The following is a 65,584-nucleotide window of genomic DNA, read 5'->3' on the forward strand; positions in this document are numbered from 1 at the left end:
CTACAGTCTGTTATTTGAAATTAGCATCTTCAACTATGGAAATTATAGGTTTTCCAAATCGTCCAGGACATCAGTTGATTTGTTCTACTAGATCAACCAAGACTGCAATAATGTCTGTAGTATCAAAAAAAAAGTGTCTATGTGGATCATGCATGATCTATTTCCGAGTAATCACAGTGTCTATGTGGATCATGCATGAACTATTGTCATGTATACCAGATGTTTTATGTTTCCAAATCGTTCTGGAGTTCAGATGATTTATTCTACTAGATCAACCATGACTGGGATAAAGTCTGTAGTATCGAAATATGTCCAAACAGATTCATAGCGTCTATATGGATAATGTTTAATTATGTCCACGTATACCAGATGCTCTAGGTTCGCCAAATCGTCCTGCAGTTTAGATGATTTGTTTTACTAGATCAACAAAGACTAGGATAATATCTGTAGTATCGAAATATCGATTTGGAAATCCTAGAACATCTGGCATACACAGAAATAGGTTGGCATGATCCACATAGACACTGCAATTCTGCTTGGGCATATTTCGATACTACAGATATTTAATTAGTCTTGGGTGATCTAGTAGAAAAATAATATGATCTCCAGAACGATTTCAGAACTCATAACATCTCGTATACGTAGCAATAGGTCGGGTACAATCCACATAGACACTTTGAATCTGTTTGGAGTCTTGGTTGATATAGTAGAGCAAATCAACTGAACTCCAGGACGATTTGGAGAATCTAGAATATCCGGTATACATGACAATTACTCGCATATATACGATTCGTTTATGATGTGACAACGAAAAATGCTAAGTTCATATTGGGAAAAAAAAGGAAAATGTCTCACATTGGACAGACCTCATGGAATTTCCATGTAAATCCTGTGAGACTTATGGAATTGAGATTATTTCTCGATTATTTGCAGGGTGTTTGGATTAAACCGGTAAAAAATTGAGAGCAAAATGAACAACAAAATTGATGGCAGCAAAATAATCCGGGACGGAAAGGTTACATTGAATTCCACAATTTTTGTGACAGCACATCAGTCCCTTCGCGATTTTCGCGACATCATAGAGTTCTCTACAACCGTTAGTATTAGTGAGAAGTTTCACTAATACATGCATTTTACTGGTTGAAAATAAAAAACAAACCGCTGTCAAGTCGAACACTTTGACAGCTGATTTCGTGGTTGAAAATAATAAACAAAGCGATTTTACAGGGCTGCGCTAGCTAGGTTGTATAAGCAACAATCAATACGAAACTAACGATTTTAAATTGGCTCACCACTTGACTAGCCTATTGGTCCCAAGCAAATCGATTACGTACCCCATTCTAGTCAAAATTCTAGTACTACACTATGTTTGTTTTGATTCGCTATGAAAGTTTGACATATAAAATGAGGGATTAGTGGATTTTCCTATGTTTCGAGGGGTGAATCGATTAGCTTGGGACCGAAGATAGTACCAGAGCTGAGCCAAAAAGTTGAGCACGTTTCTTCGAGACCTTTTGGTCTTAGAGTTACCTCTATGGTATAAGTGAGATGTTGCGTCGAGAAGTCAATTTAATGTTTCTGCGATTTTCGCGACTGAAAGTTCAAATCCGCGACACATCCGCGAAAATCGCGAAATCCGCGAAATTCACGAAATTCGCGCCTGTTGTAACAGCCCTGTAAAGGTGAAATTTTCTTTTGATTATTTGAACACCATTTTTTAGTGAGATTAGTGGTACAACCACTAATGGCAGGGTTAACCTGGATTAACCTGAAAAGTGGTCGATTTGCTACCGAAGGGCCATAAATATCACTTCAGATATCATCAGTCTGTCAAAGAGATTCTAGTATTGTTTCGGATAATAGTTAATAAATTCTTTTGAACAACAAACGAAAGATAATAATCAGTAAAAATTATTATCTCTTATTTTATGGTTTTGCTTCTATACATAAAAAAAACACATTGAAAATTTCTCAGTGCCATCTATATTCAATATAGCAAGATCGATGTGCAGAGCAAATGGTGTTTCCGAATGTGTTACATTTTACTCGACATTGTGATGAGTTTTCCGTACAGAAATAGCATAAGTAATCTGACTTGACGGTTCTTCGTCTTAAGTTTTCTCCTTCACAATTGATGCAAACATAATACGGTTTTTGCAAGCTGTGAAGCTGAAACACCTGAAAATTGAGTTAATTACACTTTCTTAAATGGTTTGACCTAAAGAGCCTAAATTTATAAAGAATATAAATTTAGGCTCTTTAGTTTGACCAAGTGCAACTCTTACAACTTGTTGTTTGCGGAAGATTTTGATTTGCTTTGATTGATTGCCCTTTTGCAGGGATAATTCAAAGTATCTTTGTATTTCAGTATTTTATTGTATTTCTTCAATTTTCAATATTCAGTGTATTTCTTCAATTTTTGCTGTCGCGATATATCCAGATATCCTGAGGATCGTTTTCTAGCCACCCTGAAGCAGCATCGATAGGGTGATGGCATATTTCCTCTATACTCAAGATTGTAAGCAATTTAGAAAAAAATCACGGATCTCTGGGACTAGTTTGGGAAATAAACAATTTCCCAGTGAATCCGGATATCCAGATGGGCGTTTTATAGCCACCGGGGGATTGAATCAATATAGAGCTGAGACATCGCTTCTCAACTGAACTTCTTCATATTTTCTAAAAAATCATAAATCTCTAGGTCTACCTCAAGAAATTGACCTTGTACAGTGATTTCGGATATCCAGAGGACCGTTTTATGGTCACTCGGAAGCAGCATATATATGGTGATGGCATATTTCCTCTGAGCTCATGATTGTATGCAATTTAAGAAAAAAAAATCGTGAAACTCTAGGACCATTTTTAAGAATTGGTGAATCCGGATATCCAAAAGGGCACTTTATGGCCATCCGGCAGCAGAATCGATGTAGTGATGGAATATTAAATTATTTCCTCTATGCTCATGCTTGTATGCAATTTAGTAAACAAAAATCGCGGGTCTCTAGGTCAACTTTTAAGAATTGACTTTTTTCCTGGTGATTTCGGATATCCAGAGGACCATATTCCGGCCACCCAGTAGCAGAATCGATACGATGATGACAAATTTCTTCTATGATCATAATTGTAAGCAAATCTAGAAAAAACACGGATCTCTATGTATACTTTGAAGAATTAACTATTTTCCCGGTGACTCCGGATATCCACAGGACCATTTTCTTGCCACTTGGTTGCAGAATCAATATGGTGAAGGTTTATTTCTTCTATGCTCATGATTGTATGAAATTTATAAAAAATCACGGATCTCTAGGTCTGTTTTCTGGAATTGACCATTTTCCCGGTGAATCCGGATATCCAGAAGGGCATTCAATAACCCCTACGGGACCAAATCAATATGGCATAGAGATGTATTTTCTTAACTAAGGATTCTTCACATTTTCGAAAAAAAATCACGGATCTTCAGGTCTACTTTTAAGAATTGACCATTTTCCCGGTGATTCCGGATATCCAGAGGATCGTATTCTGGCCACTCGGTAGCAGAATCGATATGTTGATGTCGTATTTTTTCTATGCTAATGATTATATGCAAGTTAGAAAAAATTGCGGATCTTTAGGACTACTTTCAGGAATTGACCATTTTCCCGGTGAATCCGAATTTCCACAGAGCCACCTTTCACGGGTTTTATCGTTCCGATTGTCCAACCACAACGCCAATCGGTTCCTTGTCTGTGCCGTTTGAAAGTAGATAGTCATACCTTTCAAGTAGTGGCTCAACATGAATCGACACGCATTTTGCTCGGGACTTATCCGGGTTTTTCCGTCCCGGCTGGCCAATCACAGGTCCAATTGGGTTTCTATCTATTCAAAATAAAATTAAATAACCATATCTTTCGATTGGTGGCTGAATCATAACGATTAGTCATTGCATTGCTGAGAACCAGCCATGTCAACATGCATCGACACGCATTTTGCAGCTTTGGGGTTATGTCAGTTAAAAATGGAAGAAATACAAAAGATCTTTTCCGTAAGTAAAATTAAAACTTAAATTTTTTTGTCATTGTACTTTGTAGATAGGTCTTCAGATGCATGAAGATTCCATCATTTGTTTTTCTGCAGTCAGCCGATTCCGGGATATGTAGAGAAGCTCAGGCACCACATTGAAAGGGGTAATTTTCAAGAAAATTTCGTGTTTTGTTTATTGCACACACCCAAGGAGCCAAATGCGCTATCCCATATGCGTTCCCTGAAGAGGCACACGGAGATGAAAAACTACCCAAAATTAAGTACTTTTCCCTCAATTTCGGGGTTCAGCCCAATAACCCAAATTTGAGTAAATCGCATATAGTAGTTTCCATTTAACACCAGCAAACAAATTACCTACTCTTAAGTATATTCTACCCAAAATTAAGTTCAATTCACGTAAATTTGAGAATATACATTTTACTCAAAAGTAACTTATTGGGCTGAACTATATCGTTGGGTCGAATCTCTCGTTCCTTTTTTGACAACAATAACGAGTGCAAGTGAAAGGCTGAAGTCAATATTAAGTAAAAAGAACTCAAATTTTGGGTAGTATTTTTTCTCCGTGCACATTAATGAAAAGCATTTTCCGAGTTCAGAGCTTGAAGAAGCTTCGTGTTTCACATCACAAAGATGTGAGCAGTGCACTGACACAATCGCATCATCCAGTCGGTCTACAACATTGGAATACATTATGAAAGTGGCAGCTATGAGCATTTGTCATTATGAACAAATAAATTTGAAAACAAAACAATTCAAATGAACGATTCATCGTATTATTAACAACTAATTTGAAAAAAAAAGAAAATCGATTAAAAAACCAGCTACCATTCAATCGGTAATTTTTGTTCAACATATTGTAATTTTTTTAATCAGACCAGTAAAATTTTCAATGCGTTTCAGCAAATTTTGACTGCTCGTAAGAGCGAAGTCAAATTTACTGAGTGCGAGTAAAACAAAAAACAAAAATACCCAATAAATTACCGAATGTTCAGCTGTTCCATATTCGGTAAAAAATTACAGTTTTCTGTAAAAAAAATCTTAGTGTGTAATATGTGTGCTTCAACTTACCCCAACTTACCCCACTGCAAGATGAATCAACACACACCATTTTTGTATCCTCATAAAAAAGTATTAGTGGCGTCAATAGCCAGGCAGTTTGTAGTCCCGGCACTTAAAATTTTAAAGTTAATTTTTGAGTGATGTTGATTATAATTAAAAAAAAACTCAAATGCAATGCATCAACGTTTGATTTTTCTTTGTTTATAAAATAAATATGAATTTATGATTACATGTATATAATTAATTTGCAAGAAAAAAAAACTACAAATAGCTACAATGAATTTCATAGTTGATTCGATTGCTTTTCGTATTCCTCTCGTTTCTAATTCATACGAATGAAACGTAAATTTCATACTCATAACATATCATTTTCATACGACACATAAATGATAACAGAGGTGCGCGTTCATATTTCTATCGTATGAAATTCAAAATGAATTCTTTTGGTTAAATTCCATAAACATTTCGTATGAAATTCCAACGAATTATTTCTTCAGTGTAGTAGTCCAATCACCTTGCCTTGGAGTATTAAACTGTCTTCCCAGTATTGCCGTACAGTTTTAAAATACATTGATCCATTGGAGACTTCGACGTTTTCGGTTGATCCATTGCATTCTTCTCAGCTTGTTAATGTAATTGCGTAGACGGATCTTTAAAACTCTGCTTCTCGTATTATCTCCATCCCTAGGAAGTGTCGCACTTCACCCAAGAATGTCAATTCGAACTCTTCCTCACAGACAAACAGACGTAACACTTCATTGTGTATCTTCGTTCATGCATTTAACGGTTGATTTGAATATTATCAGTTCCGCGAACTACTCGCCGCAGCGCTGGCATCGGATCACTTTGACGTTTCTATACATTCTATAGAACTTTTATGCAATATTATTTGCGAGCTAGCGAGCAAGCTTGTTTTCCGCGAGAAGCCCGAGAGATGTCGTTACTGAGGTCATATGTTTTGAGATACTATATTTTCAAGAAAAACTTTTTCCAAGAGTTACGTCTGTTTGTCTGTGTCTTCCTGCAAGCCTTTGCTGATCTGTTTCATCTCTGCATCCGTTGCGGCGATGAGGACCACTCGTGCTTTGTATTTGACCACCTCATCCTTTTCGTTCCGCTTGACCTTCAGAACCCATTTCGATGCGACAACTTTCCGTTCACGAGGTAACTCCACGAGCTCCCATGTCCCGTTGCGCCGATGAAACTCAAGCTCATCCTCCATGGCTCTGCGCCGCTTCGGTTCCTTCATAGGTTCTTCGTAGTTGTTCGGCTCCTCGTAAGCACTGGCAGCAAATCCGACGACTTCATCCAACACGTAATTTTCGAGATACCGCGGTGGATTGCCACGATTCTGTCTTCGGAATCTCCGTAGCGCAGCGTCAGTTTCATGACCTTGTTCATCTGCTTCATATAATTCATCTTGCACTGAGACGTCCGATGCTCCTCATCGTCGTGATTATTGTTCTTTTAACCAAAATAAAAACAATTTCAAAAACCTGGAAATTTTTCAATGATGTCCTGGGAAAACCTAGAAATCCCAGGGAATTTTATTTAGCAACATGAAACAGATGTTATTTGGGGACCCGTACGGAAGGCCGAATCACAAAAGGCCGAAAGCCAGAAAGGCCGAAAATTTATCAAAAACTGAATTGGTTGAAAACCGCATCCAAACAATCTGTTAGCCTTCCTGCTCGCACCATCGACTCGGCTCGTTAAATGGTTTGCATTCACAAAAAATGAATAGATGTGTTCCCACTTGCTGACTTTTTGGGAAAAACCAGTAAGTGGTAAACTGTGGGTAAGAGAAGGGTAAGGCCTTTTGTGTTTTCGACCTTTTGTGATTCGGCCTTTCGTAGTACTCTCGTTATTTGGATGTGATATGATACTATTATAAGTAAACAGTTTTAAGAGGAATGAGATAGGTACACTTCTATATATTCAATGCGTTTGATTAATTGAAGAGATGCTGTACTAATAACACAATTCTATTCTTATTTTCCGGACAGCTATTAAAATACTACTTATAAATGTAAAAACTTTTGATGAAGATACAAGACTGTTGATTATACCTAAGCTGGAATATATGAATGATTAATGTCTTATGTATTCATTTCCGCGTTTTATGTATGTACATAATTCTAAATAATAACAAAGCAAACAACTATGTAAATGTTAAATTGTATCAGTTTTGATATTAATTTATGTTAAAACATGCACATTTAATTGAATCAATGTAGCGTACAGGTCTGTAAAGATTATCTAATTGTAACGTTTTAAGCTTGTATTGACTTTACTCCTTGTTTAATGAGCCCAGGTCACTGAGGAATGTTTCTGGCGTTAAGATGTGTGATGAGCCAATGTAGACTTCCCAATTTTTTACTGCCGCCGTCACCTCGTATGCGCAACGGATTTCCGAGTAACTTACACCACCAATGACGAACACAATTAGGCGTGGAACATTTTTGACCGCCGTCTGGGATTTGTCCTTATGCCAATGGCCGTATCGCGCACTGCTGTGAAGCGAAAGTAAATAAACATATTAATAAGGGCATACAAAATTGTTTGAATAATGGATTTACGAGAAATAACTTAAATAACAATTCGTCTCATTGACGAAATTGTATTGAATCAAATCTATCGGAAGTAGTTGCTATTGCAAATATTCAATAAATGTGTCTAATCAGCATTCAACGTACAAGGTTCCCTCCCATTGGTCACTTTTGTCACCTTGTCGAAGGTGGGAGGGCTCAATATCATGCTGGACGGGCTGGGAGACCAAGAATTTATAATTTAAGGGAAACGACAAAAAGTGCACTGCGTGACATCCCTAATAAAAGTTGTAGGGTTATTTTACTTAACGACGTATTCAGAGTATCATCCAAATCATTTGTGGAATAATTCTATCATTTGGGTTATTGTTCGGGTTAGAGTCGGTGTATAATGAGTCACGCCAAGAGAAAAACAGTTGAACTCGCATCACGGTTTTCGAAAGATTTCCTTTCTTTTCACTTGGCAACAGAGGACTGCTACATCAAATTCAAATGACTTCTAGCGAGCAAAAAAAATAGCGGCTGTTGTAAATCATTCTATCAGTGATTTTGTCCAATCATCTTAACAAAAATAGTAGAAATTCTCATTACTGATCGTTACTAAACGTATCCCATGACAATTTAATGCTCACTGCGTGTTTATGATCATTTCTTCGATTATATTTTATATTTTATTGCGATACCTTTCGTGGACCTTTCATAGCATCGTAATGTTTGTTTACTTTGCACGATAGGTAGCCAGTTTGACAGTCCAATAGGTAGACTTGGCTTCACTCTTGGCGTGACTCATTATATACCGACTCTAGTTCGGGTACGTTATTGTTTTATTAGGGATACTATCATTGTTATTTATTAATTAGTTTTCGAATTTCGATACATCAGCACAAAATGATCGTCTCATCCATATGTATTCATGAGAATTAAAATGAGTAATTATTGACAAACAATTGAAATACTATTAATTTTAAACAAAACCTCTTTTTAATGGATTCGAAAATTTTAGACAGCATGGAACATCTTTCATGGTGTCTCTGGAAGAAAAACTAATTTTAAATAAAATCAGTATCGCTGAAACACCCACGAAACGAAATTTTAGAGGCACTGCTTTCATATGAGACTAGTATGGAAATGTTTTATCGGGGGGTCTACATCAATTTATTTTTTCGTATTTTTCAGTGTACATCACATCGTCTGCATAGAATGATCGATAGTAATGGAAGCATCAAACTGATTTTGTTAATGAAAACCGAGATAACAGTGGTCCTAAATTGCAGCCTTGAGGAACGCCTGTGTTGTTTGAAAATATTCCGATTGAGCAGAGCCGATTTTCACACAAAACGCCCGATTGGTAAGATACTATTCAAATCATCGAGTGAGTCCTTGAGAGATACCGAGCATTTCGAGTTTGACAAGTAGAATGGCATGATCAACCTGGTCGAAAGCAACCTTGAGATTCGTGTATACGACGTCCACCAAATTCCGTACACATAGGGAAACGAAAGGAGCGAGGTTTGTTGAGATCGAACGTTTGTGGTGGAAACCATGTTGGTCAGGAGAAATTTAGCTTCTACAGCTGGCAAATAAAGCGTCGTTGATGATTATCAATTTTCGCTCGTCTTCTTTCTTGAAAAACGGGAACATGAACGAACATTTCTTGTAAGTTCGGTCATTCACTGAGGAATCCAAGGGGGGAGGTGGCTGTCAAATACGAACAATCGTCGCCTACCTCGCATAACTGATTCCAAACGTAAACAAGCCTTAAGAAACCTACAGGATTTGTTTACGTTTGGAACCAATTTCATACTAGAATGATCAGTAGGCTGATTTGATAGCACGTCCCCCCCAGGAGGAATCCGGTTGCAGGTTTTGCCAGCCACTTACCCAAGAAACTGTCAATCTACCAGGGCCAGTGAGTGATTGAATGCAACGAAGTCAGTTCTACGAAAGTCCATATATCAACGGTGTTTTCATAGTTTCCAACATTAGATGATCGGTGCATCTAAATGGATCAGATGGTTCGGAGACACTGCTCGTTCACCAGCACAAGATCAAGCAGCTGAGAGTTTCTGTTTGGTACATGATTAATTTACGTTAACTTGGGCTTAAGTCGTGACTTCATAGAATAAACCTCGTGGACAGCAACATCTGTCGGTGTGGAAACGGTTACGATATAATGACGCCGCCAGAGAGCGACTTTTGAGTACCCTCGAGGCCTAAGGAAGACAACCCTGTATCCCTATCAGAGACGTGTTGGCGTTGGGTACCCGCGATCTCTGCTATATGCAGTCGATTTATGTGTTTCTGCAAATGTCTAGTAAAAGAATTTAATTCGTTTGTCTTTTGTATCTCTTTATTACTTTTTGTTTGTCTTGTCCTCTGTCTCGATGAGTCTCATCGTCGCCCACTGGTCACCATAGCCGGTCGAACTCCAGACGAATCTAGAACCACACTACCATACATACTGGCGACATCCCGCTGATGAGACAACGAAACCCTACCCCCAAGCTCCTCCTCTTTTCCTATCCTTCGACAATGTACCCCTCTAATCTCGGGTAAGCCGCGAGTATTCGGCCCAACTCCTACTAGACATAGAATTAAGTGAATTTTGTTACAAACAAACAACAATGAATTATCGGCTCCATAAAGCTAACGCGATTGAGCTTTACAAATAAACGAACTAGATAAAAAAAAAATGCGTTTAACCATGCAGGTTAAACGCATACAAATGAGCACAGCAGGAAGCAGGCATGTACGACCGAAGAATGTCGGTGGTTGGACGATCGTTCGCGGAAATATTTCAAACAAGCCCAGACTGGTTGTAGTCGCTAAATAGAAGAGCTAGATCCTTGTATTGTAATCGAGAGAAGTGCTGGCCGAAGGCCACCAATTTTACACATTTATGAGTAACTACAACCAAGCTTCCAAATAGTACAGCCTCCTCGCGACAGTTGGTTTATACCTGAATTGACTGTTGCTTTGTGTGCTTTACTACCGCTTGCTACCGTACGTTCATATCTGAATTCGAAGTGTATTGCGCTGTGCACGCACGAACGAATGAAAGCTGTATTAAAACAGTCGCATCTATACCCGCTTTGCTAAAATCATCGTGCTTGGAACGTAGTGAACCGAATGGGCTGTATTTATACATTTCTTTATGACCAGGTTCTCAATGTTTCTGTCGTCATAACAGCCTTCACAAACCGACGACATCCCTCAGCTTACCCAAATGGCTGTCACGAGACATTATATACAATTGATATACGGCAGTGGAGTATGGAAGAAACCCAGAAGAATGATCCCGAACAGGTGCTAGAACAGACATGAAAGATCTAGGGTAGACAACGAATGACTGTATTAATAGCAATTATTACACATAAAAATGATGTCAACGTTAGGGAGGCCATGTTGTGCCGTCTACCCCTAGTAAGTATTCATTTGTGAGTAACAAATGCTCATTTAATGGGTAATCCCAGTTTCCCTAGAAAACTTGAACTTTGTAGTCAATATTGAGTCTTTAATAGTCATTATTGGGTATTTTGCGGTTCCCGTGTAGGAAACGTCCTTTTAAATTGCTCAAATGAGGTTAAAAAACTGGACAAAATTGTGACTTTAACATGTCATCTTGATGATATTTTTCTTGTCAATAATTAATTTTTTTTATTACCTGGTTGGTGCATGGAATCCGGCTGTTTTGCGTCCACCAAGGAACGGAAAGTGCCGTTCGTCTAGTTTGTTATCAATGGAATCTTCCATGATGTCTTTGATGACCGGAGTCCATCTGGACATTTGATAGGTATGTTCGTTGATACGCTCTTTCCTTGGTACACTGTATGACTTCTTACGATTACCCTAAAATCAGCGATAAAATACTTTTGCTATGGCTGTTCTTGGGGGAAACTATTGGGTATTCGAGTTAAATTACTTAGTGAAATTATACTTACGTCAGCAATAACGTTGATTCCCAAGTAGTGCAAGTTGGTGATCATTTCCCTTTCCTTTGGTTCTATTTGGGCATGCGTAACCAGTTTTGTCAGATTTTCTTCGGAGATACCATTTTTAATCATCACATAAAGGGCAATAATGCGAACTTTGTCATAATTAGACACTGCCTGATCCAACAAAATCGGCACGATGTTCCGCATATGATCTTTAATTTTTTCTCCTTCGGCATCAGTGCCCATGGCCAAATCTTGCTCTACCTTGCAAAGTTTGTCTACATATGCCTGGTACGATTTCATACAATCCTCAGCCAGATGTAGATGAGTGGAATATTTGGACAATTGTTTCTGATACTGTGGCATTTTTTTGATCATTTGTGAAAGATCTTTCATTGACTGTTTTTCAGTCTGGGTGATTCTCTTCGACTCAGTAAATGTTTTCAAATACTGAGTAACACTATGTGACACAACTGCAATATGCTGATGGCGTAGATCAACCCACAAGTCGTCATTTTCGTCCAAAAGAACTTCCTTTTCGGCGGCATTTGGTGATGGAATGAATTTATATACATCATTGACAATTGGAAGCAAATCGTACGCCATTGCTTGCAAGGTCAGTTCATGCAATAACGGAGAAACACAGTCGAACCCGCGGTCTATAATTAACAGTTGAGATCTGGCCTTTTCTGGACCTTCACCCATCGTTGGTTCATCTGCTTTGTATGCATCTAGCTTTTGTTGTACCATTTGGGCCAGTTCCATGTTGCCTTCCCACTCGCTGGAAATAAACAGAAAAATATCTGTGTTATGTCGAAAATGAGAATAAAAATAAATAAAAAAAAAACATGTTCAAATAGCCCACCCTTTTTCTCGATGTTGGGTTTCAAGCCATTTTATTGAATGTGGACAGTTTTTAAGAAATTTAAAATATCACCACATTTCCTTGCGTGGATAATCTTCACATTTTTATGTGAGGACTGTCGTAGACACTCTTCAACCCACCAATAAGTTGAACAACCTGTTATACTTACGTCCGGTATCGTACCGATGGGTACTCTCCAAGAGTGGCGCAAAGTGTAGCAATCTGCTCAGCGATACGTTCCATGTTACCGCATCGTGCTGAAGCAAGGGCCGGTGAGTAAGCACATTGGAACGTAACCGGAGAATCGAGTGAATATACCTGAAAGAAGAAGGAGATTTACTTAATAAAGTTAAAAAAAAACTTATTTTTGTAACATTTTTTATTATAAATGATAATAGCACTAGGTCTGTATAATGTCACAGCCCGCACTTACTCGAACTTGCCCGAACAGCAAGCCGGTGGTGTAGTGGTAAGCGTGATTACCTCTCATCCCAGCAGCAGGCCTGGGTTCAATCCCAGTCGGCGCCGCCGGGATGTTCTGAGGCATAACATCTCTGATCATGCCTTTCTTCGGAATGGAAGTAAAGCCGCCAGGTAAAGTTGGTCCTCCGGTTCATGAGTTGATGGGTCGATAGGGTCCAGGTGTGGAAGCTTGATGCTCAGCACGGAAAACAAAATCGACGGAAAACAAATCAAGGGAAAAAAACTTGCCTGTACTTACTCGGATATTTCTGTCTTGTCTCAATGAATACCCATTTTAAAATTTTCTCTATTTTGAGGTGAAATGACTATAAGAAATACCACAGAGGATGTTTCTTCTTGTTCTTCTCTAACATCCACGTGGTATTATGTCAAAATCTCTACCGAGTTTAATTTGGTAGAACTAAATCAGACTAAATGGTGCGAGCTGTTTCAACCACATCGCATTCTTTTGTGTTTTGGTTGAATGAACACCAACACTGCCGTTCTACGCATATCTGTCCCATGTTACTTTTGGTCGTTCTTCACTTTTGTTCATAAAACAGTACTTTTTTAGGTTGACTTTGGAATGAAATTTGTTCTAGGTTTGTATAAAAACAATATCAAGCCTAATTGTCCCATGTTGAAATTCTACGCATAATTGTCCCACAAAGATTTTCTTGACTGAATCTATCATTAACGAATCGATTTGTGTACACAAATGATTGAAACAGGATTTATATAATCAAAAGAAACGGTATGAACCATTTTAGGAAGTGGAAGTTTTATTTTATGTTGATAAATATTAAGAAAAACGGGATTTCATATTAAAACACCAGTTTCTAATTTCAAACACTGCATTATTAGACACTTAGGTAGACACTCGTCACCCCCACACTCCCCCTATAGTGTCGACGTGTTGCATGAAAGCCCCTTTTATAATATGATAATACGCAGCATAAAGGTCAACTCCGTACGGAAGAAATTTGCATGTGCATGTCAACTCATCCAAAGTATTTCTTGAAATCATCGAAGCCCACAATCCACGATCGTGTAACGTATTGATCTTTTGTCCACAGCATGTCAGCCGCCATAAATCTATGGTTGGACTCAAAATGATTAAGCACAATCTCCTTTAGGCCTACGTTCATCTTGCTAAGGAGTAGAACAAGATGTTAAGAAGTTTATGTTCTAAATAGTACATTCATCATTAGTTTCTTGTAATTCCCATACTTTTAATAGTTTTATAGAAGTAGCAATGTCAACAAATTTATTGTTGGTATAATTTATTGATGGAAAGCTATACAAACTATCCAGGATCTTCCAAAACTTCGCGGAGAACGCAAGCACGCTCATGCAAGCACAAGAGTAAAGACGTCAAACGCAACGTGGCCATCAAAGCAACACTGAAAGTAACAGTCTCTAGTGGGACTAACATGCGTAGAATATCCTACTTCATTGCAAATTTCTAGGCATAACAGTCCCATTAAATATTGTTCGTATAAAAATAGGCTTAACAGATTTCATTAAAGGTAATTTCTGTATTTTTCACTAAAACATATTGATTCTGTTGAAATGTGAACAATGCGGTAACTTATTTTAACGTATATTTCTTCCAATGAGCAAAAATGATTCGAAACATTATTCGCGATTTTCTCCGAAGCAACTTTTGAAACATGGGACTGATATGCGTAGAACGGCAGAACACGAGCAACATAAAAGTTCAAGTCGAGGTTCAAGTCCTTAATAATAAAACGGACATCAGCAATTGTCTGTAACTTTTTAATTTTTAATTGTATTCGTATTGTTTATTAGGATATGTATAGATTATGATCCAAACAAAAATATACATTGCTTAAATTAATGATTATCAAACGCTCCATAACTCCAGAAGAAGCCTTTAGGTAAAAAAAGCAGGTGGTGGTGGTTGCTCACTGAGTGAGTAAAATTTTCCTCTATTCTTTAAAAAAATCTTAGATGAAAAAAATCGAAAAAAAATCTCTACAATCGGTAAGAGATGAACTAGCCTATGGCTAAAAATCTCTATAATAAAGTATCAAAAAAAAAAAAAAAAAAAACTCTACAATCGGTCAGCGCTTGTGTTTTGGGGATGTTATTTAAGATTACTATCCCTTTCAAATTATCTCATTATTTATGAACGGACCTTTTATTTGAAATGACGTTTCACATTCATCCAGTGATGTCCGATTTTTATTATTCGAATAATGTCATGTAATGTGTAGTAGGCAATGGCATTTCGATAATTGGTAGATCGGTAAAATAGACAGTTATCTTAAGCGAACCCCACATGTATCGATATATTGAAGTGATGTGAATTATTGACAATAATGTGAATACAGAAATATTGTCAATGTATTGACGTTAATCGTATGAAGGTGGGATTGGCTGGTATTCGCCTTAGAATAGCACGCTTTCTAATGAGTACGGTATTTGGCATAAATATTATAGTAGTTTATCATTAGCCAACTGAAAATTGATTAAACTTTTTGGCCGTAATCAACAAATAACGTGCTTTATTTTTTCCCCTTGATTTGTTTTCTGTCGATCTTGTTTTCCGTGCTGAGCAACAATGCTACCGACGCCAGGGAGGCAGCTTCCACACCTGGACCCTACCACCTATCGACCCATCAACTCATGAACCGGGGACCAACGGCTTTACTTCCCTTCCGTGATCAGAGATGTTATGCCTCAGAACATCCTGGCGGTGCCGACTGGAATTGAACCCAGGCCTGCTGGGGTGAGAGATAATCACGCTTACCACTACACCACCGACGCCGCTTTGGGTGTTTCTTGATTACCTTCAGATCCTAATGACCATAGATAAGGTAAGGTGGGGCAAAAGACTGGCCCACAAAAATAAAAGTTCTAATTTCCCACGGACCAACCCCTAGATTTGTTGCTTTAGGTGAGAAAACCATTATCCGAAAGTTTCAGCTCGTTTGGTTCTAAGATGAGCTGGCGCTTATAGTTTGAATTTTTTATGGGGAATTTGGATCAAATATATGAAAAAATGACACCCCTACACTCTATCATAAAAAAGCTTCATTATTCTCGATTTCATTCAGATTTTCAAAACTTGTAGTTCAAATAATGAGTAACTAACTTAGCTGGAGATTGCATCATGAATCCAGTTAGTTTTATTGGGATATTCGCTTTTGAATGTATTTGAGCATTATATATATATATATATATATATAGATATATATATGGGGTCGACCCCGGCGTAGTGGTTAACATCCATACCTCTCACGCCAAAGTCACGAGTTCAAATCTCACCCCGGACAAGTCACGAATGACCCAGTAACTATAAAAAAAAAAAAAAATATATATATATATATATATATATATTTTTTTTTTTTATATATATACGAAAATTTCAATCAAATCTCCTATATGAACATATGAACATTAAACCAAAAGCGCCAAAACGTGTAACGTCAAAAACAGGTGAAACATTCAGAGAGTGGTTATTTTTTTTTCTTTTTCTGCGTGACAGCTTAGTTTTCAAGACTTGACCCATTTGAATAAATTTTGCTTCTATCTTTGACAATACAGCAGAAGGACTAGCCTATGTTGGCCGCTTGAACACTGGACTCCGCATGTATTGTTTCAAGATAGTTATGGAAAAATCAATCATAACCCATGCTTTATTAAGTACCTGCACTTGTGCTTGTAATCTAAAATTAAACGTGTTTCAAGTACTTTTGATTTTGACCTATACCTATTTATTATATCTTAGTTCGACCCAGGTAATACCTTCATGTGACTAAAATGCTTCATTTTGAAGTTAGTTTCCTAGCTGATTTTTAAATTATATAGGGTATATGCTCCAACTATGCTCACACGCTTCCACTATGTCGCACAACAAAAATACGTATGGGTATGTCACAATAGAAGCACCCCAACAAACAATTGCCTATTGAAGAAACGACTTCTTGACGATTTTATTCCACTTCATGCTTAATAATACTTGTAGGTTTTGAGATGTGCATTGCTTTTGTGCACGGAGTGACATGAAAAAGAAAAGTGCAGAAAAGTGATATTTGGTTGTTGTGTGGTTGGAGTGGAGAGAAAAATATGCGTGGAAGCATCGGGAATGCGCTCCCGGGTGAAGTGATTTGGTGAGAACGTTCCAGTTGAAGATTGTTGACAAGTGTATTTGTGGTGATGCAAATTATGGTTTAGATGACGCATGGCTTCAAACATTTTGTGTATCCAAATAAAACATATTACATACTAAATACGCACAGAGCATCGTCTGCTGACCATTGCCGCGGGTATATCGTGGGAGTCCCAGGTACCCGGTTCAAGCTTTAGTTGGCGGCGGTGGCTCTTCTTGACCTTCTACCCCCTGAGTAGTTAGTGTGAATAAGGGCGTCTATGTGATGTTTTGCTGTACCTGTTGTGGACATTTAGTGCATCCTGTTCCCTTCGGAGGCGAACCAGCCTAAGGCTGAAAGCCTCCTAAATAAAGCTAAATTAATTAATTAATCCTGTTCCCTTGACTTGCTGAGGACACCCTGTCTTGCCTCAAAAGTTACCCTTTTTGAAGTACTAGTCTTCACAACATAAAGGGCACCATTACGGAGCATGAGATTTGATCAAATTATTCGCAGTTCTACTTGTCCAACGCCCCGGCTGGGTGAGGGATAGAGGATGACACACACACACACACTTCATGCTTAATAATACTTGTACTATTTTTAATAATAACTTCTGTTCAGGCTTTGTTCACACAAATCTGGAGAATTTATTCAACCACAACATCGAAATATTTGGTGTTGAATAAGGTATGTCGAGAAGCTTTTATTCGACTTACAAGAGTTGTAAACAGAGCTTATTCGATCAAATTTTTGATTATTCAGCGTTTATTAGACCATCTTTACTTCCTTAAACAGCGATGGTATAAAGGTGTATAGACGCTTGAATCTCATGTGAAATAATGTTTAATTAGACGCTATTATACATTTATTAAACGATTATTCAAACTACGGGATAATTAATCCGAAAATAAGAACGACACAGAGCAGGGTAGTTCTCGTTAGTGATTGTTGTGTCATTATTTCTGTCGAATTTATTACATATACAAACATACACACACATGTCATTATATGGGATTCGAACCATAACCTTCCGATCACCAGCCGCTTGCCTTGCCATCTGGGCTATCCTAGATACGTCATATGAGCAGCTAAATAAGCAATAAAAGCTTGAATCTGAAAACCTATCAGCGCTTCCAGCCGTAACTCTAGCTAATTCAAGAAGATGTGAGAATGATTAATTCATTCGTATTTGTTTAACATTAGACCAACGTTACCTCTCCATCGCTCTAATTTCAATGGAAAGGATGCTATTCTTTTCGATAGATCTATGAATTGGTTGTCGTGAGTGATACGATGTATGATTACGATTTAAATTAATTAGGAGTAGAACATAAATAAAAAAAAGGGTTGAGGCTGGGATTGAACTCGCGACCTTCTACTTGGAAAGCGGAAACGGTAACCACTATGTTACCAATTTCGTTTTGTTGTTAGCCTGAAGCACTGTTGTGAAATAATGAATGAATACGCCGTTTGTAAAGCATTTATAAAGCATGCAATTAATACATGGACGCATAGTGGTATAAGAGCTATTATGCTGACTGTATTCACCTTTATTCAGCAATATTGTTAAGCAATGCAATGGAATCTAGTAATGGAGCTAGAAAACAATTATTAGACGTATAATAAAGCATGTTATTAAATCAATTGAAACAGTCGGCTTAAAGCGTCAATGTATGTGCAAATTACACTTATTCAGTATGTTATTAGATCAAACTTCTGGTGTTGAATCAGGAAGACAGTCATCGTTTGTATAGATTTTAATAAGTATATTAATCATATCAGAGCAAACGGCGTAATAAAGGCGCATCTATCGATCTCAATGAGGTTTTCTGAACACATAATTTGACAACCCGTTTTATTCAGCATTGTACACTGTTATAAAGCATTTATTCAATCTATATGCTTATTTGTGACTCTGAATTGGCAGTGTTGTGGAATAATGAATCTAATATGTCGTTTATATAGCATTTACAAAGCATGCAATTAAAACATGGACGCATAGTGGTATAAGAGCTATTTTGCTGACTGTATTCAAATTTATACAGCAATATTGTAAAGCAATGCAATGAAATCTAATAATGGAGCTAGAAAACATTTATAAGACGTCTAATAAAGCATTTTATTAGAGCAATTGAAAACAGTCGAATTAGAGCAATAATGTATGTGCAAATTAGACTTATTCAGTTTGTTATTAGATCAAACTTCTGGTTCTGAATCAGGAAGACAGTCAACGTTTATAAAGCTTTTAATAAGTAAATTAATCATATCAGAGCAAACGGCGTAATAAAGGCGCATCCACAGACAAACAGACATAACACTCGCAAGATGTTCATCGAACAAGCATTTAACGGTCAATTTAAACGTATCGTAGTTGGTAGTACCGCCACCTGTGGCGCGCATAGTCATTTCCCATGAGTTTGACGTTTACACACTACCGCCACCTGTTCAGCGTACTACCCACCACAGTGTACTCAACAGATGGCGGTAATGTTTTAGCGACGATGTTTTACAGTGAGAAATATTCAATGTGTTATTTCTGTTTGTCTGTGGCGCATCTATCGATCTCAATGAGCTTTTTTCAGCACATAATTCGACATCTTGTTTTATTCAGCATTGTACACTGTTATACAGCATTTATTCAATGTGTATGCTTATTTGTGACTTCGAATTGTTTGTTGGGACGCCACAGTGGAAATCTCGAGCCAAAATGAAGCATATATAAGATTAGTAACAATACCATGTATAAAAATGATGTCTAACACTGTTTCCTGAGCAATACCTCAATGAAAACAACAATGAAAGCTTGTCACGCAAATAGAAGGAGCACCGTTGGGCACTTTCTGAAATATTTCAATAGTATAATTCCCTTGTAATGCCTTGTTCAGACTACAGAGTTATAACATGTTATAGCGCTATCTTGATGGTGGTTTCTGTGTTGCAATTATTTGACAACCGTTATAACTTGTTATAACTCTCCAGTCTGGACAGCGTTTAAACCCAAATAAATCTATCTGCGTAAAAATAAATAAAATAAGAGCGATTTGCGGCAAAATCCGCCAGTATCACACTCAACGTCAGTGCCTATACGTAAGCGTACTACGACGCGGCTCTCAATCAAAGGAATAACAAGTGTGATACTATCACTGCTAGACTAGATCTTTGGTTATCTCATGCAGTGGTTTATCAGAGAGGGGAAGCTTAGTAATCCCCATTGCCTGCCCATGGCGCCATTCTATCGCGGCATGAGAAAGCAACGCCGGCCATAAACCTACCGTCTCCAACACTACACTATAAAGCATGAAATTAAGCCCGCCAACCAACAGCAAGGTGCAAAAACTAGCCAAGGGGAGGGAAACATTCAGAGAGTGGTTATCGCACTAAAAGACATGAGCCTGGATGTTGGCCTGTGGAAAATATGAACTTTTATTTTTAGTGGTAATCTAGTTGATACGTTGCATAAGCTGCCTGCATTTTGGTGAAATATACGAGCAGAATGCACATAATTAATCAATATCTCCATAAACTAACTTGAATCATGATGCTGTCTTCAGCAAAGTTGTTCCTTGTAATTTGAGCTACGTGTGCTGAAATTCTGAGCTTAATCGAGTTTGCTGAACCAGTTATATCCACGAAAGAGTGAAGGAATATAATTGCTCCATACATTTCAACCAATATCCCCATAAAAATTTTAAAACAAAAGCGCCAGCTCGTGTCACAAGAAAAAAAAATATGATAAAAAATTTACCCCATATAAATGTAGGTAAGTCTAGTGGGGCAAGTTGGGTCAGCTAGCCATTTATTAATTTATGTGTTTGTCATTATCAACGGGTTCAAAGCAACCCCAATGATGGTTTGCTTTTTAAACTAGCATTGAGGCACTTTGAGCCTGTTGATGTTGACATCAATCATCCCAGCTTGCCTCACCTTAGCGAGATTTTCTTCAACTTACCTGAGATTCATAAGGAAGGAAAGCAATATTTATTTCTTTCAGTGTTTTGATCTTTCTGGAAACTACAGATTTGCAAATGTCGTTGAAAAGTTCCTCAGGACATACTGAAAGCAATTGCAATCAAATAGATTAAAAACTATGTAAAACCCAAGTTCATAAAAAAAAAATACAAATCTCGCACAATTTTTCAAATTCACTCAATTCTGTTTTCACGCGAATTTTTTACGCTTCTATTTTTGATCGTGTGATCTCAAATTGCTACCAAAGAAAATTCATGTGGTATTAAAAATGTTGTACCCATCCTGTATGAGTGCAAAATCGAAAAAAAAATGTAAATCGCGTAAAAACAAAATTGAGTGTAGACCAATAGTGTCCTTAAATTTAGGTAGAATTTACCCAGATCGTAGAATTTACCCAAATGGGTACACTATGTTGGGAGTGACAAGTTGACAAATGATGTATGAAATTAGATCTATTAAAATAAGTTTGACAGCGATTTGTTATGTATTTTCCTCGAATTTTCACTAACATGCTCTCACACCAATACAACCGTGCATGAAAATCTTTATTGTCGTTTTCGTTTTTGCGGTGTAGCTACACCGGTGCTACACTGCCGTACACCGAAATATTTTAGGGTGTAGATATAGAATGCACCTTTGTTTACAAACAAATGATGTTGAGCTGTCAAAGACTCGCGCTTATTCCTGCTTACACTACACCAGTGCTACACCGCAAAAACGAAAACGACATATGCGTCGGTCAGGACAGTTGCGATTAAGCGTAACTTTTAATCTATTTAGATTTGAAAATCTTTTGAGTGTACGTTTTTGCGAAGCAACGAAGCAATCTATTTTTGTATTGCACCGAGCAATTTCCATATTTTCCCAGGTTATCTAAAATAGACTCTGATGCTACTTTGAATTTCTTAATTAATTACCTATTTACGGCTATTTATTGGCCTTCATCTTTTATATTCACTTTTTTTGCTACACGCAAACATCTCATATACATAAAGGTTGCATCTCTTCATTCGTTTTGAAGATATGTCGAGGATATGTCTTAATTATGAAAACATTTGAAATTCTGTGAAGAAGTGGTTCTGATATTCATAATAATACTGAATAAACCTTTTCATTTTTCAATACTTTGAAAAACATCTAGAGAACTTTATTGAAATCATATTGAAAATCTATGGATATCAACTAAGTTCTATAAAACATATACGAACGTTCCTGTACTTCTACAAAGTTGGTATAATTTAATTCAATTTTCTTCGCAAACGATTTAACCTCTATGAAGACCCCTAGATTTGGGGAATGTTCTTCGAGTTGCATCCAATTCTACGAAGTTTTCTGAACTTATAAGGTTTGTTTATAATTTACACAAACTACTAATATTCTACCAAGCTTGCTGAACTTGTAATTATTTCTATGACTCATTCACTGTTCCCGGAAATTCCCGGAACATCATGTTGAATTTCTACATTATTACCATCTACAAAACTCCCTGAATTCCACGAATTTCTCGAAAATCTCCCACATAATTCCTAGCTCTTCAAATAAGTATTACAAAGATTCTCGATTTTATATTTAATTCACTCAACTTGTGCAAAAATCCGCTGAACTACTATAAATTCGCTGAGCTTTCCGTACTTTTAAGAATTTTGTTTATTTTATGTTCCCAGAAGTTCTATACAAAATGGACATTTTATGCAAATCACTAAACTGTTTTATTTTTTTCAGCCCAGTGGCAGGCGCGTAGGCAACATGTTGTACCGTGACAGTGTGCCCAGCACAGCAAAATAAACGATTTGAGCCCGGGACATGCTGCCTACTGTCAAACGCTGCTGTTGGTATAGGCCTTGTCACTGGCCTGATTTTTTTTAAAGAAGTGCTGAAGACAAAAGAAGGTCACGTATTAATAGAATTTCCTGCAATAAAACAGAGTTCGTCGGATTCATGTCGATATTGTCCATTTGTCAACTTGTCACTCAAAACATAGTTTACCCATTTTTGGGTAGGTTCAGTTTTGACCGATTTGGGTGGATTGTACCCAAATTTGAGTAGTTTTGAAATAAGGTAGTGCCCCTACATGTTACTGGAAGTAATTTTTAATCAAAATAAACGTTTTATCGCGTTGGTGGATCTCACAGAGAACATTTTCCCTGACAACGGTAGTAAAAACTATCTGGTTGAAAAAACCAAATTTACTAATTCTAATACTGGGTAAAATCTATCGCAATATTAATAAATTATAATCTTATAATACCCTGGACAGACTATGGCTTATATCATGTAATATAGGCTGTCTTGCAATGAGCACTCATACATTGGATTTCCAGTGAAAACTAGATGTATGAGTGTTCATTGCAAGACAGTCTATATTACATGATATAAGTCATAGTCTGTCCGGGGTAGCAAATCATGCATCAAATTAAAAATATTATAACATGAAACTCATGAAATTCAGCATTTTCGATCCGAAAATTGCACCATCAAAAAATAGCAGACTTATATTTTACTAACTTATTCAACGGAGATCCATAAAAAGATTGACTTGATGCTTGAAAAAGGTTAAGCAAACTATAATCTCACCATTCATTACTAAAACACCCGAAACTATTTATGAGAATTTTAAGTTTTATAGAAAGAAAAGTAGTGATTCCGTTCAACTTATTTGTTTGTTTACCTTTTCTGCTTTTTCTCGAAACTAATGTAGTTGTTTCCAGCGTACACTTCCATGGCTCTATTGAAGACGCTGACGATAGCGATTTACAACCCTGGTGTAGACCAATCTTCGATCGATTATCTTCAACGACTTTCTCTTTGGATTGCTATGGCCGGATGGATTGATTGCATTTGTGGATATTTTCGACACGTTCGATAAAAGAAGTTACGCAAAATACGTCAGGAATCGTTTTTGTGGAGTAGTTATTAACGGAAGAGAAAGCCGATAAAGAGAATCGATCAATTGGTCTATTTGAAAAAATTGAGCGAGAAATGATCCTGGAAAAATGTGTTTACATACCTTCAGTAAAGAATACATGAGCGGATTTATATGTTGGCTTGGCGGGGTTCTCGAAATCCCTCATCAGCAACCTAATAGAATCTTCGGATGGAGTGATTAAATATACTGCTTGTATCGCTGGTAATGGTTCTCGTTTTTTGTTAATATCTTCAACCACTGCGGAAAAGGAGTAAAATGATTGTATATATGCATGAATACTTCCCATAATTATACTTACAAGTTATGCCTTCGGCGCTTATCTCATGCATTTTGGTACATGCTGAAACCATACGCATGGCGAGTTGATCTACAATCAAAATCCTCCACTCTGTGCCAGGTTTTCCATTGGGATTGATCTTACTCGGTGATCCATTGTAGCGGACCACCTCGTTCATTATTTCTAAAAATATTTTTTTTTTCGTGAAAATCAGGTAGGGATAGATGGGGCCGCTTGGTCACCATAAGAACATCACGTATGGTACCAAATTCAGCAGAAAATTCTAGTGATTTCCAATCAATATGATAGTTTCATTTCACATTATGAATACACATCTAGCGTTCAGAATCATAAGGGCCTAACTACGATGATCGATTCTCTTCATTGACGTTCTCTTTTACTAATAGCTCGGCTGGATTAACATATATCGGTGCGTTTGATGTTGATTTTGCTACTTAATACAACCTGCACTGCATTGGAAAAAAAAAATCGGAAAATTGGTTCAATAACCTGTAGTAATGCAAACCCGCATAAACGCGAACCATAACTTGACCTTACCGAAAATGGATGAAAATTGTTTATAATCACTGCTAAACTTTAACTAAAATGGTTATGGAACTTTACATTAACAATTGTGTAGTAAAGTTTTAACCGTATTTATTATGGTTTTTTTAAGTGAACCTTACAAATAATGGGTTGTTATGAACCATTACCATTCAAAATATTTGTTTTCTCCATTCATTTTCGGAAAGAGAACTATATTAGAATTTTTTACTTATGGTTTGAGAACTTTAATAGTAATGGTTATGGTAGTCAGTAAGGTCCATCGATGGTTTTGTATTATCGGTCAACTTTACGTGGAATATATCGCGAATTGGTAATCATTAATTTACAGGTAACCAATTCGCGATATATTCCACATAATATAGATAGATGTTACAAAACCATCCATGGATCTTACTGACTACCAAAAAAAATTACCATTAATGTTATAAAATCATAAGTAAAAAGGTTCTAATATAATTCCTTTTCCGAAAATGTATGGAGAAAACAAATATTTTGAATGGTAATGGTTCATAACAGCGGCGCCGGTAGTGTAGTGTTAAGCGTGATTACCTCTCACCCCAGCAGGCCTGGGTTCAATCCCAGTCGGTACCGCCGGGATTTTCTGAGGCATAACATCCCCTCTCCAAAGGGGGAGTTTGGTAAAGAGATGATAAAACCGATTTGTACCTTCCTTAAAAGTTGTCCTAGCTCGCTGTCTACTCTCTATATGCAATTTTCACACTGCCGTACTCTAAACGGAACTATCAATTCTATACTTTCATCTCCTCCTCATCTATCGTATACAAATTACCACTTTAGTCTGTTATTTGAAATTAGCATCTTCAACTATGTAAATATCTTTGTTATAAGCAGGAACTGAGGTATGGTGTATATTTTTTTTAGCATGGTTTGAGGTCCTTTGTCAAGAAACCACGCGAACAGTTTTTGAGAGATCTTAGACCCATTTTTCAAAGTTTGTTTATCTTGCCTCACGCGGTTTTAAAACACTAGCCTGAATGTAATAATTTTAGGAGATTTTCCATTATTTTTTTTCTAGATTTGTTTTCCGTCGATCTTGTTTTCCGTGCTGAGCATCAATGCTACAGACGCCAGGGATGTAGCTCCCACACTTGGACCCTACCTATCGACCCATCAACTCATGAACCGGGGACCAACGGCTTTACTTCCCTTCCGAAGGAAGGCGTGATCAGAGATGTTATGCCTCAGAACATCCCGGCGGTGCCGACTGGGGTGGAACCCAGGCCTGCTGGGGTGAGAGGTAATCAAGATTTTCCTTCTATAGAACACAAGCAGTTCTTTCGGGTTACTGTACTGCGTTTTGATTTGCGAATTTGAGATTTCAAGTTGGACATTGAGAAAACTAGTGTGTTTTAGGATTTGAAAGATTGATGGGAAGCCAGAATCTAATATTCAAGAAGTTCAAGAACTTTGGAATATTTTTGAGTTCTAGTATTTAAATGTATGATGATAAATCTAAATCTAATATTTTAGAAGTAAACATTCCTGTGATACAAATACTGGGTGCTCGAACGGTCTTCACACTAATCCAAACAGTAAGGTTTTACTGGGTTTTTGAATTGCTGAACTGTTCGGTAAAAGTTTAAAAATCTGTGGAAAATTCAAAAACGAGAAAATTTATTCCGAACTTGTACATCATAAGTTCTGTTAACCCTATTTAATGGTAGAAAAATCGATTTAATTTATTTATTCCTTACGGATAACGGTCATTTCAATTTTTACCGACTTTTTCAGCAATTCAAAAACCCAGTAAAACATTACTGACTCCTGTAAAATAATCTAAGTGTGTAGGCACTGGTCATGTCATCCGCGGAAATAAAATTAACCGTCTAATTTTCCAGTCAACACTCGACTCAACCTTCACTCGTTTATTTATCATAATCTTACTAATATATTTACACCTCTCACATGTTTCAAATGGCCCTATTCTCTTTACTCCGGGTCTCGATTCCGTTCTCTAAGTACTTTATCTTTTTCTTAATCTCAAAGTGCACCGAGAGAGACACCGGTAAACAGCATATGTTTTTCTTTTCGATGCCACTCACGGTGGATTTTGACGAAATACTAACTTGAAACAAACAACGAAATAAGTGCCGTTAAAGAAACAGTGCGCTCTACAGGTTAGGGTTGGGGTGACATACTGAAAATGATATAATGGGGGTTATTCCGAGAGTCGAAGTGTCACTAGTAAAGTGAGAAAAGTCACGTCGTGGTGACGTGACTCTCCATTTGATTTGCACAGAGAGTCACGTGACCACGACGTGACTTTTCTCACTTCACTAGTGACAAAAGTCACTTTGACTCTCGGAATAACCCCCAATGTGATGGCACAATGAAAATGAGTTTGAACGTGAACTAGAAAAGATCACGTTTTAAAGAAATTGTTCTTTTTGACGTAGGACTACGTCTGTGATTTCTACATGGGGGTACACAGAACAGAAAATGGAACATGTAACAAAATTATGAACGATTTTGAACGTTAATAACTCAGCTGCCCCTGAACCAATTTCAATAATTTTATCACCATTCGATCAGAAATAATTCTACGCATCTGCTAAATTTAAGACTCTATTATTTTTCAAAATGTCACTATTAAAAATTGCACGAATGTGCAGCTGTTGCTATGATAATTAAAATTATCACCGATTGCCTGCGAAAAGCGATTTCCCTAACACATATTTCAAAGTTGAATTCCATCCGTTCTCACCAAACGGTGTCTATTCAATCACCGCGTGGTGAGTGGTGGTGTTCTCCGGTATACAACGAAAGGCTCCCCGCAAGCAGCTGACTATTAAGGCCGAGATCAAGGCTGCCCTCAACCGCTGATTGGATTCAGTTCCAATCACCGTGTGTGGTGGTGTCCGGTCGTCGGCATCAGCAGCAGTAGTGCTTTCGGCGCGTGGTGTTGAACATTGTTCTCCAGTACACAACGAAAGGCTGCCTACAAGCAGCGAGCTACAGCCCACATGAGCATCCAACGGAAGGAGGAAGAAGCCGCACCGCTATTGATCGAAATCAGTAGCTCTCCGCGAGTCGCTTTGTGCCATTTATGTCAAGCGCGTCATACTAAAGAGTATAAACAGAGAGAACCCCACTCAAATTTCTATTCCTACACAAAACACAAGCTCCTGCTGCAGTTAAAAAATAAGATTTATTATATAAGACAACGTAGTCCTACGTCACCATTGCGTACAACACCATAGGGCTGTTCTTTGTAGGTTTTTTCCTTTATTTAACGTCGGTCTCTGTTCCGCAATCTAGTGCCAACCACCGACGGACATCGATTGCCATCCATTGACGGCAATCGAATGTGCAGGAAGGCAGCTTCCACACCTGCGTAAGATATCACACCCATTCAACACACATGGGCCGGGACCAACGGCTTTACTTCCCCAACCTCAGAAAAATCCCACCGACTTCGGCTGGGATTGAACTCAGACCCATTGGGGTGAAAAAGAAGTCACGCTTACCACTACACCACCGGCGCCGGCCATAAAGAAATGGTTATCTATATTTTAAAAACAAACATACTTAGCCTAATGCTGCACATTGCTCGCCAGAGGTATTCAAAATCCTTATATGTACTGTTGTATATTCTTTTGGAATCTAGATCTCCACTCGTCTCTGTGATTATTGGCTATTTTTCTGATTGGTTTTCATTAGTCTTATAAGCGGTCACCGTAGTCGACACATTTTCTATGATAATCGACTGCCTTTGCTTCTGACACTTGCAAAACAAGCTATCAAATTACAGAACCAAACTAAAATGTCATATGACAGGCTCTGTCATACGACACTGTCGCCGAAGACCGTCACGAATGTATGTATATTAGTTTTTATCATATTAAGAGCTGCTGATGGTGTGCTTGTGTGAATTCTAAAAATAGCAAGCAACGATGTCCTAATAATAACATTGCTGATCAGCAATGGTTTAATTTACACCAAATTGAGGAATTATAACGAAATCACATATGTCATATGAGTTATTTGAAAATTTTCATTTTGCTCGAATGTTGTTCTACCGTTTGTGTTGTGTAAGAGAGGCGACGGAAGGGCATGAGAGTACGAATACAAACAGACTGTCGCGCACGACAACGAAGCGAGTGTAGTAAAAAACGTCAACGGTTTACATCCCTGAATTTTAATACTGCTAGTACTAACGCGGTAGTATCATATAGGTAACTCTAAGACCAGAAGGTCCCAAAGAAACGAGCTCAACTTTTTGGCTCAGCTCTGGTACTATCCGAGGGGGGCGACTCTATCTACGATGCAGAAAAGATTGTGTTTAGCTGTGGCTAGCTGCACGCACGCTGAGTAGATAAAAGGAAGATTTATGTCGATTTTGAAGATTTCCTGCAAAAAGATGATGAACGATGCAAGTAGATGCAGAAATGAAAGATGATTTTTCGAAGATTGATTCGCTAGTGTGAGATTTTTTGAGCATCTAGAATTGAGATTTAGATGTGTCGCTCCCCTCGGTACTATCTTCGATCCCAAGCTAATCGATTCACCCCTCGAAACAGGAAAATCCACCAACCTCTCATTTTATCTGTCAAACTTTCATAGCGAATCAAAACAAACATAGTGTAGTACTGGAATTTATACTAGAATGGGCTACGCTAATCGTTTGCTTGGGACCAATAAGCTAGTCAAGTAGTGAGCCAACTTAAAATCGTTAGTTTCGTATTGATTGTTGGTAGTATCATAGAGGTAACTCTAAGACTGAACATAGTGTAGTACTAGAATTTGACTAGAATGGGGTACGTTAATCGATTTGCTTGGGACCAATAGGCTAGTCAAGTAGTGAGCCAATTTTAAATCGTTAGTTTCCAACCGGTGGTAATACCAACTATTTCCTATGTTTTGAGGGGTGCATGAAAAAATTCCAAGCTCAAGACGACCAGAAGGTGGACTGAAGGTAAAAAAAGGCGGCTAATTGTGATTGTCTCTAAGTGAGCGCCGATGTACTCGTAGTTCGATTCTGCTAGTTGGTAACTACAGTGCTGTTCGGATTGGATGGAAAAACTGTCTTGGAATCGGGAAATAAACAGACAATCATGTATCCTGTTTCTGATGATGAATAAGCTATAATAACATGGATGCGATAATTCTTTTTTCCTTTATTTAACGTCGGTCTCTGTTCCGCAATCTAGTGCCAATCACCGACGGACATCGATTGCCATCCATTGACGGCAATCGAATGTGCAGGAAGGCAGCTTCCACACCTGCGTAGGATATCGCACCCATTCAACGCACATGGGCCAGGACCAACGGCTTTACTTCCCTTCCGAAGGAAGACGTGACCAGAGATTTTTATGCCTCAGAAAAATCCCACCGACCTCGGCTGGGATTGAACCCAGACCCATCGGGGTGTTAGAAAGCAGTCACGCTTACCACTACACCACCGGCGCCGGCTTGATGTGGTAATTATCAACTCTGATTTGAAGTTGAGCTGGTTTCCGAGAGCATAGAAAAACATCGCGTGAATAATGCGCTTAAAAAGGTAACAGCAAGCAATGTCGGGAATTCGAAACTAAGCAGAAGAAGAAGACCAGTTCCACGACAAATGACGAATCGGAAAAACGCGACCGTCTCAGGTTTGCATAAAATTCGCATTATTTTTTGCACAAATTCGGCCATTTTGGAACTTGTATTTGATTTTTCAAAATGACGTTTGACATTTTTCCATAAATTGTAGTATGAAAACGTCACTTCTGATCGAAATGATGTCTGAGATAAAGTTGTAGCAACAAATAAAGTCATTTTGTTAAAAATAAACGATATTGTTTAGTAATTTTGAGTAAAAATTCTCAAATAGTGATAAAAACTCAGTGGTTTATCAGAGAGGGGAAGCTTAGTAATCCCCATTGCCTGCCCATGGCGCCATTCTATCGCGGCATGAGCCAGCAACGCCGGCCATAAACCTACCGTCTCCAACACTCCACTATAAAGCATGAAATTAAGCCCGCCCACCAACAGCAAGGTGCAAAAACTAGCCAAGGCGAGGGTCATTTATCAATTTAACATATTCATAGAATATTAACTCACATCTTCATTAAATAGAACATGCCGCATGCGCATAACTTTCATGAGAAAAACAAAAATCTTAAATAGGGGAAAATGGATGTAATGTCGACCTAAATGCCCCTAATTTGGGCCCATACATAAATTCAACAATCGACTAAACTTTCAATATCGACCAAAAATATCCATTAGTACCGTCCCAATGACGCGTTCATCTAGATAAAATTGATAAATAACAGACTTTTTAGCGATGGGCCCAATCTTAGATCAATTTCCTATATAAGCTATAAAAAAACATTTACCAACCAATAATAATGAATATAACAATTTCAACAACAAGTTCTCCCTACAAGTCCTTGTATCAGAAAATGGATCCCTTTCGACCAAATGTATAATTAATTGGACGGTTGTATTTATAAAGGGCCACAAAAAAAAATGCTTTCTGATTACTTACTCTTTAGATAGTACCTTCATCCTGGAGAGTAGGACACTTTTTTTTTACTCTTGCTATTTTGAACAGCTTCTTTGTTTTTGATTTTGCACTAAGATTTTCACTACAACACGCTCTTATTTTTACTGAAGCTCCCAGTATCCTTATCACAATTCTTCGCTCGCTTCTATCATTCGGAGTACCCAGGAGAAACGACGCGCCGAACACTAACCGAACCCGGAGTTGGTTGTTACCGCGTACTGGAGGAAGTTTGGGCCGAGGCTACTCTACTGCAACACCATTACTGTTGGATCAGAACACATGACAAACCGCGACGGAACCGAACCGATCCGAAGTTTTTGTATTCAAGAACATACGGAAAGACGAACTTCACACTATTCTCTAGTGTCGAATGGCGTACCGGTGCTGAGCACGTTTCCACTGACATGGCCCAATGAAAATGGAAACATGGGTAGCGGGTCGTCACAGGGTTCAACATAATTCTTTCAAACGATTCGGGCTAGTGATGTTCGGGCAAATGTAATATAATCTGCCAATGTGGTATGTGCACAGTCCCTTAAATCAGTGCTGACTTTTTAATATCTCGTTCACTTATGCTTAGTTCAGACTACGACATTTTGATGACACTTTTCTTTTCGATAATTATTATTACAATTGCAGGTGTGTGGATGCTGTGGCCCCCCTTTGTAGCTAGTTTTTCAAGTCGTGCAACATTTTTCAGGTCGCACTGCATTTTTCTTGTCACACAACATTTTCCTCAGCGCGCAACATTTTTCACACCATTTAGAAATGTCCACTTTGAACACCTCAAGGTCTGTGATCTATGGTCGTCGCTTCTATGTCTGGTTGTCTAGGTGCGTTACGCACATTTTTTATAATTTTTTTTGAGTACCCTCCACTCTCTCCCTTACCAAAGAGCTCCATTTTGAGCCCCCTGGTAGTGACACTCAAAAACTCAGCCATAGGCAACACAACAAATACAAAATACTACATCTAAAATGGCTGAGAATATTTTAATTTATAATTCTACAATAAGGAGAGATTATTACAAAGAAACAATTCATACGCTTCTAGTGGATAAAGTATCCTTTTAAAGAAGCGCATACCTATATTCAAAACATTGCAACATTAAAGGGTGTCCACGATGAAATTGCCACACTATGAAATTGCTCTAACTTTTTAACCGTTGGGTAGAATTTAATGAAAATTTGGGTGGATTTAGTTCATAGTGCATTATTTACATCCTGCAAGTTTTAAAGTCCTGTGATCAAAACTCGCGGAAATGGAGTCGAAAGAACGTGCGTGATTAAATCTTGCGCATTCATCACGAGAACAAGGATCTCTCGCATCGTTTCATCTCTAAAACGTTGGGAATCACGAATTCCACGGTGTCGCGAGTGATTAAGCGGTTCGAGGAACGGTTGACCACCGATCGGAAGCCCAGAAGTGAAGGAAAAAGTATTCCGTACAACACCAAAAATCACAACCGCGTAGTTGGGGCCTTCAACCGAAATCCGAACGCCTCCGTTAGGGATGTGGCTAAGAAGCTGCACCTAAGCCGAAGTTTTGTCCAGAAGGCCAAAACTAAGGCTGGGCTTCGAACGTTCAAGGTACAAATGGCCCCTAATCGCGACGAGAAGCAGAACAAGTCCGCCAAAACCCGTGCCAGGAAGTTGTACCTCAACATGCTGACGAAAGTTGAATGCTGCATCATGGACGACGAAACATATGTGAAGGCCGACTTCAAACAGATCCCCGGCAACCTGTTTTCACGGCCAAGGATAAGTTCAGCGTTCCGGAGCATGTCCGCACTCAGAAGATGTCCAAATTTGCGAAGAAATTCCTGGTTTGGCAAGCCATCTGCACGCGGAGTGCACCTTTCGTGACCCAGGACACGATGAACGGACAGGTGTACATAAAAGAGTGCCTCCAGAAGCGGCTGCTTCCTCTCCTGAAGGCCCACAACGTCCCAACAATCTTCTGGCTGGATTTGGCCTCATGCCACTACTCCAAGGACGTGCTGAAGTGGTATGCGGACAATAAGGTCAATTTCGTGCCGAAAATGTTCAACCCTCCCAACACTCTGGAGCTCCGCCCCATCGAGAAGTACTGGGCGATTATGAAGCAGCACCTTCTTAAACGACCTAAGGTAGTGAAGACAGTCGAGGAACTGAAGAAAGTATGGGTTTACATGCAAAAAACGGTTGATTCACAGGTTGTGCAGAATCTTATGGCCGGGGTTAAGGCCAAGGTGCGGGCATTTGCGTATGGACTGTAAATAAAATACGAGTAAAATGGTAAAATGAAGTTTAATAGTTATTTCTCAATCCCTGAAAATTTGATGGCAATCGGATGAAAACTCGAATTTTGCGAATCAATTTTGTGTGTGGCAATTTCATCGTGGACACCCTTTAGTCTTCATACTAATGAAATATTGTCAAATAATTTATACTTAACTGTTTGATGCCGGTTAAAATATAAGAATAAAAAGAAATTAAATATAATAAAGCTTAAATTAATAGTTGTGGTATTTGAGATCGTAAATAACATTGAATGTTAGATTGATGAACGATTTGTTAGCATCTGTATATCTCTGGGTATGTTGTAGGTTGTTATATTTAGCTGGACCTATGTAAGTAAACCGTTTCTGACCAAAGTTTAAATATGCACGTGATCGAGAGAGATGATTAATTTGCCTGGTGTTGTGCAATCGTGGCGTCACATTCATAGTTAAATTATGGATACTTGCTGGATTATGTTGCACATTGTGAATCAAGAGTAATGTTTGTTCTTCACACGTGCCTTGTATAGGCAATGCTTTGAGTGGAAAATCTGTGTACAACCGGACAGATGGAAATAGGAAAGATAGGTTATAGATTATTTTAATACATCGGTTTTGTAAAATTTGTAGTCTTTTAAGCTTTGATTTACAGGCTCTGCCCCATACAATGATCAAATAGTTCAACTGTGAGTGAATGTGAGCGTAGTAGAACATAAGCAGAACTTTTCGAGAAAAAAAAACAACTAACCCGTTTCAAAATTCCACACATAGATGACACTTTTCCCGCTACTTCCTTAATATGCAGATCCCACGATAAGGTGCAATCTAGATGGATACCTAGATTTTTTTTTTATATTTTTATTAAGGAGACTTTCAGCCCTGGGCTGGTTCGTATCCCACCTAGATATTTAAATGACTCTACTTTCTGTAAGTCGTTAACATCCATAACTAAATTGGGAAGGATTGGAACGATTTTTCTTGGTGGTCGGAAGATCATGCAAATTTAGTGAGAACATATTATCGCAAAAACATTCCTGGACAATTTGTAAGTCTTCATGCTTGAAATAATCGCTTTTGGATCGACATTCGGATAAAATAAGGCTGTGTCATCTGCAAACAACCTCGGACTACCAGCATAGATTGGGCTTTTATTATAATTAATTATTAATGATGTTACAATTGTGAACCTATTTAGAGTATTTTGATAACAAACTTCATACATATCGGCGGTGGTTGGCTCAGTGGTTTTGTAGAAACCACTAGATTAATTAAACTTCTGGTTCCGGTCATAATCTTTAGTATTGTAGCTATCATATACATATCAGCATATACATTTTATATCCTTTGGTTTGTTTTTTTCCGTCGATCTTGTTTTCCGTGCTGAGCACCAATGCTACCGACGTGCCAGGAAGGCAGCTCTCACACCTGGACCCTACCTATGGACCCATCAACTCATGAACCGGGGACCAACGGCTTTACTTCCCATCCGAAGGAAGGCGTGATCAGAGATGTTATGCCTCAGAACATCCCGGCGGCGCCGACTGGGATTGAACCCAGGCCTGCTGGAGTGAGAGGTAATCACGCTTACCAATACACCACCGGCGCCGTTACATTTTATATGACAAGTTATATATTGATACATTCAATCCATTACCTTTGGTATTTGAGGTAAGACTGATATAGGATGCGGAGGATCCGCGCAGGGCATGCATAACCCCTTTAATTTTTTTTCCTCTGTTCGGGACCTAACACTACTGCGACCAGTAAATTGATCTATTGTAGTATATCCCGTGTCCTTAGTTTAGTGCATGTCGTATTACTCCATCACTATTGAGAAATGATGAAATATTCGATTTTTTTTTACAGTTGCCACTCTTGCATTTATCGCCGGATCCTCTAATTGAAAGGTCCCGCTATTTATACCCTTCGGAGTGTTGAAACACCGTCCAAAGGCGCGGCCCTTTGTCAGTCAAAATTGAATTCCTTAGCAAAAAAAAAATAAGGTATGACACCGATAATGACCAGTCTTGTCACTATCAACAAGGCATAAAAAGTAACAAGGACTAAGATGTGTTCCTTGGATTACTGAAAAATCCTGTTCCCCTAGTTTGAAGTAGTCAGGACTAGGAATCGGTGGTAGATCTTACATCCCGTAACGGTTAACGGTTGTCAAATAATTTCAACTCAGAAAACACCATCAAGATAGCGCTATAACATGTTATAAATCTATATAGTCTGAACGTACTATAACATTGCTGTACGCAACTCGAACCATTTACTGAATGTACAGTTACATATTACGGACAGTTCGGTACTGCAGATTATTGCTGTGATGATTACTGAGCGATCCGCAATTCAAAAACCCAATACAATTTTACTAACTCCAGCAATCTAAAGTTAGTGTGTACATCCCCTCTAGAATTAAGTTTATTATCATAAGGTAGTGGAAAAAATGACATCAAACACAATGCTGTTAGAATTGATTTCGAGACATATTAATGCCTGTAAACCAGGGTTTCCATTTAGCGCTCAAGCCGTATAAAAATATAGATTATATACATTTTCTATATTTTCTGGTCATTTAATGCATTAAATTGATTGTAAGTTAGTGAGGTTAAGCGCTGGGTCTAGTCTAGTCTACACATACACAGCCAGTACTTGAAAGAATCCTGGAAAATGATAGAAATACATTTATCATTTTTCTTGTCATTATTAATGCCTGCTGCACATCAAGGATGTGAAACAAACAATAAAGCAGCCAGGCCTACTGTGTAGCGTTTAGTTAGTGAGGTTAAGCGCTGGGTTTGATCTTAATTTACAAACTTTTTTTTAACAAATTTTATAATGAATAAAGGTCGAGCAGTGAACGGGCATCTCACGACGACTACCATATCTGGTGTGTAAGTGGCAATTAAAAAACTTAATTTACATAATACAGTTTGTCGAAATATCGTGCTTATTATCTGGCTGAGTGGATAAAACCTATCCAGCTCACTGAAGGGAGTCGATTCTTTTGAACAGCTCTTCAGCTCACATTGAAATTATAGAAATTATGACACAAATTCTAAATCGGAAAATGATCGTAAAAGTAGTCTAAACCAATAAGTCCGTACCTTACAACATGGCTTTACTTTTCAATGGAAAACGCTAATAACGCAACAACTGATCAAACATCGCGTAAACCAAAATGCGCGCAAAATGTGCCAACAACATAGCAGTAAAACAAAAAATGTATACGAGAGAGCTACACCTATGTCACACGCGATGATATGATTGACATCGTGGCACACGATGTTACGCCTTTTCTCAAGCTATGCAATCCAGTCTAAATTCAAATTTTATTTCTGATGTTAATTCTCCAGCAGAATTTCTCTCACTATTCTCGGCATCAGCTCAGATCCGGATCCGGAGCTGAATCGTAAAAAATCGAGAGAGAAAAAAGAAGATCCGAAGAGCTGGTCGGGTCCGAGAGTTGTCATCCTACACAGCTCCCAGTGAATCATTCGAGTCGATGATTCGGATCCGGAGCTGAGCTGATAAGCTGGAGAGCTGCATTTCGCTTTTCGGTTATTTGCTGGTGAGAGCACATATGCTGAAGGAATAACATCTACTGGATAATACCAGTAGAAAATTAAGATCATGCAGCACATGTACATATTTCTCTCTCGTCCAAACAGCCACATGAAAGCTTGCTTTTACCGTTGGTGCTGTCGATCAGTAGGCACATATTGTATTACGCGCGGTGACTGTTTAATGCGTAAGTGGAGTAATGAGTCCTTTTTTGAAAAGTTCCACTATGAGCGATGGATTGAATGGTTTAGACTTATGATATCAGTGAGCTGATGAGCTGCGGTTCCTAAAACTGAACCGCGGGTCATCAACTCACTCGGCTCAAGTGTCCAGGTTCTGGTTCATTAACTAATATCTTATGCATGACTGAAGCTATTACTATTTGAAATTTTATAAATTGTTAAAAATTGGTTTGATCTGGCTTGAATAACAGTACTTCATATGTAGGGGAAAGAGGGCCATAATGGGCTTCGTGTGGTTAAGTCTTGGATTTCTTATGGTTCGAAACAAATTAATTGCTCAATAATCATTGCAATGCAATCGATTAGTCTTGGATTTCTTATGGTTCGAAACAAATTAATTGCTCAATAATCATTGCAATGCATTGCAATGATTATTGAGCAATTAATTTGTTTCGAACCATAAGAAATCTAAGACTAAACCACAAGAAGCTCATTAGTGCCCTCTGTCCCCTACATATGAAGTACTGTTATTCAAGCCAGATCATACAAATTTTTAACAATTTATAAAATTTCAAATAGTAATAGCTTCATGAACCATGCATAAGATATAAGTTAATGAACCAGAACCTGTACGGACACTTGAGCCTACGCAGGGGAGGACCCGGATGCAACCACTCATGTTAGTCTAGAGTATGACACAAGCTGACGAGTGCAACGGGAAGGACGGTAGGTGCATAGAACTGGGAGTGGTCCCTCGATACGCCAACTTTACGGAAGGCAACAGATATGTACCGAACAATTGCAATGAAACGTCATAAATATTTTTTCCAGTCCAGATGCATGCATTCAAATATGTATTAAATTATGTTCATAGGCTGTAGTGTGAACCGGATATGACGCTGACTGGAAATGCATTAGGAATAGAAAAAAAAAAAAACGTGTCGAAAGGGGGGAGGGTGTGTGGTTAATTTTTCCTCAATTTAGCAAGACATAAAGTATGGCCCTTTACATAGAAAAAGATGCACATAACTATGAACGGTAAAAAATATTACTTTGTACGATGCACAACACAGGATGTAATATTGTATCTGCTTTTAACAATACATCAATATTTGATACATAATCGTGAATTACGTTGATCAATTTTCAATCTTTTTTTTTTGCTGTGTATGGAGCGCAAAGTTTGAATCACCTGTGGAGGGAAAAGGGAGTTACAATGTGATTTATGTGCATTCTCCGGAGGTTTCCAACAAACAATGTTCGAATCGTTGATTGCTCCATATTGTTTAAGGTGTGACTGCCTTGAACATGCAGAATATTACTTTTCCTTCCAAGGCTCTGCAGTGTTTACTGTCATTGCTATATGACGTCATCGATGTTGTTCTGCGCAAGTACACAATACGAAAAATCGATAATACCTACTACGGTGCAGAATCCCATCAATGCGAAGAACTTGAAATATTCTAGAATGTTTTCAGATGGGACTCCTGAAAATTTTAACAATAGCTTCAAACATGGATTATGTCTGATAACAATAACACTTCAAATGACTAACAGTGATAACATAACGATGGGATTTTCACTTCTAGGTGGTGCATCCGTGAGGTACTTGGCTGCTAATTTGAAACTATCATATTTAATTTATAATCTAATTTTCAGTCAGAATAGCTTGATATTGATATGAGTTGCTAGTTTTAGTTGTTTTGAACCGAATACACTAAATACAAATAACCACGGCATTACTCACTTTGCCCGACAAGCAATTTTAATGCCATCGCGATTTAGTCACTTATTTGGCTGAACTGTGATCAAAGACTGAGTTTTTTGTTTGATGATATAGCAGAGCTGCCAGGTGGTTTTATAAAAAATCTGTATCCACTCTATTAAAAAATCTGTATTTTCTGTATTGACGATTTTTTTCTTAATTAATCATGTTTTGTTGTTTTACAAATACAGTGCATACAAAATAACAATAAAAAGTGCTTAACCACCTATTCGGGCTATCGTACTAACCATACGGGATATAATTGCGCCATTTGTGATATCGTCCGTACTTATTTATAAGAGTGATAAGAAGCCGTTTGAAAATGTATGGAGATTTTAGTTTCTATTCATTATCTTCCTGATAAGCAGTTTTAAATGCAAAAAAGTGCACGAGTTCATTACTATTTGATATTTTTAATATAGATGAATACAATTAATTACATCATTTGTGTGGTAGTTACATCGAAAAGTCAAGAGATGTCGCCCCGCCAGTGCTGGTAAAATCATTTTTGCAGTATGGAGAATATCAGAAAATCCGCAATTTCTTACGAAATACATTTTCAATGCAAGTAAAATGTTTACGAGTACTTGTATTTGTACCATTTTAATGTGCTCGGGCACTTTTCTTGTATTTAACATACATGCTTATATTGGAAATATTCAATTAATACTGTAAATCCTCATAATCCACATGTAAAGCACAACAATTAATTATGGAGAGAAGGGGGTACGCTGATAAAATCGAGCAAGTTATTTTGTTTTCATTATTTTTGAATTTTTTTTTTTTCTCAAGCATTTTATAAAAATCTGTATAAATCTGTATTGTAATTTAAAAATCTGTGATAAATCTGTATTCTGTATCGGGTCTGTATTAAGATTAAAAAATCTGTATAATACAGATAAATCTGTATAAATGGCAGCGCTGTGATATAGTCCTCTCCAGCCGGGTTCGTATTGGTGCGATTTGCGTGTGTTAGTGAGATGAAATTTTTTGTTAGCTGTGAGAAATTTTTTTTTTTGCTGTAAGAACTGTCATACTAAAGTAAAAATAAACAACAAAACGAAAACAACCCTACGCTTTCACGGTAACAGTCAAGTCCCCTTTTGTGAGTAAAGGTTAACCCATTTTTGATAAAGGTGGTTTTACTCATTAATGAGTAAATTATTTTAACAACAATGAGTTTCTGCTAACATTAGTTAACAGTTACTACTCAATTGGCATAATGAATAACTAATTAATTAGTGGTGCCGCTTTTATTGATAATGGGTTCACTTTTACTCATAAAAGGAGTTTGATTCTTACCGTGCACACGACAGTATAAGCTAGTGTGTGTAAAATTATGTTATTAGTGTATAGGGTTCGTGAGATCCTGCTTGGAGAACTCAATGAAGTTTTTTTTCCCGATGAAAACATTTTGCTTGTACGCATACGTGACGTAGTGTGCGTACGATAAACGTTAGCAATCTCTATATTTACCAGGGATGCCAGATGATTTTTTTTTTCAAAAATCTGTATCAAAGCCTTCTACACTCAAAAGATATTCAAATCTAAATAGATTAAAAGTTGTGCTAAATCGCAACTCTCCTGACCGACGCATAGCTGTGGATAAAGAGAGAGAATACACACTTAGGCTGTGAACCATTTGCCGAGTTAAATTTAACTCGTGGTTAAAAGTGACATTTCGAAAGTTATTTCTTATGTTCGAAAATCCCCGTGCTATCGATCGACCGGTTTTCGAGCCACGGTCGTCAAAATTTAACTTCTTGTCTGTCAGAAGTAACCACGCTCGGATAGCAGGGTTAATCGATAACTTTTCATCTGTCAAATTTTAACCAAAAGTTAAAATAATCCACCAAATGGTTCAGAGCCTTAGTATAAAAATGGTTTATGCGAGAATGTGTATTTTTGGCCTTTATACATGCAATGGTTAAAGGAGATTTATTAATTGTGTTGCTAGAGAGGTGATTTTGTTTTGTTTTCCAGATGTTTGAATAAAATGAAGTGAGAATCATTCTAAGTGTTTATTTAGACTTGCATAAATGTACAATATTTGTTTTGCTGCAGCATGCAAAGCTGGAATGAAGGTCACTCGGCTGTTTATAAACATATGTTGAGGCTAATCTAGTTAATCCTCTTTCATCATGAATAGCAACAGCGACGTTATTGGGTTGCCTTCAGATGATTGATGGTGGCGAGTTCAATTCTCTTGGCAAAGAATTATGTTTCCCAGGATTTTTGTTTTGTTAGTTGTGGTTTTACATAACATATTTTTGAGTTAACATTTAGGAAGCTCGAAGAATATAGGGGAAAGTCAGTAAAGACCTAAGAAATACTTACGGGTAGATACTGTTGAAGGAACATTTGTTAGGACTGCTTACACTCAAAAAATATTGAAATCTCAATAGTATAAAAGTTACGCTAAATTGCAACTCTCCGTACCGACGCAAAGGTCGGTATAAATGGAGAGAATGCAAACTTAGTATAAAAATGGTTTATGCGTGCCATACACAGCAAAAAAAATGTAATATCGATCAACGTTATTCAAGCTGATGTATGAAATAATGCTGTAATAGCAAAAAGCAGATACAACCCAACAAACAATTTGAGTTGATCAACAGCTGAATAAGCCATTTTTTAGATGAAGAAGCTTAGTTTTGACTGAATAAGCTCTTATTAAGCATTCCATGTTTGTTGGGAATATTACATCAATGGATGTAATTTTGTTCGCAAAATCGATGTACATCGTACAATGTGATATTACACAACCGATGGATTGACCTGGTTCCAGCAGTTTCGATGTAATATTCAACAACTTTTTTTGCTGTGTAGTATAAAATCGAAATATACTTACAATGTATAGATACGGTTTAATCGAGAGAATGTCTTTTTCGCTTCTTTATTTTATTTATGGTAAATATTATTGTTTTCAAATAGAAATAAAAATTTTCTCAGGAAGGTTTTTTAATTATTTTATTTTTTATGAATATTATTTAAAAAAAATACTTACCATTTCGATGTTCATTAAGATGAACTCGTGCTCACGAGCTCACGCAGTCTAGCTGCCCAGCAGATCACAGGCGCAGTTGAAATCCGCCGGAACAAAGCTCTTCACAAGCGCGAAGCTGCGAAGAGAATCCAAATGTTATTTTTCCTGTCATTTTAGTAAACACTGATCGAATTCCACTCCGTTATTCGGACTTAGTATAATTTTGACGAAAATTTTAATCGAACCAATGTATAAATTTTGAAAAACCATCAAATGCATAAAATTTAATCTATATTCGTTTTGTAATATTTTTGAGTGTACTCTCTATGTGTTGCTCCCCAAAAGACTGTCCACACTGAAACAAATCGACATGTACCGTTTATTGGATCCATCTTATAACATAGCAATGACAGCAGATTTATTCATTCTATGTGATGATTGATAGATTCCATTGGATTATCACTTAAAAACTATGACTGCGATATGGAATGATTTCTATCGTAATTTCACATACTTAGTACTTGATAATACCAACAATCAATACGAAACTAACGATTTTAAATTGGCTCACCACTTTAGTAGCCTATTGGTCCCAAGCAAACGATTAACGTACCCTATTCTAGTTGAAATTCTATTACTACACTATGTTTGTTTTGATTCGCTATGAAAGTTTGACAGATAACATCAGGGGTGTGTGGATTCATGCAGAACATGCAGGGGTGAGTGAAATAGCTTGGGACTGCTTGGGACCGTCGTTCTGGTGCTGAGTGAGCCAAAAATAATAATGATTTTCTTCGGGACCCAGTGGTCTTAGAGTTACCTCTATGATAATACTTTGCTTCGAACGTGGTTAGCGAAGGTAAGAAGTATATGAATATTGTCTGATATATTTCATGGTGAAAAACTGTTGATATGTCATGGGTGGGAACAGACATCTAGAAACTAATGGAAAATCATATAAGTTTGCACTATGAGAAAATTCAGTAAAATATACCTGTTTTCATGATGAATATTGCTCACTAAAATATATATCTTATAAGATAATCATGTATATTTTATTGGAGTTGCTTTTACTGATTTTTGAGGTTTGTTGATATGTCACGTGTAAATAGACATGTAGAAACTATTGGACTGTCATTTAACTTTGCAGTATAGGAAAACATGTATGTCTCATTGTAATAGCTTGCTTTGATTTTTGACGTTTAAAGATTGTTAACAGATCTATCCCAAATCATTAAATAGTCATATAGAAATGCCTTTTAAGAAATCCAACAGCAAGCATTTGTTTTTGCATGTTTTTCTGGGATGAATATCGCTCCCAATAAAATACATCTTACATGATTGTTCTTTATAAATTATTGAAACAATTTTCAACGATGTTAATGTACACTCATTAAAATGATTAGTTGAACTAAATACTACTAACAACAATGATACTGTATTGAATAATCTTTGTTTGTTATTGTTTCATATGATAATTGGTTCCAGAAAAGAATGTATTGAGATTGAAAAAAAAATGATTCTACTGTAATATTTACTTTGCTATGATTCTAATTTTTTTTTTATTTTTTTTTTTTTTAGCCTTCTACACGGCTAATTCAGATTCCAGCCCTGAGTAGTGTTCGAACTTTATGAGCCAGTTCTATCAAATCATATAATTTAGTCGTTGATTTATTGCACACAGGTGCATTAAGAAAGATTTGAACAAACCACACCACCGAAACGGAACATAAATTTGTCAGTGCTATTTGTCTTCACTCTAGAAAAACGAGCATAAAGTTGCACTACATTTCATGTCGGGAGTGCTGTTCTTACTTCATGCTATTTGAACGAGCTCAATCTTGAAGTCAGCCGTGGCCCAGTGGAATCGAGCACAGACACCGAAAGCATCACACCTCAACAGATCTTGATCGAATCCCAAATCAGCTACAATAAAAAAAGGCGCAACTGTGAAAGCTCCCACTGCCTGATGTTTATTTTTCGAATTTATTTTTAGAAATCGATTAAATATATGTGTCAAAAGAAGAAGTAAATTTCATGTTATTTTCACATAAACTTTACTTCGATTGATTTATGACACATATATTATATTGTGGTGAAAAGTATAGCTTATGCTTATGGGTTTCAAATCCATTTCAGTTAATTATTATAATTTGATCGATTTTCATTTATCATATGACGATCATATAAAAGTTACCAAATTATCAGCATTGTAAATGTATCAGATATTCATATAGAATTTACCTGACACATTTTCAATCATATCATTTTCAATGGATTATCTTATAGCGCAAATTTATTAGACTTCCACATAACAGGAATATGTCAAATTCGTTCAGTGCAGCTTGTGCTTCACCATGGTCTCCTCTTCCTGTAATGCGGGTTATATGATCTGGTTATGCAGTTTACTGTATTCCAGAATAGTACTCAGCGCAATGCTTCCAGACGGAATCGGTCCGCTTGAATCATTTTCAACGGGGGAAAAGCACATCTACGCTACACGCAGAAAAATTTACCGTCGAAACAAAAATATTTGAGGTAAATTTAATCGTAAACTAAGTTTGTCCTGGCCACAAATATAAACTAGGTTGATTTCAAACGTATTCCATGTTTGCATCCATTAATAATAATGTTTAAAACAAAAATAATGTTACGTTTATTTTAAAAATATTCGTGCTTAAAATAAACGTGAATATTTTTGTTTGATTTGACAACTATATGGGATCAAAAATAAATATGTTTATTTTAAACATGCTTTTCATGCTTAAAATAAACAAAAATATTTTGAAATTATTTTAGCATTTGAATGCAGGATAAAATAAAATAAAATTAATAGTAAATAAACGGAAATCTGTATTTATTTATTTATTTGTCGTCAATCAGTGTAGACCGTTTTACAATTGTTGTCTTAAGAGCTATGTTTACAATTTTGTCTTTGTTTATATTTAACATTACTTCTAGCTGACGTTATGCGAGGAATTAAAATATTCCTTTAATTTGGTTTTTGTCATTGTAACGTCAATGTTATCGCAGTGCTTATTATATGTATCCATCATTTGGTTCAAGGGTCCAAATTTGGCATAATTCGTACGATGACGATTTGTAGCAAATATATTTCTATTTCGTAAATGCCTAGATGGTGTATATAAATTTAAGGATGACAATAGTTCTATAGAATCAATGCGATGTGATACGATATCGTTTACGAAAGAAATCATAGCAAATTCACGACGCTCTTTTAATGTTTGGATATTTATGAGCATACACCGAGCTGTGTAAGATGGCAGAGGAAATACAGTCCAACCTAACTTGCGGAGTGCATACAATAGAAACTGCTTTTGAACGGATTCTATTCTTTCTTCGTGTGTGATTGAAAAAGGTGACCAAACTATGCTGCAATATTCTAATATCGATCTTACATAAGCAATGTACAATGTTTTTATCGTATACGGATCGTGAAAGTTATAGCAGAAACGTTTTATGAAACCAAGCATGTTGTTAGCTCTGTTAATAATTGTGTTATAATGATCGGTGAAAGTAAGTTTTGAGTCCAAAATAACACCTAGATCCCTGACTCTATCACACTTTTCTACGATATGGTTTCCTAAAGTGATTGTTATATCGGGTAGGGTTCGTTTTCTACTAATGGTAATTGAGTTACATTTTTTTATATTTAATTGTAGCAGGCTTTTTTGGCACCAAGTATGGAATATCTGTATTTCCTCTTTGAATGTGATGATGTCTTTGGCATCTTTTATTTCCAAAAAAAGTTTAATGTCGTCAGCATAGATTAAATTTTTCAATTTCTTAATAATGAAAGATATGTCATTGACGAAGAGAATAAATAAAAGCGGTCCTAAATGGGAGCCTTGAGGAACTCCAGAAGTGACATCAACGGGATTTGATGTCTTTCCTTTGTATTTTACTATTTGATGGCGGTCAGTTAAATATGATTCAAGCCACTTGAGGAGTGCGTAATGAATTCCCATTTTTTGAAGTTTAAAAAGAAGCATTGGTATGTCAATTCGATCAAACGCTTTGCTGAAATCTGTATACAACACTTCTACATGGTTTCCGTTATCCATTGCATTCAACGAATAATTAATTAATTCGAGCAAATTCGTAGTTGTTGAACGGCCTTTAAAGAAGCCATGTTGCATAGTAGTTATTCTGTTTTTAATTTGAAGAAAGAGTTTTTCATTTACAATCGCCTCGAAAAGTTTCGGAATGCAAGAGATAATAGCTATACCACGATAATTACGTATGTCAGATTTTTTGCCCGATTTAAAGATGGGCACTAAAAACGAGTTTTTCCATATTTTAGGGAAGTTTCCGGATTCCAGTGACATATTGAAAATCCAAAATAATGGAGCAGTAAGTTCAGTTGCTAAAGCTTTCATAAAAACTGGCGGAACACCGTCAGGGCCAGGACCTTTAGATGCATCTAAATTGTTTAAACCCTTTAAGATATCATGAACCTTGATTTGACTTACGCTGATGTCACTTGAAAATTCTGGATAAGATTCAAAATATTCACGGTCACGGTCCTCTTCTTAAAACGTAGTATAGATTTCTTGGAAGAAATTTGCAAACAAATTGCATATATCATCCGAGTTCTCACCTACCCTATCGTCCAAATGCATCTTTGATGGAAAATTATCAGATTTTAATTTGGTTTTCACATAATTGAAGAATTTCCTAGGACAAGATTTTATTTCAAGTTCAGTTTTTAAATTGTACTCCTCAAATGCCACATTCACGGCTAAATTTAACTGATCGCAAATGTCTAAATAGTATGCCAAAGTTTCTTCACTATTATATTTTTTATAAAATTTGTGCGCTTTTTGCTTTTGATTTTTTAAATTTTTCAGTTCCCTGTTGTACCAAACCGGATGTTTTGCATGACTCTGACGTCTTCTTCTTTTAGTTGGCACTTCTTCAAGTATTATTTCAAGCAACACATTGTAGAATACGTCAACTGCACATTCAACATGTCCTGCAGTTCTTAATATTGCTTGCCAATCGACAATGTTCAGTCTATTTCTAATGTTATCATAATTTGCTGAATTGTAATCAAAGATTTCATCAAATTCGCAGTCGTTGGTTCTTTCATTTATGTGAACGAATAAAGAGTAGACAGGGCATCTAAATTCCTACGATTAAGGAAGGTCTGTGGGTGTTTGGATCCGGGTTCAAGATCCTCGCGGCCGTCGGGGTGGGTGTCCAGGGGCTCCAGTTTAGTAAAACCAGTGATATTAGCGTCGTTTTGTCGTTTCTGACGCTGGTACTCATACAAGCCTCTTTCTACGTTTGGTGTTAATACCACAGACAGACATACAAATAAGTATCGTTGTAATTCTTTAATCTAGTACCTCAAAACGTAAAATTTGTGGTACTAGCTTAAAGAAGTACAACCAACAATCAATACGAAACTAACGATTTTAAATTGGCTCACTACTTGACTAGCCTATCGGTCCCAAGCAAACGATTAACGTACCCTATTCTAGTCAAAATTCTAGTACTACGCTTTGTTTGTTTTGATTCGCTATGAAAGTTTGACAGATAAAAAGAGGGGTTCGTGGATTTTCTTATATTTCGAGGGGTGCATCGATTAGCTTGGGACCGAAGAAAGTACCAGAGCTGAGCCAAAAAGTTGAGCACGTTTCTTCGGGACCTTCTGCACGCAGAAAAAAATATTTTAAACGTAATAATATTTGACGTAAATTTAATAAGAATTTCATTTTGTTTTGGCTGCAAAATGAAATCATTATTATTTCAACAATCCAGTATCTTTGTTTTAAAAAAACCATGGATTGTTAAATCAAAAAGAAAATCTTTTTGAATTTACAAGAGCTTTTATGGTTTTGACGTAAGCTGTCAAATTTGGCAGCTGGGTCAACAAAAAATATGTTTGTTTTTAAAAGAGATTTCTTGTTGATTCAATCATATTTATTTTATTAAGCCTAAAAATATACGCAGTAGAAATAAAAATATGTTTATTGATTCAATTTTTAATAATTTGCGATTATTTTTATGTTTTGTTTTCTGTTTGTTACCCACAGAATTACAAATAAATTTAAAAAAAAAAAAAAAAACTTTCTGATGCATAAAATCTCTCCGGTTCATGAGTTAATGGGTCGATAGGTAGGGTCCAGGTGTGGGAGCGGCCTTCCTGGCGTTGGTACTCAGTACTGAAAATAAGATCGACGGAAAAAATCAAGGAAAAAAAGAAAAACTGTTTATATTTTGCAACAGCAGCATACTTACTTACCTCTAGAGCTGAATCAAACGAGAATTTTTTTGTTATTGTTTACATTTTTGTCCGGGTTTTTACGAGGGAATGGTTGGTAGTTATTTTTGCATTCATGGCCCGGGGAATTGACACAACAAATAAATGTTAAATTAAAATTAACTATTGTTGGCTTGATAAAAGAATATTGTTATTTTTACAATAGTTGCAGTTGAAGAGTGGCATATGAAAACAAAAAGAATCTTATTTTGAATTTATTTGAATAAATATTATCGAAACAATAAAATGCAATATAATTTCAACCGGAATTGTTTGTGTAAATACAAATAAAGTTTTTTTTTTGGTTCAATGCAAACAATTTTCTGTCCGTGTGGTCTTAGAGTTACCTCTATGGTACAACCAACAATCAATACGAAACTAACGATTTCAAATTGGCTCACTACTTGACTGCCCTATTGGTCCCAAGCAAACGATTAACGTATCCCATTCTAGTCTAAATTCTAGTTCTACACAATGTTTGTTTTGATTCGCTATGGAAGTTTGACAGATAAAATGATGGGTTAGTGGATTTTCCTATGTTTCGAGGGGTGAATCGATTAGCTTGGGACCGAAGAGAGTACCAGAGCTGAGCCAAAAAGTTGAGTACGTTATTTCGGGACCTTCTAGTCTTAAGGGCCACCCACATTAGATCCGTTTGCGTTGCGTTGACGTAAATTTGACAGTTAAATAATAAATTTGGCTGTCACTTTGCCGCAACGCGTCCGATTCGGATCTAATGTGCGTGGGCCTTTAGAGTTACCTCTATGATTGGTCCCAAGCAAAGCGATTAACGTACCTCATTCTAGTCGAAATTCTAGTACTACGCAATCTTTGTTTTGATTTGCCATGGTAGTTTGACAGATAAAATGAGGGGTTCATGGATTTTCCTATGTTTCGAGGGGTGCATCGATTAGCTTGGGACCGAAGAGAGTACCAGAGCTGAGCCAAAAAGTTGAGCACGTATCTGGGGGACCTACTAGTCTTAAACACTGTCCAGACTAGAGAGTTATAACAACAATCAATACGAAACTAACGATTTTAAATTGGCTCACCACTTTAGTAGCCTATTGGTCCCAAGCAAACGATTAACGTACCCTATTCTAGTTGAAATTCTATTACTATACTATGTTTGTTTTGATTCGCTATGAAAGTTTGACAGATAACATCAGGGGTGTGTGGATTCATGCAGAACATGCAGGGGTGAGTGAAATAGCTTGGGACTGCTTGGGACCGTTGTTCTGGTACTGAGTGAGCCAAAAATAATAATGATTTTCTTCGGGACCCAGTGGTCTTAGAGTTACCTCTATGGTTATAACATGTTATAACGGTTGTCAAATAATTCCAGCACAGAAACCACCATCAAGATAGCGGTATAACATGTTATAACTCTGTAGTCTGAACAAGGCATTACACTAATAAAATTCCACACATTGACGATTTTCCATGTAACATTCCACATGATTTTCATGTGACCACACATAAGCAGAACCCAGAAGCACACATGAAATTTAAGAATCAAATGAATAGTTTGTGTGGTTACACATGGCTTTTATGTGTACATATATTAAGTATGTGTTCGACACATAGATATCATTTGTTGATCACATTGCAAAAATTCATGTGTGGCGTGTGGGACACATTAAAATAATATTTGAAATTTATCAGTGCAGAGTTAAGGCTGACGCACAATGCATAAGTTTCCGGTTTTTTTTTTGACAGATAATGCATGCACAGAACAGATAGGTAACTCAGAGCAAACGGTTTCATCTGAAACTGAGTTCATGTTTTCATGTAATTTTTGCTATTCCTTTCTATTTTCATTTCGCAATGCACATGATGATTTTAAATCTTGTATAAATTGGTATAGTAACCGTTAAAACATTTTGCTTACAGTACGCTCCTAATTGTTTGAAAATGCAAAAATTAAATTTTCTTTTCTTTTCAAGGCTTGGCCAATACAAGCATTATTGACGTAATTCTAGCGGTTTTGTTTGAATACGTGAATAGGGTATTACCAACAATCAATACGAAACTAACGATTTTAAATTGGCTCACCACTTTAGTAGCCTATTGGTCCCAAGCAAACGATTAACGTACCCTATTCTAGTTGAAATTCTATTACTATACTATGTTTGTTTTGATTCGCTATGAAAGTTTGACAGATAACATCAGGGGTGTGTGGATTCATGCAGAACATGCAGGGGTGAGTGAAATAGTTTGGGACTGCTTGGGACCGTTGTTCTGGTACTGAGTGAGCCAAAAATAATAATGATTTTCTTCGGGACCCAGTGGTCTTAGAGTTACCTCTATGGTATTACCATAGAGGTAACTCTAAGACTAGAAGGTCTCGAAGAAACGTGCACAACTTTTTGGCTCACCTCTGGTACTATCTTCGGTCCCAAGCTATTCGATTCACCCCTCGAAACATAGGAAAAACCAATAACCCCTCATTTTATCTGTCATACTTTCATAGCGAATCAAAACAAACATTGCGTAGTACTAGAATTTTGACTAGAATGGGGTACGTTAATCGTTTGCTTGGGACCAATAGGCTAGTCAAGTAGTGAGCCAATTTAAAATCGTTAGTTTCGTATTGATTGTTGGTATTACCAACAATCAATACGAAACTAACAATTTTGAATTGGCTCACCACTTTAGTAGCCTATTGGTCCCAAGCAAACGATTAACGTACCCTATTCTAGTTGAAATTCTATTACTACACTATGTTTGTTTTGATTCGCTATGAAAGTTTGACAGATAACATCAGGGGTGTGCGGATTCATGCAGAACATGCAGGGGTGAGTGAAATAGCTTGGGACTGCTTGGGACCGTTGTTCTGGTACTGAGTGAGCCAAAAATAATAATGATTTTCTTCGGGACCCAGTGGTCTTAGAGTTACCTCTATGGTATTACCAACAATCAATACGAAACTAACGATTTTAAATTGGCTCACCACTTTAGTAGCCTATTGGTCCCAAGCAAACGATTAACGTACCCTATTCTAGTTGAAATTCTATTACTACACTATGTTTGTTTTGATTCGCTATGAAAGTTTGACAGATAACATCAGGGGTGTGTGGATTTATGCAGAACATGCAGGGGTGAGTGAAATAGCTTGGGACTGCTTGGGACCGTTGTTCTGGTACTGAGTGAGCCAAAAATAATAATGATTTTCTTCGGGACCTACTAGTCTTAGAGTTACCTCTATGGTATTACCAACAATCAATACGAAACTAACGATTTTAAATTGGCTCACTACTTAACTAGCCTATTGGTCCCAAGCAAACGATTAACGTACCCTATTCTAGTTGAAATTCTATTACTACACTATGTTTGTTTTGATTCGCTATGAAAGTTTGACAGATAACATCAGGGGTGTGTGGATTCATGCAGAATATGCAGGGGTGAGTGAAATAGCTTGGGACTGCTTGGGACCGTTGTTCTGGTACTGAGTGAGCCAAAAATAATAATGATTTTCTTCGGGACCCAGTGGTCTTAGAGTTACCTCTATGGTATTACCATAGAGGTAACTCTAAGACCACTGGGTCCCGAAGAAAATCATTATTATTTTTGGCTCACTCAGTACCAGAACAACGGTCCCAAGCAGTCCCCTGCATGTTCTGCATGAATCCACACACCCCTGATGTTATCTGTCAAACTTTCATAGCGAATCAAAACAAACATAGTGTAGTAATAGAATTTCAACTAGAATAGGGTACGTTAATCGTTTGCTTGGGACCAATAGGCTACTAAAGTGGTGAGCCAATTTAAAATCGTTAGTTTCGTATTGATTGTTGGTATTACATTGCTTTGCTTAAAATCACTTTTAATATCACAATTGGGTTCTTTAAGGGTATTGAGGTAAATGCATATTCGTAATCTACATTAAAAATGGAATCCAAACCCAAAATTTCATCAATTTTAATACACTGGAACTATTTTAAATAAGTACGATTACATTTGCAAAAATCACCTTATTAGCGCCCCTCGGTGTCACTTTGTATGGGAGCGAGCTGTCCGTTTGTTAGTTTAGTGTCAAACAGTGAAGTTATTATTTTGCTTTAAATCTTGATTTAAAAATCGAGATGAAAGTGTGTGGGTTCGAAAAAAATATCGCTGTGCTCCGAAAACGAAGCTCTTTCAGATGATGTATAAAAAACGAAACATTTTTCAAAATTAAAGAACCCAATTTGTTTTAACTAATTATTAACATATTTGATGGGATGTTGGTGAAATGTCTCGTTTGGTGATTGTAAATGTGTTTGTGTAACAACTATGTATATATGAACAACTATGCTACTTGCTGTTCTGACTCTTTATGATAATAATAAGGTTCGATGCCTCCGCCATTTAACCATTCATGGTCAAGCAATTGGTGTATTTTTTGTTCATTTCAACTACACAACAACGAAAACGCAACGTAAAAGTTTAAAGTCCATGCGCGAACAAAATGATATGGTTCAAAAGATCTGTCTGCAGGTTTGTGCCAAAGATGAGTCTCAGATTTTTTTTAGAAACTTTGCCCACAAGTTTACGGATTTTTACATTCATCACTTGCTTTTCAATTTTTCCACCCTCAAGCATTGTAAAAATAATGTTATATATTCAAATTTTCAATTAGTTAGATTTTTGATCTAAACACAAAAAAGGTAAGAGAATCCATCCTGAAGTTTCACCAGTGAAAGATAAGAAATCTTCAAGTAGGGTAAGTTTGCCAGTTTTGAAACTAATGCTCCAGTTTTGTGCTCTAACATTGTAACGAAATAAATAATATAATGAATGAAAAAATTTGAAATTCAAGATAGGGAAAATTAGATGACAACGAGGGTTAAAAGCTGGCACAATTATCCTTCGAAAAAAATATTGAAAAAATTTGAATGCTTAGAAAATTTCGGTTTTTCTTTGCAATTTTTTTCCACCGCGAAAACTTCCATGGAATTTTTTTTTCAAATTATTTTTTTATAAATTTCTGAGATAATTTCATTTTATTATAAAACACTTTTTTTCCTTTGATTGGTTTTCCGTTGATCTGGTTTTCCTTGCTGATCGCCAAATACTACCGACGCCAGGGAGGCAGAGCTCCCACACCTGGACCCTACCTATTGACCCATCAACTCATGGACCGGGGACCAACGGCTTTACTTCCTTTCCGAAGGAAGGCGTGATCAGGGATTTTATGCCTCAGAAAATCCGGCGGCGTCGACAGGGATTGAACCCAGGCTTTTTGAGGTAAGAGGCAATCACGATTGCCACTACACTACCGGTGCTGCTATAAAACAATCCAAAAACTTCATTTGGTTCCAGCGATATAAAAGAAACTTGATATGTGACAAAACCGGATGCATTACTAACTTTAATCAAACCAAAAGTAACCGAGAACATTGGGATTGAACCCCGAACAACCGAGATGAGAGGCCTTGTAGTAGCCTTAAACCACAGATGCTTTGGGAAAATGGATGACTAAATCATGTTGCTGCACTCATGTTGTTTTGTTTAAATAGTGTTTAAAAGTTAAGTGCCATAAATACCTTAAAAAAGCGTTGTTTAAAATTGTCCATTGGTAATCACATATTTTAACACACTTTTATGTGAATCGACATGGATTAAACGTGATTCCTTATTATGTATACGATTTACATCATGGACCCAAAGGGTAAGGACCTCCTTCACGCGATTTTTTTTTTGGTTCACCTAGCTGTTTTTTTAGTGTACCTGGTGCACCCGGTACTAGAGCAAAAGACAGCAATTTGTACCAGAACAGGTGTCAAAGGTGACACAGACAGCACAACTGCCAACAAAAGCGCCAGCAAAAAAAAAGCGCGGTACCCGCTGCCGTGGCAGTCAGTTTAATTTAAAAATTAGAATTGAATCCAACCGTTTTGCTTGGTTTTGCTGCTGCCCAAGAAGGTCTCAACTTTGACAACATGGATGAAGCAGACATGTTGCCAAAATCGAGATCCATCTGTACTCTGAGAACTTTCAAAACAGAATTTCAAGATCTTCTTGGTGACTTGAAACCCTCAGAACGCTTTTAAACTCCAAGAAATTCTAGAGCTCTATAACTGCAAGAATTCTCAGAACTGCCAGGATCTGCTGGAGCTCCAATGAATCTTAGAAGTCTTTGGAAAATTCTAGAAATTATAATATGTACAGTAAGATCTTTCAAAATTTAAATCACTACATGACTTATAGCAGCGTTTCTCAATCTATGGGTCGCGACCCACTGGTAGGTCGTGGGCTGTGATTTGGTGGGTCACAAAAACTCAGGAAACTTGGTCTTGTGTTTTCGAAATTGAGTTTATAAGCTAGAAAAAATGGCTTAAATTTCGAGACAAACCGTGCAGTGCTTTCTCAAAAATGTAGTTGTTGTCGATGTACATTAATTCTTTTAAGATTAAGTTTCATTTGTTTATTGAATCCTGCCTTAAATTACTTAGTTCCTACAATCAATAATGACTACAGAGATGATTCTTACACCAAATGATCACACATCTACGACAGAAGTGAACTATATATTGGGATGTAGAGGGAACGAGGTGGGGCGCGAACTAGTTCTTGCCATACATTAGCCTAATGTTGAACTATGTTTAAAGTTGTCATTCATACGTGAATAATGTAAATCTAGTTTTAACCACACAGCAGGGCGTTAGGAATTCAAACGTACACCACAAACAGGTACACTTCCTACTTAGTATCGTCCATTATCGAACCGTCCGGACACAGGGGTTCCATATCGGTCTTGTGGTCGTCCACCGCTGCTGCCACCTCCCATGAATTGACTCTGCCTCGATGGATCCATGAAGGGGCTGACGCTCATTTGCGGGGCTTTCCTCTCGTTGTAGGTACGATCGTACCGATCCTGTCCGTTATCCATTCGCCAGCCATCGTTTCCCATACCAGCCGGTGCCATACTCATCTGCGGTGGTCCAGCATTCCATGGTCCGCTGCTGCTACCGCCACCGCCACCACTGCTACCGGACCGATCAGGGTAGCGTTGATCCATCCAATCCATATAACGGGACTTTGGTGCCGATCCATTGCGATCGCGATCATCCCGTGGACCACCGCTTCCACGATAGTCAGTTCCAGCACCGGAACGGGAATCCGTATAGTGACTCTCCATCGTAGTCATCCAGGCGTTTCTTTTCAACAGCCGAATAGGAACCGCGACTGCAAATGAAAATCAGTTGAATGAATAAATCTAGATGTGAAAAAGCACAAAAACTTACACCGAAGTGGAAATAGATGGTGGTGGAGGTGCCTCGAATCGTCGGTCCGATCCCGTCGAGCGTTTCCGATCGTCATCGTAGTGATCCGTGAGGCTGCTGGGCGCTTCAGGTTCCGTTTCACCTCTTCAATACTGCTCGGTTAAAGGTTTTTATTTTTTGAATATACGTTTCAAAAAGAAGACAGAAAGAAACAATGTGGAAACAGAAGAGAGAAGATGAATTAGCCTATCTGGAAGTGAAAGATAAGGTTGGCTTTTCGTGAAGTGAAGCTCAGTTCGCTGACAAAGTTCTCATTAAATACGCGCGCACCGAAGATTGCAAGAAGAGATAAATTGGAAAACCAATCGATTTTTCGCATCAGACACAATGTTCAAAAAATCGTTGGCTTTGACTATCGAAACAAAACAAAAGTGCCCGAATTCCCGCGAGAAGGTGACAAAATATTTCTCAAGCCATGAGTTGCACAACAACTGCTGCATCTGCTATTCTGTTGAGCGCACGAACAGGATGAAATGGCTGCTACTTGCCAGGAACATTGGACTTGAAGTTCATCGTTGCCGTTTTTCTTCTGATTTGGATGGATTCGTGTTTTTATCGCGGTTGAATCATCTCGGGCTGCCTCTCTATCTCAAGTTTAGTTTCTGCTCTATAACGGATGTCCGAATCTACTAAACAGGTACTCTCTGCATATTGGATTTTCCGGTTTAGAAGACAACAGATCCAATCGAATTCCAAAGACATTTCAAAATGTCTAAATGTTCAGTGTTTACTGTTTGGACTCGACGTTGCAGCAGATGATGATGATGGTCCTGGGAATGCTGCTTGCTGAGCTGCAGTCGGGTTGTCGTCTTCAGCATCATCACGGGAAGTTACGCTAGGAAGTCACTTGGACTTGTGAATCACCGTGGAAACGCCAAGAGACAGGATTCTTAAGCTTGTACGGGTAAATATTTTGTCACTTATAAGCTACAGCTTCTTGATCTTCTAAGAAAAACTACATCAACAGGTTGCCCAAAATAACTTAGCAATGCAAAGCACGCCCTTCTGCGCGAGCTTTGTAGTTTCGAAGTGGCGGGAGATGGGGAGGAAATACCGTAATAAAATAGAGAATAGAAAATATGGATTAATCTTAAAGAGATAAATTTCAACCGTACTTCCTTTGCTGACGCTTCAGCTCCAGCCACTCGAGTTCGATCTTCTTCCGTTCCAGCTTCTGGCGTTCGCGTTCGATGCGCAACAGCTCGGCTTTTTCCTTCTCGACGCGAGCACGTTCGATGGCCAGTTTCTCCCGTTCACGTCGCAGTAGTTGCTCCTCTTCGCGCTGGCGCTGGCGAATCTCTCGACGGCGCCGTTCTTCCTCGCGCAACTGGCGATCCTTCACGCGCAGTCGTTGACGTTCGCGCTCTTCACGAATCTTCTGTAACGATAGAACCTCGCGATCCCGGTCCCGATTGCGGTTGTCTTTGCGTTCGCTGCTGCGGTTATCACGCCGGTGGTCTGCATCTTGGGTTCTTGGTGGACGATCATCATCCTTGCGGGTCGCTCCTTCCTTGCCATCCTCCTTCTGGATGTCATCTTTCTTCTTGTCGTCCTTCGGTTTGTCGTCCTTCGGTTTGTCGTCCTTCGGTTTGTCGTCCTTCGGTTTGTCGTCTTTTTCTGGCGATTTACCACGGTGTTGAGACCGGCCTCTATGCTGAGATCTACTCCTGTAACTCGACCTACCACGATCCCTGCTGCCGTGCGAATCGCTGCCGTTCTCTTCCTTCTTCTCGGTTTTGTCTTTCTCTTTTTCCTTGCCACTATCTACTACCTCCACCGTCGTTGTTTTTGGGTTGTTCCATCTTGCTGGTGCTATTGCTACCATTGCTTCCGCCGGAAGGTTTTGCTGGCCCCAGATCTGACTTTGCTCGTTCTACCGAAATCATACGTCCATGCAGCTCGGTCCGGTGCAGATGGGTGATGCATTCAGTTGCGTACTTGGCCGATGCCATCGTCACATAGCCATAACAACGGGTTCCCGGAGTACGAGTATTCGTCACCACTTTAGCGCCAATCACTTTACCGTACTTGGAGAAGATTAGCTTCAGATCCATCGCACGAGTTAGCGATGATAGACCGGAAACCCACAGATTCCGGGATACGGTTGACGTTTTCTCACTCGAGCTCGGTGACGATTTTGACTTGGAGTCGCTGGATGTGCCGGACTTGGCAGACGACGATGACGACGGCTTTCCAGCGCTCTCTGCAAACCCACAGATTCCGCATCCGAACGAATGAGAAATATAGACAAACATTGTACATTACTTTTTTGGTAGTGGCAAAATTAGTATGGTTTGGTTAGGTTAAAACAAAACGTCAGCTATTGTTGGTAAACAAATCGACAGCATTGTCATTGACATAGAGGTAACTCTAAGACCACTGGGTCCCGAAGAAAATCATTATTATTTTTGGCTCACTCAGTACCAGAACAACGGTCCCAAGCAGTCCCATTTTTGCTACTACCAACAATCAATACGAAACTAACGATTTTAAATTGGCTCACCACTTTAGTAGCCTATTGGTCCCAAGCAAATGATTAAAGTACCCTATTCTAGTTGAAATTCTATTACTACACTATGTTTGTTTTGATTCGCTATGAAAGTTTGACAGATAACATCAGGGGTGTGTGGATTCATGCAGAACATGCAGGGGTGAGTGAAATAGCTTGGGACTGCTTGGGACCGTTGTTCTGGTACTGAGTGAGCCAAAAATAATAATGATTTTCTTCGGGACCCAGAGGTCTTAGAGTTACCTCTATGCTACTACTGCGTGCACTTCCATTCTATTACCGAGAACCATGATTTTTCGATAAATTCCTTCCACGCTATTGGTCCTGACCTTTGGGTCCATGATTTACATTGCGATCATTTCCAAATGTACTCCTAATAGTTTTTTTTTCTCTGTGCGGGATCTAACACTACCATAGAGGTAACTCTAAGATTAGTAGGTCTCGAAGAAACGTGCTCAACTTTTTGGCTCAGCTCTGGTACTCTCTTTGGTCCCAAGCTAATCGATTCACCTCGAAACATAGGAAAATCCACTAACCCCTCATTTTATCTGTCAAACTTTCATAGCGAATCAAAACAAACATTGTGTAGTTCTAGAATTTTTACTAGAATGGGGTACGTTAATCGTTTGCTTGGGACGAATAAGCTAGTCAAGTACTGTCAAGTAGTGAGCCAATTTAAAATCGTTAGTTTCGTGTTGATTGTTGACACTACTGCGACCAGTAAATTGATCTATTGTAGTATATCCCGTGTCCTTACACTCAAAGATAAATTAAATAAAAAAGCTAAAAAAGTATGCAGATTCCCACTTTACCTTATTGAGTCCGAGCCTTGATTACTTCGGCAGTAGTCATGCAGGATTAAAATCGAAATAATTTTTCCAGTATTAAATTTTATTCTTTTTCAATACTGATATATAATCAAAAAAGATTAAAATTCAATCAAAAATTATTAAAATGGAATCAAAAATAATTAAAATTTTATTATCTAGTTCGTTTATTTGGAAGGCTCAATCGCGTTAGCTTTACGGAGCCGATAATTCATTGTTCACTGTGTGTAACAAAATTCACTTAATTCTATGTCTAGTAGGAGTTGGGCCGATTACTCGCGGCTTACTCGAGGTTAGAAGGGTACATTTTCGAAGGATAGGATCAGGGGAGGAGCTTGGGGTAGGGTTTCGTTGTCTCATCAGAGCGTTGTCGCCAGTATGAACGGTAGTGCTGTTCTAGCTTCGTCCGGAGTTCGACCGGCTATGGTGGGTGACCAGTGGGCGACGATGAGACTCATCGAGACGGGGGGACAAGACAAACAAAAACTAATAAAGAGAGACAAAAGACAAAAGGAATTAAATTCTTATACTAGACATTTGAAGAAAAACATAAACGGACTGCATATAGCAGAGATCACGGGTTGCCAACACGTCTCTGATAGGAACATAGGGTTGTCTTCCTTGGGCCTCGAGGGTATTCAAAAGTCGCTCTCTGGCGGCGTCATTATCCGTACATTGCCAAACTGCGTGTTCGATGTCATCGTAACCGTTTCCACACCGACAGATGTTGCTGTCCACGAGGTTTATTCTATTGAGATGAGCATCTAGCGAGTAGTGGTTGGACATAAGTCTACTCATCACGCGAATGAAGTCACGACTTAAGCCCAAGCCTTTAAACCACGCTCTCGAAGAAACATTAGGAATAATTGAATGTAACCACCGTCCAAGATTTCCAGTGTCCCAATCGGTTTGCCAACTCGAAAAGGTACTCTGACGCACTAAATGGTAAAATTCATCGTGTGAAATTTGCCTGTCATACAATTCGCCTTCCTGCGCGCCCACCTTTGCGAGAGAGTCCGCCTTCTCATTGCCTGGGATTGAGCAATGTGAGGGGACCCATACAAAGGTAATCATATATGATCTTTCGACCAGCACACACATCTGCTCCCTTACCTTTGAAAGGAAATAAGATGAGTGCCTACCTTGTTTCATCGACCGAATAGCCTCAATCGAACTGAGACTATCCGAGAAGATGAAGTAATGGTCTGCGGGCATGTTGGAAATCATCCCCAATGCGAAGTTGATTGCTGCCAGCTCAGCAACAAAAACGGAACAAGGTTCCTGAAGTTTGCGGAAGGCGCTAGAGTTTTCATTGAAGACACCGAAGCCAGTGGATCCATTGAGACGGGACCCGTCTGTAAAATATCTTTTCATGCAATTGACTTGTTGGTACTTTTCAGTAAAAATACGCGGAATAATAATAGGTCGAAGTTGATCGGGAATCCCATGAGTTGCTTGTTTCATGGTCAGATCATATTCAATTGAGGAACTGCGATTGGTGAAGTGAACACGGTCTGGAGTATAACAAGGAAGACACATATCTGATGATATGTAGTGGTGGTAGATTCTCATAAATCGAGATTGTGTGTTCAGCCCAAGAATTTCTTCAAAATTAGCAATTATAAGTGTGTTCGTCACTCCGCATTTGATTAGTATTCTGAGAGAGAGCTCCCAGAAACGGTTCTGGACGGGTGTTACTCCTGCCAGAACCTCGAGACTCATGTTATGCGTTGAGTGCATACAGCCTAGAGCAATACGCAGACAACGATATTGAATTCGTTCCAATTTTATTAGGTGACTTTTTCTTGCCGAGAGAAAGCAGAAAGAGCCGTACTCTAGAACAGAGAGAATTGTTGTTTTATAAAGCGTTATGAGGTCTCCCGGATGAGCACCCCACCATGTGCCGCAAATTGAACGGAGAAAGTTGATCCTCTGCTGACATTTTTGCTTCAAATACGTAATATGGGCATTCCAAGTGCACTTTGAATCAAACCAGACCCCAAGGTACTTGAAAGACAATGATTGGGTAATGTTTCTGCCCAAAAGATTAAGCTGCATTTGGGCTGGGTACCGCTTTCGAGTAAACACTACCAGTTCAGTTTTCTGCGGCGAGAATTCGATCCCTAGATTCATAGCCCAAGAAGACAAGTTATCTAAGGAATTTTGCAATGGTCCTTGCAAGTCCACGGCATGTGGACCTCTTACGGAAACCACACCGTCATCTGCAAGTTGTCTTAGCGTGCATTGTTCTGCCAAACAGTTGTCGATATCTTTGACATAAAAGTTATAAAGAAGAGGGCTGAGACATGAGCCTTGGGGCAGGCCCATGTAGCTAATTCTGGAAGTTGTCAGTTGTCCAAGGGAAAAGTTCATTTGCTTTTCTGACAACAAATTGTACAAGAAATTATTTAAAATTCCAGAAAGTCCACATCTGTGCAGATTGTCTGACAGAATTTCAATGGAAACTGAATCAAAAGCCCCCTTAATGTCCAAGAATACTGAAGCCAATTGCTCCTTGTGCGCAAAGGCCAGTTGAATATCTGTGGAAAGCAGCGCTAGACAATCGTTTGTTCCTTTGCTCTTGCGGAACCCAAACTGTGTATTTGATAGCAAGTTATTTGATTCGACCCAGTGATCGAGTCTCCGAAGGATCATTTTCTCCAACAATTTCCTAATGCACGAAAGCATCGCAATCGGGCGGTATGAGTTATGGTCAGACGCTGGTTTGCCAGGTTTTCGAATGGCTATTACTTTGACCTGTCTCCATTCAGGCGGTACAATGTTGTTTTCTAGCAAGGAATTGAATAAATCTAGCAAGCGTCTTTTAGCGATATCTGGGAGATTTTTCAGAAGATTGAATTTAATCATATCGCTTCCCGGTGAGGAGTTGTTCGATGAAAGAAGAGCCATAGAGAAATCCAGCATTGAGAATGGTCTATCCAGAGAGCCGCCGCTAGGAGACGCTTCTCGAAGAATATTTTGTGCTGGAACTGAGTCCGGACAGACCTTTTTAGCGAAATCGAATATCCATCGGTTGGAGTATTCTTCACTCTCATTGAAAGATGAGCGGTTACGCATGTTGCGAGCCACCCTCCACAAGGTGTTCATTGAGGTTTCTCGTGAGAGTCCCTCGACGAAATTGCGCCAATAACCGCGTTTTTTTGCTTTGATTAATTGTTTCAGCTTTGTCTCAAGCTTTGAATATTCCTCGAAGTAAGTGGAGGTTTTGTGTCTACGAAAAGCTTTGAAAGCATCAGATTTTTCTACATACAATTTTGTGCATTCTTCGTCCCAACCAGGTGTGGCTGGTCTCCTTTTAAAGGGTGCACTTGGAACTTTTCTTTTTTGTGCTTCCAGTGAGCTTTTGTAAATCAAATCGGCTAGGAATCGATATTCTTCCAATGGTGGAAGCGCATCTATTGATTCGACACCGATTGTCACCGCCGTTGCATATTTCTGCCAGTCGATGTTCCTTGTAAGATCAAATGGAACCCGAGATAGTTCTGCAGAGTGAGGGCCACACTTTATTGAAATGATGATTGGCAAATGATCGCTACCATGGGGATCATTGATAACCTTCCACTGACAATCCAATGATAGCGATCTTGAACACAAAGATAGGTCGAGTCGGTTTTCTCGAGCCGGAGGTTTTGCTATACGTGTCGCTTCACCAGTGTTCAAAATAGTCAAATTGAAGTCGTCACATAAATCGTAAAAAATAGCCGCTCTATTGTCGTCATATAGATCGCCCCACCCAGTACCATGGGAGTTCATATCACCCAGAATTAATACTGGGGATGGAAGAATCGAAACTAGATTCCAGAGTTGACTACGGCTAATGGAGGTTCTTGGTGGAACGTATACTGAAGCTATGCAAAGATCTTTGTTCTTCACATTTATTTGGCAAGCAACGATTTCGACGCCGGATAGAGCAGGAAGAGAAATTTTGTAGAAAGGGTAGCACTTTTTGATCCCTAAAAGTACTCCTCCATAAGAATCGTCTCTATCCAGGCGTATAATGTTAAAATCGTGGAAGTTGAGTTCTTTATCGGAAGAAAGCCATGTTTCACAGAGAGCAAATATATCACAATCAGAATTGTGAAGTAAAAATTTGAACGAGTCTAGTTTAGGCACTAGACTACGGCAGTTCCACTGTAGCACAGTGATCATATCTTCAACCTCGTTCGACGAATTATCCATCGAAAGATATGATTGATGCAAGGAGGGGCCATGAAACAGTCAATTGCTTAAGATATGATTCTAACGTTGGAAGCAAGGCAGAAACTAAGCTTCTTAGAGGGTCTTGTATGTTGAACATGTTTAAGATGAATTCCACAATGTCCGAAAAAGCTAGCAAACCTCGTTCGGACTTGGATTTCTTTTGAGAAGTTTGAGGAGCAGCTTTTTTATTTTTTTTATCTTTGTTGGGCAATGGCGGAAAATTCTTGCTGCATCCAGGGATTGGATCAACAGGAGCCTTCGGTTTTGTTTTTTCATCCCCATTACCCTGGGAATTTGGCAATCGTCTGGAGGTGACTTTAGTTTTCTTACGGCGCACTTTCGGGGAGGGGCATTTTCTTTTTGAGGAACCGTCTATTTTTGAAGGTGCGTGTACCACCGTAGAATCACCTTCATCGGATGAGTCAGAGTCCGATTCTTCAACTGACAAAACCGAAAATTGGTTTGCATCTTGGACGGCTGATGCAGCCTTCAACATTTGAGCATATGTCTGCTTGGAGCGTCCAGAGATTGAACGCTGCACTTTATCGGAGTGCTGTTTGTACATCGGGCACTCCTGCAAGGGGTGAGGATTCTCGCCACAGTAAGCGCATTTTACTGATTCTTTGTGGCAAGAATCCTCTTTGTGGTTTTCACCACAATTGCCACAACGAGTTTTGTTGCCGCAATGGCTGGCCGAGTGTCCCAGCCTTTTGCAGTTGGTACAATTATATACCCTCTGTACAAACAGTCGCACCGGAAAAAAAGCACCATCAATTTTAACAAAGTTTGGGAGAACTGAACCTGCGAAAGTCACCCGGAACGAGTCTGAATGTTTATAAACTTTTTTACCGTCTAGCAAAGATGCTGAATGCAGTTGCCTTACATCCAGTATCTTCACTAGCGCGGTAGCGAATGTCGAGTTTTTAAAAGTTCCCGAGGCATGTTTCAAGTCCTCGACAGTCAGACTCGCGTCGGAGACCACGCCTTCTATCTCCACATCTCGAGAAGGGATGTAGATGTTATACTCAACACTAAAAAGCTCGTGTTCAGCAATTTTATTTGCCACATCATAAGTCGGTGCTTCTACACGCAGTTTGTTGAATCTTTCTTTGTGTACCGAGATTCCCGGATACTTACGCAGCAAATCTCTCGTAATGTCGAGAGTTTTCAAAGGTTTATTTTTGGGCCGAAAAAAGACAACCCATGGTCCTTTCGAAGACGGTTCATAGTATCTGGTTCGCGTAACGTAGGCATCGGAAGATGCCATAAGTGTTGCGCAAAAGCGGTGCGCAACCACTTAAGAAGGAAAAAAAATTAAAACCTTCACTAATTAATTAATTTTAATTACTAGTAATTAAATTTTTTGCCCGACGTACAAACAAATCAAAAAGAAAAAAAAAATCGAAAAAAAAAAAAAACTTATATCTACTTGCAAAAAGTTGTCTCACTATGACCCATACTCCCCTACCAGGGGTGAGAGACAGAGTCACGCGCCACGAGGCAAAATTAAACTACAATAGGGAGGCAATGGACTTGCAAAATGTATTGTCTAATACTTATGCCGGTTGTAAACAACCTATCAGCCGTTGCAGCTAGATGGTCCGTTTGCTGCTGCTGGTGGTGATGGTTGGTGTTGGTGGGTCGGCACGATGATGGAAAAATGGCTTGACGACCGGATGGATTACCGGGGTGAACTAAAGCTGGATGGCAACTCCAAGGGGCTCGGCCCATGGAATTCCACTTCCTCTGTTGTACACTGGTCACTTGGGGCACCCAATGGGGGGGTGAAAAAACCGCTCGGGCGGAAAAAACACCGAAAAAAACTAGATGCCGCGCGACTGAGACCGGGACGTTGTTAACCGACTGAGTGTTCAACTAGGAATGAATAATTAAAATTTATTCAAAAAAAGATAATCTACAATCTAATCAACCATGATTAAACCACAAACGAAGTGACAGATGACTAACTGGCGAAGAAATCCATTAAAATAATGTGGTTCACTGTAATAGAATTTTCTTGGAAGCTTGTGCCATCATCCACCAGATGGGTTAGTTTTTTTTGTTTTGATTTGAACAAAGTTGATTTTGTGTACAATGATTCTTTGACAGTGTGCAAAGAGTGCGTATCATTTTGTCATTTTTTTATGCATTTCAGTTTTGAGTAGAGTGAAAGAGATAGAACCATAGAGGTAACTCTAAGACTAGAAGGTCCCGAAATAACGTGATCAACTTTTTGGCTCAGCTCTGGTACTCTCTTCGGTCCCAAGCTAATCGATTCACCCCTCGAAACATAGGAAAAACCAATAACCCCTCATTTTATCTGTCAAACTTTCATAGCGAATCAAAACAAACATTGCGTAGTACTAGAATTTCGACTAGAATAGGGTACGTTAATCGTTTGCTTGGGACCAATAGGCTACTAAAGTGGTGAGCCAATTTAAAA

The 65,584-nt window shown here is 38.2% G+C and overlaps 1 protein-coding gene and 1 pseudogene across 2 annotated transcripts; both read right to left on the minus strand.

Moving 5' to 3' along the window:
- Positions 1-6,989: 6,989 nt before the first annotated feature.
- On the minus strand, positions 6,990-39,090 carry LOC135714699 (protein ROP-like). 2 transcript variants are annotated; one of them, XM_065238088.1, is made up of 8 exons: positions 39,024-39,090; positions 24,205-24,366; positions 23,988-24,143; positions 20,961-21,064; positions 12,598-12,746; positions 11,570-12,344; positions 11,293-11,477; positions 6,990-7,589 (listed from the first exon to the last, which is right to left on the minus strand). In XM_065238088.1, the coding sequence occupies exons 1-8, from the start codon at positions 39,049-39,051 to the stop codon at positions 7,370-7,372; spliced, it is 1,779 nt and encodes a 592-aa protein (XP_065094160.1). In that variant the 5' UTR covers positions 39,052-39,090; the 3' UTR covers positions 6,990-7,369. The 2 variants fall into 2 exon arrangements, with proteins under 2 accessions (XP_065094160.1, XP_065094159.1); XM_065238087.1 differs by having other exon boundaries at positions 6,990-7,592.
- A 15,914-nt stretch (positions 39,091-55,004) lies between these two features.
- Positions 55,005-57,839, minus strand: LOC135714687 (scaffold attachment factor B2-like; annotated as a pseudogene).
- Positions 57,840-65,584: the final 7,745 nt, after the last annotated feature.

The sequence above is a fragment of the Ochlerotatus camptorhynchus genome, unplaced genomic scaffold (genome assembly GCF_037179485.1).
Source record: "Ochlerotatus camptorhynchus isolate MF236.1 unplaced genomic scaffold, CSIRO-AGI_Acam_v1.1 ptg000696l, whole genome shotgun sequence".
NCBI classification, from domain to species: domain Eukaryota; kingdom Metazoa; phylum Arthropoda; class Insecta; order Diptera; family Culicidae; genus Ochlerotatus; species Ochlerotatus camptorhynchus.

What these genes read in the sequence shown, in the direction of transcription:
- LOC135714699 (XM_065238087.1), bottom strand. Translation starts at nt 39,051, where the DNA reads ATGGCATTAAAATTGCTTGTCGGGCAAA. An exon ending in CCATCGGTACGATACCGGAC is followed by an intron (nt 12,345 to 12,597) that starts GTAAGTATAACA and finishes GTTTATTTCCAG; the next exon opens with CGAGTGGGAAGGCAACATGG. An exon ending in GAATCAACGTTATTGCTGAC is followed by an intron (nt 11,478 to 11,569) that starts GTAAGTATAATT and finishes CGCTGATTTTAG; the next exon opens with GGTAATCGTAAGAAGTCATA.